Genomic DNA, 72089 nt, shown 5'->3' with positions numbered 1-72089 from the left:
ATCCTCAAGGAAGACTAAGTCTAATTATAAAACCATATTGCCCATGAACCTGGACGTGCAAAGGAAGAGGAAGTTAAGGATCAATCAAATAGGAACGAGTCAACCGGATTAATAGGGAATATGCCCTATTAATCCTAAGAATAACTCCGACAAAAGGGGAGGGCGTTGAAGACCAGTACAACGTTCGTTTTTATGATTATAAATACTGTAATTCTAGCATTGGCAAAGATATTGATTATTCATTAGTGTGAAACTATTCTATTACTTATCTTTTCATCATTTTTACGAGCATTCACTTACTTAAACAAAACTTGTATTGACTTATCAAAATAATATAAACACTATTCTTTTCTCCTAGTCTTTCCTGATTATCCATATACAACATATCAAACTTATAGAACTAGATACCCAAATTACTCTCTAATCGGGCGGATCCATTCGGAAAATCCTGCTTAAAACAATTGGCGCCCACCGTGGGGCATCTAGTTCTTCAACCAATAAAATTCCCTTTATCATTTTTCATTTAATATTCACACACAAAAATGGTGGAACTCACCGCAGAACAACAATTAGCGGCTGCCTTGGCCAAGATCAAAGAATTGGAAACAATCCAAGAGAAGGCGGCCAGTGACAAAATCAATAGGTGAAGGAATCGAGTCTAGCCTGAGGAAAAATTGGAAAATCGGGCTTCGGGCTCCAAGACCGATTCGAACCAGAACCCCATTCTCATCCATTATCAAAAACATTGACTTTTCTAATTTTGGAACCCTGGAGAAGGATACATTATCCGGTACCCCAACCATTCCCAATGATGAGACAAACAAAATCAAGCAGCAATAATGATGGCTATGCTTCAGAAATCCAAAAACTCCACAACAAAATAGAAAATATACCCGAGTGCCGGACCCCTCGTGGGCTGAAGTAGAAGTTGACGACTTTGCAGATTCACCCTTTGCGGATGAAATTGCAAAGATTGATCTCCCCAAGAAATTTCTTGTTCCATCCATGAGAACTTATGATGGAACCTCTGATTCACAAAATCATGCTGCCATATTCAAACAGAAAATGTTGGCTGCCTCAATACCCAGTGAACTTAGGCAAGTCTGCATGTGCAAGGGCTTTGGTACAACCCGACCGAGCAAAGCATTACGGTGGTTCATCAATCTCCCAAATGGAGGTATCAAGAATTTTGCAGAATTAATCAATGCCTTCAATCAACAATTCGCATGAAAGCAAAGAGAGATATGGCCAAGAGACCCAAGAACTGTTCGGGGTAAAGCAACTTCGAAGAATCTCTCAAAGAATTTCGGCCGATTTGTCAAAGAAAAGGTGGCCATTCCGTGTGTGATAAAGAAACAACGGTGGAAGCCTTCAGGCAAGGAGTCCTGCTGACTGACATCTATGCAGACTGACTAAGAAAGCGTGCCCGACCTTTGCCACTGTTCAATCCATCGCTTTAGAGCATGTCAGATTGGAAGAAGACCTCAACTTCAGGACGAACTCATCCGGAGGAAAGCAAGGCTATGGACACACTAACAGGAAAAGCTCCTACCAGAAAGGAGGCAATCCCAGATCAAAGACCCTATTCCGGCCCGAACGATCCAAGTCAATATGGCACAAGAACATAAAGGTAACCTTTCTAGCCTTCCAACTATTCCTGAATATAACTTCTCTATTAATACCGCAGGATTAATCAAACGCTGGAAAACTGGGAGATACGGTCGGATGACCAAAGAAATCCGACAACCCCAGGAAAGATCCAACAAGATGGTGTGACTTCCATCAGGACATCGGACACACCACAGAAGAATGCATCCAACTCAGGAAATAGGTGGCATATCTTCTAAAGAAAGGCTACTTGAAAGACTTAATCCAGCAGCCAAAGAACAAAGATGAAGAACAAAACAAGAGAGATCCAGGAAGCGAGAGACCCTCCTCCTCCTCCCCCATCTATGAAGTCAAATTCATAAATGGAGGATCGGAAAAATCGTGGTCGACCAGCTCATTTTGCCAAAAGAATATCCAGGGAATCGGACTTCAACCTCCTTCCAGGCCCAAGTCATTGCCTGCTATTACCTTTGATGACTCGGACTGCGGGGAATATCGATCTACACCATGACACCTGGTAATCACCATGCAAATTGGCACAAAGAAAGGCATAAAGAATCCACGATAGACGGAGGCGATTCAATCAACCTGGTGATGCTTAACGTCCTTAAAGCTATGAAGATAGACGAAGGAAAGATCATCAAGAAATCCAGCGTCTGGTTGGATTCGGTGGAGAAACGAAGAACACCTTGGGAGAAATCACTGCCAACCTATGTGAAAGGCGTGGCTTCATATGAAAGATTTGGAGTAATGGATTGCCTATCCTCGTATAATGTAATCACAGGCGGACCATGGATCCACAATGTCAAAGCAATCCCATCAACATACCATCAATGTGTGAAAATTCCAACAGAATGGGGGATAACCACCATCGGAGGAGAACAGAGGACGGCTCAGGAATGTTACACTCAGGCTTTGAAACCCTCAAAGTCGGGTAAGTCCCTTGCATAGCAATTAAAGTCACCTATCGGGAAGAATATGTAGCACAATCACGGATGGAAACAGGAGAAGTCATATTAGACCCGGAATTCCCCGATAGGAAAGTACTTGTGGGTCAAATGCACCACGACTCGGTCGGACCAAATCGGTCGGCTTTCTCAAAACTAAAATGTCTTGTTTTGCTTGGTCACATTTTGATATGACTGGTAAAGATTTGATGTTATTACTCATAAGTTAAATATTGACAAATCCTTTAAGCTGTACAAAGAAAAGAGAAGAAAATTCGCTGCAGAGAGGCATGAAATTATCAACCAAGAAGTTGACAAGCTCTTTGGACATGGGAATGATCGGGGAAGTAATGTACCTTGATCGGCTTGCAAACGTAGTAGTCGTCCAAAAGAAAAATGGCAAATGGAGAGTCTGTGTAGACTACACCGACTTAAACAAAGCTTGCCCAAAAGATCCATTTCCCCTGCCACACATTGATGCAATGGTAGATGCCACTGCAGGCCACGAAATGTTAACATTTATGGATGCCTCCGGATTCAATCGAGATAAAAATGCATCCGACCGGACCAGGAAAGCAAAGCTTTCATCTTTGAAAAGAGGTATATATTGTTATCTTTGCTATGCCCTTTGGATTAAAAAATGCGGTGCAACCTACCAAAGGCTAGTCAACATGATGTTCAAAGACCATATAGGAGACACCATGGAAGTCTATATAGATGACATGGTAGTCAAGTCAAAAGGCGAGAAGACCACGTCAAAGACACGGAAGTAGCCTTTCAAATATCGGAGAAATTCAATATGAAGCTCAACCCACAAAAATGCCACTTGAGTCTCGGCGAGCAAATTCTCGGGCTACATGGTGACAAAAAGAGGAATAGAAGCCACCCAGAACAGATCAAAGCTATTCGGAGCTAGAACCACCAAAGACAGTCAAAGACATACAAAAGCCGATTGGAAGAATAGCGTACGAACAGGTTCATATCAAGATCATCGAGAGGTGCAAATCATTCTATAACCTGCTAAGGAAAAACAAGGACTTTCAATGGACCCCGATCATCGACCGCCTTTGAAGACCTAAAGATATATCTATCCTCTCCTCCCCTGCTGGCAAAACCAATCAAAGATGAGCCCCTCGACAAGTATACTGTCGATCCACGTAAACTCTTTGTCGGTGCGAGTCTGGTCAAAGAAGCGAGACGGACAAAGCACCCCGTCTATTATGTAAGTAAAAGTCTCTGGATGCGAGAGATCAGGTATGGCCTGCTTGAAAAATATGTTTTAGCCTTAATTATGAGTTGTACAAAATTAAGACCATACTTTGAAAGCCACCCTATAATAGTCAGAACCAATCTTCCTATCAAATATGTACTTAAGAAGCCAGAATTATCCGGACGAATGTGTAAATGGTCAGTACAGCTAAGCACATACAACATAACATTTGAACCAAGAACAACAATTAAGTCACAAGCACTAGCAGACTTTGTGGCTGATTTTAGTCCGACCCTAGAACCCGACCTAATAAAAGAAGTAAATAAACTGACCAGCGACCAGGCAGACCTAGAATGGACCCTATTTGTCGACGGTGCAGCCAACATGAGGGGCACAGGCCTGGGGGTAGTACTAAAATCGCCACAGGGGGATAAGATAGTACAGGCTATAAGCTGTGCATTTGAAGCCACCAACAATGAAGCAGAATACGAAGCCCTAATAGCTGGACTAAAGGTATGTATTGACCTTGGTGTGCAAAACCTAAATTTACGTACTGATTCCCTCCTTATTTCAAATCAAGTAAATGGGATATATACAGCTAAAGACTCAAAGATGATGCTTTATTTGGATGTTGTTCAAATGTTAAAATCAAAATTTCGCAATTTTAATATTGACCAAATTCCCAGGGACTTGAATACCAAGGCCGATGCTCTAGCCGGCCTAGGATCCAACTTCAGTCCCCTAGACTTCGACAAAATACCCATTGTACATTTACTGGAACCTACAATAAATAAACAAAATGAAAGCTTCCCAATTTATATTGCCAATTCTTGGACAAAACCCTACTATGACTGGCTACAACAGGGAATCCTTCCCCTAAACAAGCAAGATGCCAAAGCACTAAAAATAAAAGTTGCTTCATATACTATTATTGACAACGTGCTTTTTAAGAAATCGCAGGCCGGGCCGTACCTCAGATGCCTGGAACCACAAGAAGCGAGCAGATATTATCGAAATCCATGAAGGATCTTGTGGAAATCATAAAGGTGGAAGAAGCCTGGCAAGCAAAGTACTTAGAACAGGATATTATTGGCCTACCTTGAGAGCCGATTGCCCGGATTTGACTCTAAATTCAAAGCTTGTCGATTCACGGACCATATATCCATCACCATCTCGAGGAACTACATTCTATATCCGCACCCTGGCCATTTATGAAGTGGGGCATGGATATAGTAGGAAAACTACCTCAAACACCCGGACAGAAAGTTTTCATGCTAGCAATGGTGATTACTTCTCCAAGTGGATAGAAGTGTTTGAATCATACAGCAAGTCAAGGAGAAGGATGTCATAGCATTCATCAAACACAACATCATATGTAGATATGGCATCCCCTCCGAAATAGTATGCGACAATGGCACGCAATTTGTGGGAAAAAGAATGACCTTTCGTGCTCAATGGAACATCAATCGGTAACATCCACACCAGGATATCCAAAAGCTAACGGTCGAGGCGAGAATCCAGCAATAAGGTGGTAATGTTTGCATAAAGAAAAAGATGGAAAGAAGAAAAGGCACATGGGCTGAAGAACTCCCCCTGGTCCTTTGGGCTGACAGAACCACGCCTAAAACATCCACAGGCCAAAACCCCCTACTCCCTGGTCTATGGATGTGAAGCGAGTAATCCCAGTGAGGTGGACATTCCATCGCCGGATATAGCCTGAACACAATAACAAGCAATATACCTCTAATGGAGGACGACTGGACTTAACGAGAAGAGCTAAGAGATGCGGCCAAGATCAGATTAGCAAAGATATCGCAAAGAGTTGCGAAAAGCTACAACAAGACTGTCAAAGCCAGGGTATTCAGGGTAGGAGACCTTGTCCTCGGGAAAGTCTTCCAAAACACAAAAGAAAAGAATCTTTGGCAAATTGGCCCCAACACAGGAAGGTCCCTATCGATTGATTCAATAGTCGGCCGGGAGCTTATAGATTACAAACCCGGACTGACGAAATGATCCCAAGAGCTTGGAATATTGCACATTTAAAACTATTTCACATATAGAATATATCTCTCAATCCAGGTATAACTTTTCACCTTGACATTTCTTGCCTGGAAACTACATGTATGATACTTGCAATTATATGAATAAATGTCGTATATGATTTCTTCAAATTATGTGCCCAAGTACTTATCTATGTTCTCATATTTACTTAGTGAAATCTTCAATACTTGTTTTACATATTGCATTTTATTTAAAACAAATCTTAAAGATTGGGGGCCACCCCACAAAATATCCAATCGATATCCAAATTTGATTTGCAAAACAGAACCTTGCCTTTAAATATTGAGCTCCACTTAAACATACAAATTTGGAAAAATCCTTCGACTTGTATAACATAGATGGGTCATAAGCCCTCCAGACAGGCGGGGGACATAAGCCCTCCAGCATGTGCAACAACCCCACCCATAACATACAACAAAAATGAGGACTGGCTAGATCCAGCACTAAAACTGGCCCGATCCAGTCAAAAAACTGGTCAGATCCAGTACACATCCAACATTTCAAAAGTACCTTGTCAAAACACAAAAAGAAACAAACAAAGACCAAATATTTATTCATCCAAAATAATTGGCCTTACCACACACCTAATAACCATCCATTCAGGGACATCCCCCCTGGATGGGCCAAAAAATTATTCTAAATATTCATTCCAGGGACATTCCCCCTGGATAGACCAAAACCTAAAAGAAAAACAAAACTAAGCTATCTTTGAGCCAGTGACCGACTCACAACCATCCGCCATTTCCTGGTCATCAGACTTTGCCTTGGAAGGAGGAGAATCCACTTCTTCTTCTTGACCCATATTGGCCAAATCAGGATCCGAGCGTCCAAAGCCATCTCATCCGGTCCGGATTCCATTAGCCCGGTCGGATTCCGGATCCCTCATAGCATCGACCCGGCCTTTCCCGAAAGTATTGAGAAAGCATCACCAACCTCGCCTCCACAATTCCTTTTCAGAAGACAAGCTCCTCATTTTTCTCAATCGATCTGCATTGCACGCTTCTCACCTCCAACTCTTGCCCGATGACCTTCTCGGCATTTTTTGCAGCCACCTCACAAATTATAGCGACCCTGGTTGACTCCCTAGTTGTCCCCAACCGAGATTGAAGCACTACTTCATTACCCCTGGATGTGTGCAGGTCACGGTTAAGTTTATCCAATTTTTCCTCCAAACTAGAAACCCTGGCACAGGCATCCCCGAGCCGACAAGCGTAGCCAACCCGGCATCCAATCCCTACATATATATAAAATAAATCAGCCAAATACAAGGCAAAACAAAAAGCACATGAACAATTAAAAATATCCCTTTACAACTAACCTCCCTAGCCTGGGAAGCAAGTTCAGCAGCCTTTGTCACAAGAGAAGTCGAATAGAAACCACTACGGTAGACGACTCAAGAGTACTAGCAGACAATAGCTGGCCGCTCATTTTTGCAGAAAACTCATCTATCCGTGCCCGGGCATCATCCATGTCATCAACCCTAGTAGGCACTTGCCTTATACTCCTGATTGGCTGAGCCTGGATAGGCTCTTTCTCTCCCTCCTCCTCTTCCAGGATAACATCTTCCCTCTTCCTTTTTTGAGCCTGGACGACCTCCGGTGACGCTACCCTGGGTGGATCTTGAGAAGGCTGGACATCAGAAACCAGGATATCAAGCGTTTTGTCACTCCCACTAGCCTCCTGGCTCTTAGACTGTTCACCAATCCTAGCCACCCCAGCCTTCAAATCCTTTGCAGAAAAGCTGGCCAACCTAGCAGAAGACCTAAATACTGAATATATAAAAAATATACGTAAGTATCAAACGAAAAATGACAAGAAGATAACAGTTAACATAAAGACATACAGAAGACGTACAGGAAAGAGCAGTAGAACTAGGCTTGCCTTAGGGTACTCGACCCCGATCGGCTTGGTCTTCATATACGGGGCAACAATTCACTGCCCAAACTAGCTGGCCAGGTCCTCTCTTCCTCAGGAATAGCAAGGAAAGCCTCTATCCTGGAAATAGCTTCCTCATCAAGAGGATCAAAACTCCAATCAGGAGCTGCAAAAACCGTCAAAATTACACAGGTAAGAATCAAAATCCATTAATCTCATGTAATATATATTGCAAAATAAAAAGTGCAGGGAACCTACCACTCTCCAAGGGAGGATATCTCAGATAATCAAAGCCTGATCCCAGAGTCTCAGTCCGGATAAACATGAAAGTCTTTGCTCAACTTTTATCATCTCCAGAGTCCAGGTTAGTGATTAGTGGAGACATTTTTGACTTGATTCTCAAATTAAAACGACCGTCAACAGGATTTTTCATATGATATACTGCCTTGATATCATTAATAGTAATTACAAGATTATGTTTAGCACATAAATTTTCAATAGAATGGACAAGTTTCCAAACCATTGGCATAATCTGAAAAGGTGATACCTCCATAGCACGAATGGTGTCAATCATTAAGGGAGTAAAAGGTAACTTACAGCCTGCTTTGAACGCCCATTCAAAAATAAAACCACCAAGGTGACACCAGATTAGCCCTGATGGACAAGACTCAGGAATCCATACCTCAGTTGACTCAGGAATTATTTTCTTCTCCCTTAGAATCTTGTCATAGTTCGTTTTTAGTAAGTTTTCCTCAGGAAAAGAAGAATCCAGAGATTGAAGGGCAGTGAAAATAGAATCCTGGTACTTAAAAGCCACAAAGACGAGCGGGAGGATCAATTTCCCTCACCTCTTCCTCCCGAACATCCGAGGGTTCAGCTCTCAGCAGACCTTCCGAGGTGGAGCGGTTTTCCGGGGAACGAACGTTTTTTGGCTCCCATATCCTTTATTTTTGATCTTTTTGTAATGGATGTTAATTATTGAATAATTGTAAGTTGACGAGAGAAGAACTCAGGAGAAATAGGGAAGAATTCTAGAGAGAAATTTAGCAAAGAAAGTGGAAGAAAATTGGTGGAAAACAAATTCGTCCCAAATACCGTATTTATAGAAGATGTATAACGGTATGAAACCCCTAGAAATTGCAAAACTCTCAGCATGACATCACATAGCCGTTACAGTGTTCAACGGTAACTAGGAGTCTAAGAGTCATTGATTCAGTATAATTCTCTTTATTATTCAACCCGGTAAAGTTGACATCTCACCCCGGCCCGATCCAAAGACGGGTAAAATGTCAAGGGGCAATTGTTAGGCCAGATTAGCCTGGGCTCGACCATAACCTAGCCCGACCTCACAAGGCCGATGAAGAAGACGAAGACTAGGACAATTCTAGCTGTTATTGCAATCAGCCGCCTTATCTCCGGGAAGAGAAGCCTCGATGGTAAGTCTGAGAATAGCCTGGCAGAGTATTAAAGCAAAGGCTAAATTGAGTGAGGAAGAAGCAAAACGGTTATATAAAGATATATATTCGTGTCCTATCCTCAAGGAAGACTAAGTCTAATTATAAAACCATATTGCCCATGAACCTGGACGTGCAAAGGAAGAGGAAGTTAAGGATCAATCAAATAGGAACGAGTCAACCGGATTAATAAGGAATATGCCCTATTAATCCGGTGACATCTCCGACAAAAGGGGAGGGCGTTGAAGACCAGTACAACGTTCGTTTTTATGATTATAAATACTGTAATTCTAGCATTGGCAAAGATATTGATTATTCATTAGTGTGAAACTATTCTATTACTTATCTTTTCATCATTTTTACGAGCATTCACTTACTTAAACAAAACTTGTATTCAGCTTATCAAAATAATATAAACACTATTCTTTTCTCCTAGTCTTTCCTGATTATCCATATACAACATATCAAACTTATAGAACTAGATACCCAAATTACTCTCTAATCAGGCCGGATCCATTCAGGAAAATCCTGCTAAAACAAAAACCATATCTTATACTCTCTCACAACCATACATATTAATCTGGTCTCTACAAAATCAACCTCTTTAGAATTGTTATCTTTCTTATCCATCATCAACTTTAACCGCTATTGGCAATACCACAATACCACAACTGCTCATATAACAATCTCTTACACTCACTTCTAAATATAATAGTTCATTTACGATCTTCGGTTAGCATCCCAAATAACTAATATAGAATCCATCAATAAAATTACCTCAACATTATTTCCAATTCCATCCTTAATTGTATCGTCACCCAACTCACCACCAAGATCTCATATCGTGCAATTCTTTTTTTTTTTACCCAACTTTTTACTTTCCTTAATTCCTCGAAACGCATGATTATCATGTTGTCCTAAAACTCCTATATAACTGTTAACTCCAATCCTCATGATAGCATCATACATCTCGACGATTCCTTACTTTTATATCACATGACTCCAGTAAACATTTTCCTAGTTTTACCCCCCTCATTCTTTTCTTTTTACACTCGACAAAAGCAATTAACCATTCAACTCCTCATTACTTCTACCTAACTCTTTAGTGCTCCAGTTACCTTCTCATTGCTCCAAAACTCACATCTCATTATAACATATCGATATCATCTCACTCTTTCTTACCATAGCTATTCTCTTATTATGCTATCACTCACCCTTGCCACTAATCCATCCATAGAATCAACGTTTACTTGTTCAAACAATTGCATCTCCTTTTTTTTCATCTCTAGAAATCAAAATTCATTTTATACCAGTAATTGCCCAAGGAAATCACACATTAGTTTCACCTCTTGATAACACAAATTCCCAAACTCACTTACTATCTGCAAATCCTCGTCGTGACATGTCTCCATTAAGTTCACTATACACCACTCTTCTCAATCTCTCTAAAACGAACTTTCATTATATATATTCTTAACCAACACAATTCCTAACCATCTCCCTCCATAATTCTTTACACATTTCAAGTTGCTACTATCACATTCTTCCTTTCAATCTATTAATTCTCACGCTCCTTAGACACACATCATCCCTTGCCCATACTTACTTACTTTTACATTACTCAACACAAAATCATATCACTCATCTCTTCTCACAAAACATGCTCCATGCCTTAATAAGCCTTACCAATCCTTCTTTTCTTTTTCCACTATCCATCACAACCACATATAACTCATGTCCTCCCACCGAATTCATACCCACCATAAGGTGCCACTCATTACACCATAATATTGGGTAACTTACGCATCAAGACCAACATACATGTAAAACAATGCATAAAGAAGTAAAATTAAACATTTGAATTAAACATGATATGCGACGAAGTCAAAAGATAAGCATATGACCCAAAACAGGGGTCACTAGATCGAGTACAGGCCACTCGATCGAGTAAATGACTTACTTGGTCGAGTAGGTAAAAGTCAGAGACACGTATAACAAATTACCAGGGCTACTCGATAGAGTAAGGGCTACTCGATCGAGTACCAAGAGGTGCACTCGATCGAGTAAGGGCCACTCGATCGAGTACCCTACGCATTTCTCAGCACTGTCCAGTTTTCGTAAAATGGTCATAACTCACTCATTTCTTAGTCGCTTTAGGCGTTTGACCTATCGTTAGAATCGTAACAGAACAAGCTATCACCTCTAATTGGAATCACATTAAAATCATTTATGAATCTCAAGTCATAATAGTTTAAAGACAACTTCTCTATAATCGATAAACACAACTACTTGATTTTTACTTCCAAACATCTTATAAGATAACAAGGTAAATAAAAACAACTGAATACTCATAAAACCAGTATTCCTAATCACATGTTACTATCTCCAAAAGCCAAGCAACAACATTAATCATGCACATATATTATTTAACTTGTCAATCATGATTTTTTTCCCACATGCTTTTATTCTATACCTTTACGTACAACAATAACATATTATACGACATAAAATCCCCTATTCACATGTTACTAGCATAGCAAAAGTATAAAATCCACTTTCATCACATAAACATGTTCTCCACATGAATTTCATATTCTCATGCAATTCCTTACTTCATCTTTTCAAACCAATCCATAGATCATATTCATACCCGTATTCATACAATTTATTCATCCAATCATATGCATATAAACAATAGTAACTAGTAGCAATTCTCATCACAATTCATGTTATCATGAAAAATTACCTTCATCTTTTCCACCACACATCCATTCAACTATATAACACTAATGCATCCAACTAATTCATACAACACATAACCCAACAAACGCAATAGAACATTAGTAAACACATAGCGATTCCATGACACCCCATAGTGACCGGTTCAAAATTGTAGGGCGAGTTCGCGACTTTAGGACGTCTCCCAAGTCTTTGCATTAGCTCCTACAACTTCTACCCCGGGTTCATTTTATTTTGACTCCCTATGTTGATTAGATTCATTGGTGACAGGTTTCAAGATCGTCTCTCTGATACCACTTTGTGACACCCCCATACTCCAAGTGCCTTATCAGGACCACTTAGGTATAGGAACATCACCATCTCGGTTATCCGAGGCAATGATAATCATAAGACAATAAAGAAACGTACTTTAAAAGTAAATATAATTTAAATGATTACATGTCTCAAACCAAAACAAACAAATGAAATACAACCAATCCAAAACTAAATAACTAAAGGACATCGTCTGACATAGCGGAAGACTCTTCTAACTGCAAGTGATGACTCATCCCTGCTACCCCATACGCATCGTCCCATACCTATTCAATAACTGCTCACCACCCCCGAATGGATCACCACAGTTTTTAAAACATTTAAATGGGGTCAGTACTAATCACACAATACAATCACAATAAGACAAGTATCAAAACAGCTCAATCGTCAGATCAACCCGAACTCCATCACCAACTCCTCAATACTGACTACACACTAAAGTGTGTAGCCCTGCCAAAGTACCCATCGCAATAGGTTACTCCTCGCTGCCAGTGGGGGACCGCAGCCGTTCCCACCTAAGCCCCGCTCATCTCCGTCGAGCGATAAACCCAAATCCATTAATGTGCACATCCCTTCTGTGGTGGGTTCCACAGAAGGCGAATCATGGGCGTGAAGCCACTCCCGCAAGTGACTCCACTCAGCCAGGGACGCACCCCAAAGAACACAGACAGATACAATCAATCACAACTACTAATCAGCAATCAAACCCAACAACTGTCACAATACTCGTACGATAAAGCTCAACAATCACAAAGCACAACCAACACATCATGTAACTAATACTGAGTAGGGAAACCCTACCTGGAATGCAAACACAAGCAGACGATCTCAACAGCTGTCTCAAAACCTTTCCTCTACGAATCCTCCTCCTATCACATAATCACATAATCAAAATCTAACATTAACAAATGATAAAAAAACCCAATTCCCAAAATTAGGGTTTAAACAAAGTCAACTAAATACTATAAAATTGGTATGTAGATCTTACCCTTGACGCAAGGAACACTATGATGCAAAGAACAAGATGATCCGACACTCTTAGCCTTGGGGATTTGCCAACAACGCGACGAGAGAGAACTACGTAACTCCTTTTTCTTTTGAAAGGCTTAGAAAGGTTAAAAAGTGATGAAATAAACTGACGGAAACCTTTTATATTAAACTCGCGTTATTAGCAAAACCCGTCAAAACAACCCCGTAAAACACACTTACTCGATCGAGTAACTAACGTACTCGATCGAGTGCCCCTTACTCGATCGAGTACCCAACTTACTCGATCGAGTACCCTACAGGCAGACTACTGTTTTGCGTCAAAAACTACTTACTCGATAAAGTAAGTCCCACTCGATAGATTACCCATAGACATATAAAACCGTAGTATTACAGATAATAACTGCGTCATGATGTTCTCGTTCGTCGTATGTATCTCCTTCATCAAAGCTGACAGCTGGTAAGTCGCTGTGAGAAATTCTGCAAAAATTTGCTGGCCTATCTCCTTTGGTCTCGGTAGCACGTCTCTTAGCTGCTAAGTATGTCAGCCCGCTTAGGTCTGAGCCGCCTGTTATCACGTTTATGATTTTGGTGCATGTGGGTGGGGTTGCAGGCTTGGTGGAGCCTACCTTATCATGTTGCTTGCCCCCACGTGGTAATAGGTGGCTCAGCTTTCCTTGTTCATACAGGCGCTTGATCTCTCTCCGTAATATGTAGCAATCCTCAGTGTTGTGCCCAATATCACGGTGGAACTCACACTTCTTTTTGCTATCCTTTCTTCATGCTTGCTCCCTTACTGGTGGGTTGGGCCACCTGACTCCATCTCCCATCTCCCTGAGTGCCTTCAGGATTCCTCCGATACCTGTAGTGAATCCATATTCTGCCAGAGTAGGGAGTTCTTTGAGTTTCCTCGATTCGTTGACTCCCCTTCCATATGGTCCGTACCTCTCGTCTTTCTAGCTGGTGGTTTGCTTTCTTCCGATTTCTCCACTACCGAGGTACTAGAAACACTTGGTGCATTAGGTAGGTGGCTCGGCTAGTATGTCTTCTTCCGTCGATTGCAGCAATGCTTTTTCTCAGACGGCCTCAAAACTATGGCAGGGATGCATAGTTAGCTGCTTGTATAGGCCGGAATCATGGTGGAGGCCTCTTCCGAAGGCTTCTACTGCTATCGAAATGTCGCACTCTCGTACTGCTACCTTCTCATTGTTGAACCTAGTATTGTATTCTCCAATGGTCTCTCCTGCCCCCTGGACGATTCTCAGATAGATCTTCTTCGCATGCTCTCGCGGCTTCCTCGCTTTCAAATTCTTTGAGTGAATGCGTTCACTAACTCAGCAAATGTGGATATCGACATGTTGGGCAGGCTCACAAACCATCGAAGTGTCGGTCCTGTTAAGGTGGATCCAAATCCTTTGCACATGCAAGCCTCCTTAACTTGCCCTACGGCTGTTACCGTCATCATCTTCTGCTTATATTGGCTTATATGATCAAAGGGATCTGTTGTGTCGTCTAAGAGAGGCATATTTGGATTTGTGAATCCCTTTAGCATGGCTGTGATGGATATGGTGTCTACGAATGGCGAATCGGCATAGCTGTCTAGTGTTGCTTTCTCGAGTGGGGGTGGCAGCCCTGGGACCCTGCTCAGTATCTCCTTTAGCTCCAATCGCTGATTTGTTATCTTGCTGAATCTAGGGCCCGTCGTCGGCCGCCTTTCGATTCAATATCTTGCCTCCCGATCCGAGCTCTTGAAGGTTACGACGTGTTCAAAAGACTAAAGGAGTTGATGTAATGATTGTCCCCTGCTGCCGTTCACTTGTTGGTTCGACTCGCATCCTACTCCGGTGTCGATCGATCGTTGCGGGTGCCGAGCGGGGATGCCACCGCTCGTACTTTCCTTGGTGGCTGCGGGCGTTATCCAGCGTGAGGTATCCCAGCCCTTGTGGGGTTATCCTTCCATCTGATGGTATTGTAGACAGATCAAATCTTGTTATCAGTTCAGCCGGTATCTGTCGAAGTGGATTCCTGCTACCCGATGCCCCTTGTGTCAGATCTACTAGTGGAGACCTTCCTTCGTCTGCCATGCTCGCTGGGGTGGCAGACTGCTGTTTCAGGATGTTTATCTGCGCAAAGAGCTCTCTGTGCCACTTCCTTGCTTCAGCTTCAGCTTTCTTCTGGTCTTCTCTCATGTTTTCCATGGCTTTCTGTAGATTCTCTACGCCAATGAGCAAGATTTGTGTGGGACTAGGCGGCAGGGTGACGCCTGAGCTTGACGTTCCTTTATCTGATCTGGCTTGGGTTGCGACAGCAGGAGTCCTAGGAGGTAGAGAGGTTTTTGCTGTTGATATTGTTCTCGGAGTATGTCCAGGAGCCTGTGTTGCCATTGTTGATGTTGGATTTTGAGTAGAGGGCGGTGGTGGCGATGGTTGTCTGCTCCCTGACACAGCGTCTGATGCTTGCTTATCCATTGTGTATTTAGAGTATCAACGATTGACGACCACAATGCCCCATGGTGGGCGCCAAACTGTTTAGGTATTTTTTACCGAATTGGATGATTCGGGTCAATGTGGTCTTACTCGTTTGATATTCGATTAATTGTTTGTATGTTGATGCGTAAATAAAGAAATAAAGTACGAAATATAAATTGACACATGAGATTTGGTGACACGAAAAACCCAATGTGGGAACAACCGCGGGAGGGACGGTACCCTGCCAAATATTGCACTATACTTGAATAGGAGGATGATTACAATTGAGACGTAATGCTAATCTTGCTGGCACGAGGTATCGGGCCTACAGGATCTTGGACGGATGTATATGTGAGTACGAGAATGTGCTAATGTCTTGATGTCAATGCGTGTGTATGTGGATGTGTTGTTGAAAGTCCTTCCTTGATTGCTTCCTTGGCTATTTATAGAGTAAGAACCCTAGATATGTCCTACCTTGATTATGGAAAGGGAATATAACTTCCATAAAAACTCTTTCCATGTTTGGCCGTCTTCCTCAATTCTCCTTGATCTCCCTGTCTTCTCCCTAACTTCTCCCTGAATTCTCCCTGGCTCTTCTTTACTTAAACCGGACGTCTCCTCTAACGGGCCCCAGTCTCTTTTTGCGTGCATGCTGGCCCATCCTCTTCCTCGCGCTTTTTTCCAACCGTGGACCCCCTTCTTCTTACTAGATCTTTTATTCACCAAGTGGGCCTTCTCTTATTGTGTTATTTTTAGCCCAAACAATTATTTATGATTTTTTTTTCTTCATTATTGCTATAAGGAAAACAAACGAATAACATATCAAAAAAATGGAATAGATAAATAGAGGGTTAAGACGGTGTGAGTAATGTCTATCTCCTGTATTGGTAAATTTCTACCAATTTAGGGTTAAAGCGGTCTTAACCTTAGGTCGGTATTACGATTTGTCTGTTTGTTGTATAATAAGTTGAATGTACGACGTAAGTAAATAACACAAGCGATTTTGGTGACGCGGATAACCCAATTTGGGAAACAACCGCGGGGGGAGACGGAATCCCACTGTTCCGGGTGTAATTCCAGAGCAGTTATTTGTCACCACCCGTGCTTGTAGAATGACGTCTTTTGTTAACTCCTCCTTGCGGTCTCCTGAAACAATGAGCAAACTAAGGGCTCGGCTTTGGGCCGAGCGAACTCACTCCGACGCTCAAGTCAGTAAACTTAGAAAGATAAGTTGTTGTTACTTGGTGAAGTATATATTGTAGAGAGATAAGGAAGATATTACCAGATGAATAGTGATTCTTAGGTTAAATTGTGGATCCTTTACTCAATGAGAGTAGAGGAGTATTTATAGACTTTCACCTTTTGTCACGTAGTGGCCAAGTGGCCAAGTGGCTAGCAGGTGAAAAGACTGATCTACCCCTCGGCCGAGGGACCTATGGCAGGCCGGCGGGCCCTGTTGACTCACCGCCGAGGGGTCTTGGATATGAGTACGCGGATGTGTGCCCGGTGGCCGGGCCTTGGCCGGGCCGGGCCGCTTTGCCGCCGGGTCGTTTGCCTTGTATTTGTTGCCCGGCCGGGACCCATCTGACAGCCGACAGGCCTCGTCAGTTAGGCCGCCTAGGCCGTTGACTTCTTGTGGATATCTTTGACCTTGCTCAATATGTTGGTAGTGCGGGTCTGAGAATATGCCCCATCAATTTGCCCCGGCGTAGTCTATGCCGTGGTATGGGCTCCGATGTACGTTGAGCGTATATTCTGCGTAAGACGAAATTTTCTGCCCCGGCATCTTCTACCTCGGCGTGGCTCTGCTTAGGCCGTACCATATCCCCCCTCTACATGGTTGTATAATGGACATCCGATGTGGAAAAGGCAATGACGCCGGGCCGAGACCGGGTTGAGAGTCGGTTGTTTCTGATTGCCCCCTGGCCGGTGCTTTCTGGCTTGGTTGATCATGTGGCCGGCGGAGAGACGGATACTTAGGAATTTGTTGAGGAAGATGAACAGGCAGAGAGATATGAAGGGGCGTGTTGAAGACGCTTGGTCACTGTTGCATTGATTGACATTCAACTGTTGCAACGATTGACATTCCGTGGTTGCATGTTCGACACGTGTCCGTTTGTTGATTGGTCGACGTTTCACGGGTCGTGCCCGATTGGTCCTTCTTCATGGGCTTTCCCCTATAAATAGGGCGAGTTAATCCCCGAAATTGGGCACCAATTTCATTTTCTCAAAAATTTTCTTTAGACTTTCAAGGGCTTTTCTCTTCTATTTTTCAGTGTCACTACTCCGGCTAGTACTTTTCTTCAAGGTAAACCAACAAATTTCTCTTTTTAACTTGTGAGTTTTTTGTCAAACATGTCTTCTCATTGATGCCAGGAACTAGTAAACCGACGCAGGGGTTCCGTGATCGCGTCTTGATGAGGAGGAGATGCTAGACGCCATCCCGCTAAGGTCTGGGGGACCTAGGTCTCCTTCTCCCGAAGTTGATCCTCAAATTTTGGAGGAATGGGAGGATGATGATGATGTTGATGACGACGGAGACGATTTCGGTGATGATCTTGAAAGGGCTCATCCCGATAGGGGAGGCGATGCGTTATGGATCACGGCGAGGCTTGTAAGGTCCGCCTTGACCGTGTGTCGGACCCATAAGTTCGCCGATTATTCCGGCGAGACATTTTTCGAGGGCCACTTTCACTTTGGCAGGGGGTACAAAATTGTTATCCCTGAGGAGGGCCAGGCCATCTGTTGTCCTCCACCGGCCGCACCGGCGTATACATCCAAGCACTTGGAGTACGGGCTCCGATTTCGCCATTGAATGATTACGTTATGGCCATCATTAGGGCCATGAACGTCGATGTGGCCAGTTTGCACCCGTTGGCTATTAGGACCATAGTCGGCTTTGTCCGGCTCTGTCTCTTTAAGGGGGAGGTCCCAACGGTTAATTTATTCCGTCGGCTTCACCACTGCGCCGTCATTTTCTCGGGTCGCGTCGGATGGTACGGCGTGCAAATGGAGCCGGTTACGTCTCCGTTGATAAGCTGTCTTCTTGCAAAGACTGGAAAGATCGGTGGGTGTACATTGAGGTCTTTGGATGACTATCCCACGCCCGTCCTTCCAAAGACCACGTTAATTTGCGGTGCGAGACTAAGGCGGAGCATGACAGATGGGTTAAACGTAAAAAGCTTAAGATGGACGCCGACAAGGTCCCTCTTAATGAGGATGAGAGGCTGGCGATGACGCTCTTTGAGACGGACAAGAGTGGGGTGTCGAAAAGATGGATCCCCCCGACGCAGATCATCCTTCAGGATGAGTTGCTCTGCCATGTCGGCCTCATACCGGCCCTGGCACAGGGTGAGTGGGGTCGGCGTGAGGCCCATCTCTGCTCTCAATGTTTCTGTTTCTTGAATTCCGACTTATTTCTATTTAACTCTTGCTTTGCTTCCTTTGCAGACCACTTTGGACCGGACCTGTCTGAGGATATCCTTCGGAGGATGGAATTTTGCACAAGGATAAGACCGTTCTTTCGATTTACACCCTAAGGCTCGCCCGTGATCACGGGACGTCGCCGAATGATCCGATGGATCAAAGAATCGAAAGGCCTGAATGTGGAGGTGGCCAGGCAAGGGTTGCTAGTAACATGCCGCGCCGAACGGAAAACAAAATCTTCGACGGCGATGGCGTCGACATCCATTCCGCCTTCCGTCCCTTGGTCGAAGGAGACGGTGGAGATCGTTGACATTACCGATGGGGGGACTCCGATGCGGAGGGATCTCCCCTTGTCCGTAAAAGGAAAGAGCCCACTCTGCTGCCGATCCGCTGCATCACGCCATCGCTTCCGGCGAGGAGATGCGTCCTCCGAGTAAGAAGGCCAAGCATGGTACAGATATATCCTGTGGGCCCCGGACTTAGCGGTTCATTAGGCGTTCTCGATGTGAGTTCTCCGATACGTCCATATATACCGACACGGGTGTTTTAATTGACTTTTTGTAGATCAACCGTCGGCAGCCGCCGTTCTCACGGTGCGGCAATTGGAGAAGTGCACGAGAAGGCGGGTGATAGAAATGTCACCGTCGATCCCCACTTCGGAAGGTTTCCCCACCGAGCTTGTGGCGGAGGGGATGAGAATAAGTAAAGAGGCTGGCGAAATGGACTCGGCTAATGGCTCCCACATTATGGAGCAAGAGGAGACCATGGCCGAAAGCCGCCCACGCTCGAGCGGCTAAGGCCGGAACTCGACGCGGCGAACAAGGAGGCTAAGAGGGCCAAGGCCGAGGCTGAAGAGGCAGTCCGTGCTGAGAGGAAACTCGGGGGAGGACGCCGAAAAGGAGGTCCTTGCCGAGAGAGCCAAGGCCGAGGTGCGGCGGCTGAAGCCGCTAAGGCTGCGGGAGATGCGTGACCTCGTTCGAAGCACGCCGACCTTTACTTCACACAGAGGAACGAATTTAGGGACTTGTTCAAGGTCCAGGGGAAGGTGGTCCGGAACAAGGACGCTATTATCGCCCAAAGGGAGGAGGACATTAAGACACTCCAAACCGTGCTCCTCCCTAACATGTGCGCCCAATACGGGACTGGCCGAAGAAAGTCGCCAGGGAAGTAATCGAGAGCTCTTTCCTCCGGATGGCTCCTTTCCGTGGGACAAATTTGACGAGCTGTTTGATGACAAGCTCGAAGCTAAGGAGGAAGCCGCGAAGGAGAAGGCCAAGGAGGAGCTAAGGGTGAAGAGGGAGGAAGAGGTGGCCGCAGAGAGAGCGACCCTTGCTGAGGAGGCTAAGGCGGCTAAGGAGGAAGCCGAGAGGTTGAGGGCGGTGAGGCCGCCGAGGCCGAGCTCGCCGAGAAGGCCGAGAGCCGAGACAGACCCTCGGGTCGCCCATTAAGGACGATCTTGCTCACGCCGATGGCAAGCAAAGAACAGGCATAGGGAGACGGGCGGTCGTCGCCGAGGCTCACCGGCGTCTCGGATAGTTTTAGCTGTTCGGGGCCAATTATTAAGCCTTTCCTCCTCGCCATCTTTTGGCGCTTAATCGATATCTCGTAACCTTTTGCCTTTCTTTTCCTTTTATTTTGTACAACCTTGGTAGGTTGTCTTTTGGCTTATCCTTATGGGGACGGCCGTCGTCTGCATTTCTTGTAATTTGTTGAACATTTTTAATAAGAGCTCGTTTCTTTTGCCTCCGGCTTGGCCGAGGTCTTTACCCCATTTTTCTGAGTTTTCTTGCGCTAGTAGTTGAGCATCTTAACTGTAAACATTTTCACTTTGCCTCTGGCTTGGCCGAGGTCTTTTCTCGCAAATGTCTGGGTTGTCTTCTTACGTTATTAATTGAGCGCCTCTTTTGTTTTCGCCTCGGCCTGGCCGAGGCAGTCTAGAGTGCGTATCTCAACTGTTTAACGTTCCTAAGGAATGTTGATTGCTTTTGCGAGTATCGGCTGTGCTGGTAGTGACTGTCGTGGCGTCTACCTCTTGGGGTGACTGCGACCGCGCCTGCTTCTTGATGATGACTACCGTGGCGTCTACCACTTGGAGTGACTGCTGCGGCGTCTACCTCTTGGGGTGACTGCCGTAGCGTCTACTACTTGGGGTGACTGCGACGGCGCCTGCTTCTTGATGATGATCGCCGTGGCGTCTACCACTTGGAGTGATCCGCTGCGGCGTCTACCTCTTGGGGTGATTTGCCGTAGCGTCTACTACTTGGAGTGATCTGCGACGGCGCACGCTTCTTGATGATGGCTGCCGTGGCGTCTACCACTTGGAGCGGCTCGCGTGGCGTCTACCTCTTGGGGTTGCCGTAGCGTCTACTACTGGGGTGACTGCGACGGCGCACGCTTCTTGATGATGGCTGGCATGTGGCGTCTACCACTTGGAGTGATTTGCGGCGTCTACCTCTTGGGGTGACTGCCGTAGCGTCTACTACTTGGGGTGACTGCGACGGCGCCGGCTTCTTGATGATGCGCCGTGGCGTCTACCACTTAGAGTGATTTGCTACGGTGTCTACCTCTTGGGGTGACTGCCGTAGCGTCTACTACTTGGGGTGATTTGTGACGGCGCCGCTTCTCGATGATGACTACCGCTCTTGTCGGTATGACAGTGTGAGCCGGTACATTTCGATAGTGACTATTTGGGAAATGAACACTTTGATGGAGAACTTGGACGATTCCTCATTAGATATAAACATGTGTCGGGTACCCTGATTGTCTTGGGCACCTCCGGCATTTTACAAGGCACTCTCTCGAGATCGTCGGTGTTCTAACGGCTTATTAAAGGCACCCCTTCCTAGTTAGCCGTCGATTGCATCCATGAGGTCGCCCTCTTGTTGTAAGGATGGGCTTTTCCCTTTCTCGACTTCTTTGCCGCTTTGAGGATTGCATGTTGCATCCTCGCGGATATCCGGACGTTGACCACCTCGTCCTTCTCGTCCTTGGAGACGAGCTTATGCGCTTCCCCCCCGGTCCGAGACATACATCGTGTCGGGCCCGTATGGACATCACTGCGTCGGCCTCACTCGAGTGACTCGGCCGATAAGAACGTTGTAGGCGGACGAGCCGTCAATGACCACGAACTCCGCTAGGACATTCTTAGCCGCACTCCCTTCGCCGAACATCACCGGCGGTCGATTGACCCTGGGGTACTAGGCCGGCCCGGAGAAGCTGCATGCGGTGGGTGGTGCAAGGGCTTAGGTCCTTGACTTTTCGCATCGAGGTTGAGGAAGCACTCCGAACATGATGTTCGTGTAGGCGCTGTGTCAATCGGGCACCTCTTGACAGGTGGTTGGATATGTCCAAGTGGACTATGAGTGGGTCTTTGTGAGGGGCGATGACCCCCTCGTAGTCCTTCTTTCCGATAGTTATATCGGGGATGTTGGAAGCGGGGACCGCTGTTTTGGGCACAAAGTTGATGGCACGATACGGCTCGTTCAGTGCCGTTTGTGCCCATGAGCGGACCCACCATTCTCGTTGCCCCGATGACAACATGGATCACTCCTATCCGTTCAAAGACGGATTTCTTATTTGATCCGCGGCCCTCGATCTTTTGGCCTTTGGCAACATACTTGCCGAGGCTCCCCTTCCGGATTAGCTCTTCAATGGCATTCTTGGATCGGCGAGTTGTCGATGAGGTGACCGGTGTGGCCGTGGTACTCACGATCTTGGCTCGTGTCACCGTCTCCTTCGGCTTGGGGGGCCTTTCCCATTTTCGGCCCTCGCCCTTGCTCGGGCGAAGACCTCGGCAGATACAACGAGGGGGTGTGATCAGCACCGCCTTTGGTGGTACGTTCCCGAACTCCCCGCGCCCGCCGAGCTCGCTCCCTGGCGGATCTATCGGGCCGTGACCTATTATTGTCACGGCGTCTTTCATCTGGGTTGTCCTTCCGGTGGCTCTTCTTCTCTCGAGTGCCCGGCCTCGCCGTGGCCGACCCCAGTCTTGTGATAGTCCTCTACCTTGATGGCTTGGTCGGCCATCTTCCTGGCGGCGTCTAAGCCCAGGCCTCCGGACTTGATGAGCTCGTTTTTTAAGTCTCCCCTTGGGAGGCCTTTCATCGCGTGAAAGGCCGCCAGCTCGGGATTTATCTCTCGAATCTGCTTTTTGAACCTTGGCATCGAACCTCTTCACATAGCTTCGTAGAGACTCGCCCCCCCTCGCCGATAGTTAGCGGTCCGATGTCTCCACGGCCCTCCTCTTATTGCAAGAGTATTGGGCTAGGAAGGCGTCCCTTAGGTCGGCGTAATAAAGATACCGAGCCATCGGGCAGCCCTTTGTACCAACTCGAGCCATCCCATGCAAGGTCGTTGGGAAGACTCGACACCAGACTTCATCGGGTTGTTCCCACACCGACATGTACGACTCAAAGGCCTCGGCATGGTCGGTGGGGTCGCTATCCCCTTTGTATGTGAACGCCGGCAATTTTAAGTTGGTTGGCACGGCGGTGTCAAGGACATAGGCACCGAGGGTCATCGACCACGTGTCGAATGACACGCGGCGATCGGCTCCTCGCATTCCTAGTCCGGCTCCTCTCCTCGTACTGGGTGGGGCTTCTCCTCCGACTATGGTAAGTCGGGCTTCTTCTCCGACTCTGACGAGTCGGACTCCTTTCACTTCTCTGAGGCAGGCCTCGTCGGTGCCGCGGCGACGCTGTCCTCCCGCGGGTGCGGGAAGGACTTAGGTCTACCACTGGCACGCTGGGCTCCTCCGGCGTCTTGACGGGGCCAGCTTCTTCCAGTGCTCCATTCAAGTCTCTTGGATTCACGTTCTGGGCCCTGGTCTCCTGGACGGGTTCCGCCGCTCTTGTCGGTGTGACAGTGTGAGCCGACGTACTACTAATGAGGTCCAGGAGTAGCTTCAGTTTCGCTACATCAACCACATGTCCCATGATGGTGACCTGGTTGGCGGGCAACGGCGTATCTGGCATTATTGGCATCCCGTACTCCGGCTGAATTACCCGGCCGGTGGAGGGCTGCGCAACTCCAGAGTTGTGGACGGTATCATCTTGGCAGAACTCGGTTTCGTCAGTTACGAATACCTCTTGTTGTTTTGACATCTTCTTAGCTTTTTGGGTGGGTTTTTGTTTTGTTTTTTTTTGTTTGGGAATGAATGTGACTAGCTTCTAGTATCCTTTTCCCACAGATTGCAGCGCCAATTGTTTGGTGTAATTCCGGGCTTATTTGTCACCACCCGTGCTTGTAGAATGACGTCTTTTGTTAACTCCTCCTTGCGGTCTCCTGAAACAATGAGCAAACTGAGGGCTCGGCTTTAGGCCGAGCGAACTCACTCCGACGCTCAAGTCAGTAAACTTAGAAAGATAAGTTGTTGTTACTTGGTGAAGTATATATTGTAGAGAGATAAGGAAGATATTACCAGATGAATAGTGATTCTTAGGTTAAATTGTGGATCCTTTACTCAATGAGAGTAGAGGAGTATTTATAGACTTTCACCTTTTGTCATGTAGTGGCCAAGTGGCCAAGTGGCTAGCAGGTGAAAAGACTGATCTACCCCTCGGCCGAGGGACCTATGGCAGGCCGGCGGGCCCTGTTGACTCACAGCCGAGGGGTCTTGGAATATGAGTTTGCGGATGTGTGCCCTGGTGGTCGGGCTGCCGGCCGGGACCCATCTGACAGGCCGACAGGCCTCGTCGGTTAGGCTGCCTAGGCCGTTGACTTGCTGTGGATATCTTTGACCTTGCTCAATATGTTGACTGGTCAGCGGGTGCAGAATATGCCCCATCACCCACCAAGATTTTCACTATAATTCGAGAGGAAATACAGTTAGAGCGTTATGCTATGGAGGCTAGGGTATAGTTCTCGTATTTTTTTATGATCCTTCTATCTTGCACTGAGGCCCCTTATATAATGGAGCTAATCCATCTAAGGTTTCTTGCTTCTTTCCCAAGTATTCCTAATTTGGCGCGGAATAGGACTTTCCTTCTCTGAATATGGCAAGTGATAGAGTCCTCATATACTTCTTCCACACGGACCCAAAGCCCGCGTCTTGCACTGCACGCTGGCGCTGCCACCCTAGCTCCTTGACGCCCTGCATCCCATACTGCTTTCTAACCCATTGCCCCAGACCAGCCCAATATCCAGATTTTGGGCCTAACAGTTTGCCCCCAATTTTCCGCGAAAGTCCAACCCTAATTTTATTACAGTGTATCGTTGAGTGAATTCTCGCATACTCATTTCCAATTCACATTTTCAAAGCTCCAACCACCCCTTCCTATTTAATCTCATCCGTCCCCCCCCCCCCCCTCTTTCACTTTCATCATCATTTCACTTCCTCAAATCCCTCAAACTCACCAATTCCCAAAACCCATCATTTCAATCGTCCTTTCACTGTCAGCGCCGCCGCCCTTCGTCTCTTCAGGTACTTCCACTTCTCTCTCCTCATTTATCATGGCAAAAACCCGTTTCACATCATCCTCCTCCACCACCATCGACCTCGTCGAAGACGACGACTTCCCTTCATAGGGAGTCCTCAAAAAACCGCACTTCGGTGACTCCCACCTAACCCAAGAGGACATCCCTAGGATTAAAGCCCTGCTTGGATTAGGTGACGATGTGGTGATCCACATCCCCAAACCTGATCAGAAGGCAGATGCTTTTCGTGAAGGGTGGATCTGCTTGTACACCTACCCCTTCATCCTTGGCCTTAGATTTCCTTTTCCCCTGATGATTCAAGAGTTCATCCGCTTGAACTCCCTTCCCATGACTCAAATTGTCCACTACGTATGGAGAATCCTCTTGTCCACTGTTGCTTTGAACAATAGTTGGGACGCCGGAATTGGGTTGTCAGATCTGGTCCATAGGTTTGAATGTCGGTCGTTAGGGAACGACCAATACACTTTCAGGGCTGTGGAGAAGACTGAAAATTTTGTTCAGTCGGCTGCTAAGGGGAAGGATGGCGGGTGGTATGAAGACTTTTTTTACGCTAAGCTTGACTCACTCCCCATCCACGCTGACTATCTGTTCGAGCACTGGATTTTTGCCAAGAGTAAGTATAATTGTATGCGTATTTTTGATTGCTCTTGTCATTCACTGTTCTTACTCTATGATCTGATGCAGAACTCAAGAACCCTGAGAAATACGAGGACGAGGAAGCTTCTGTTGCCAAGCTCTTTTCCATCCCTGAAGACCGCAAACTGTTCCCCATCCTGCTCTCTGGTTTAGACGACTCCATCGCTGAAGAAACCATGTCCTCTGGTAAATATCCTCTTTTGACTTCCATTAGCTTCCATGTCTGTTTACCCTTTATTCTGACTTCTTGTATCCTGGCTCCTCCATAGGAAACGCTAGACCCTCCGCCTCCGAGATCCTGATGCGCCAAGCCAGGAAAAGAACTGCTGAATCCTTCACCTCTCCTGCCTCCTCAAGAAAGAGATCCTCCTCAAGACCTGCTCCAGAACCTATCGAAGTGACCTCAATATCTCGTGCCCCTGGGTCCCCTGTTCATGCTGATGATCTGCTGATGCGCCTCCCTGCCAACTTTGGGGATACTGAACGTGTCAACTACTGGCCTGCAATGGAGCGGCTCCTAACTCTGGCTTGCTCCAGAACATTCGATGAGACTGCCCCCCAGGAGATGACTGACTTGGCTGCTGAACACTGCTTCCTTGTGAGTCTTCTTTTTACCGGCCCCTTTCTTTCTTTGCCCCTGTGCTTCCCTAACTGATGGTTTTCTTCATTGCAGGCTCTTCAATCATCCCTCTACCTCCGCAAGATGCTGCAGAGGGCCAAAGTTGAGTGCCTGGCTTCTGTGGGGAAGAACAAGGAGCTCACAGCTACCTGTGCCAAACTGAGGGAGCAGCTTCATGCGGCCAAAAAGGAAAAGCAGGCAGCTAAAGATCAGCTGGCGAGGACGCAGGAGGCCAACTGTGCTCTGACTTATGGGTTGACAAAGGCAGAGGCCCATGCTGAGGAGATGGCAGAGCTGGCCAGGAACGTGGGAGCCTACACTTCCTTTGAGGGAGGGATTGACTGCATCCGTGCCTATACTGAGGGGAGGCATACATGCTGGAACCTGGAGGAAGAACTGGCTGAGTTTGCCTGTGCTTTTCCCAATGGTATGGACCGAGCGCCTGTTCCTCTCGATCGAGGCTGCAAGCTGCGGCTGAGTTCTGACCATGGACATCTCTGGGACTATCTCTGGGACGAACGCTGTAGAGGAAATCATGGCTGAGGAGACTAGTGATGGTTTGCTTTGCAACCCCGAGGTGTTCTGTACTGCAACGAGAGAAGCGGATGGAGCACGGGGAGCAGAGCATTGGTCAGGATGCAGTTGTTGAGAGGATTGACCTCTCTTAAATTTTAAGTTGTCTGGGGACTTGGCCCTGCGTGGTGCAAGTTTGTAAAAACTCTTTTTCTTTTTTTTGGCTTGTTTTGCGCCTGCTGGCATGCAGGCTTCAAACTCTGATGGTGCCTGCTACAGGTAGCAGGTGCCTTAAATTAAAGTAGTTCTGGGCCTAGGTTTTAGGCCCTCCTTTTGTTATACTTGCGTTATTTGCCATTAATTTCTGGAGTTGTGAATCCACATAGGTATTTGCAGGAGGCTGACCTGGCTCCAGGTGCACAGCCGCTGTTCCTGGTGACAGGTTTCTGATAACATATTTTACCAATAACGTAATTCTGACTTACAAGGAATGTTGCGTTCCTTGTGGTTCCAGACGTTTGAAATTCCGTGCGTGCACCTTTTTCTCTACGTCATAGCTATGGATTTACTGAGATTAACGTTAAGGTATGGGTGGTCTTAGTATGCCGAACCCTGCGCGCTACCTTGGCGTATGCTCCCCATGTGGCTTGACTTAGTAAACGTCTCGCAGCCTCACATGGCAGGGGCTGGACCCTCAAAGTGTTCCTCATCTGACAAGTAACCAACATTAGTATCAAAGCCTTTCTTCGTAGAAGCATGATAAATTCCAAAGTAGTGCAAATTACCTGGTGCTATCTCATGGTGTTCCAGGGCAACAGCTGGATCCAGGAAGCCACAGCCTGGACTACTCGGTTTAAAAACGACTCGATTTGGTTTAAAAAATAAAAAGCTAGGGAGAACAAATAAAAGTAATAAAGTTTTCTAAAACACACCGGAACCTAAAGCATATACTAACCTCCACCCTTTTATTTTTTTTGCTTCACGGACTTTTGAAAGGTCCTTTGTACACTAAAGTTCTGGCACTTTGTCAGACAAAGTACCGTTTTAAGTGACAAATGTTCCAGGGTGTATCCAGGATCTAACCGTGCATGGTCATCAACCTGTATGCCCCATTCTTGACAATGCTCTCGATCTGATACGGTCCATCCCATTTGTAGGCGAACTTGCCTGCTTTGTGGTTCTTGGTATTTTCGAATACCCTTCGGAGTACGAAGTCCCCTACTGCGAGGGTCCTGATTTTGACATTCTTGTTATATGTCTTGGCTACATTTTGTTTATATGACCCCATGCGTATGTAGGCGCTTTCTCGCAACTCATCAACTGTATCCAGACTACTAGTCATTTCGACCTCGTTCTGCTCCGCCGTCTGACAGCCATATCTATGCGTGGGTACCAAAGCCTCTGAGGGTATCACTGCCTCTGCTCCATATACGAGGCTAAATGGAGTTTGGCCTGTTGCCACTTTTGGTGTTGTTCTGTCTGACCAAAGTACCAATGGTAGTTCATCTTCCCATTTTCCTCCCAATTCCTCCAGCCGTTTTCTAAGATTTTCCACAATGATCTTGTTACTTGACTCGGCTTGGCCGTTGGTCTGTGGATATCTGGGGGCTGACTTTCTCAGTGTTATGTTCCATCGTGCACAGAAGCCCTCGGTGTTATCTGATATGAACTGGGATCTATTGTCGCATATGATTTCGGATGGTATCCCAAATCTGCTTATGATGTTACGTTTTATGAAAGAGATCACCTGCCGTTCTTTCACTTCTGCCATTGCCTCTGCTTCAATCCATTTTAAAAAATAATCAGTCATGACTAGCATGTACACTCTGTTTCCTGGGGCCCTAGGCAGCTTTCCCACTATATCCATGCCCCACATCATGAACGGCCATGGAGAGATAATTGGATGCATTAGCTCCGCCGGCTGGTGGATTGCTGGGGCTGCCTTTTGACATGATTCACATCGTTTGGCATGATTAACGGCATCTGTACGCATGGTGGGCCAGAAATACCCCTGTCTCAAGATTTTGTTAGACAAACATCGTCCACCGGCGTGGTTCCCACACTCTCCATCGTGTACGTCATGCAGCACCGTCTCTGCCTCCTTTCTGCTCAAGCACCTGAGTCATGGTCCTGCCAATGATTTCCTAAAAAGAATATTATCGATTAAGATATAACTGCAGGCTTTTATCCTGAAACTTTGCGCTTCCTTTCTATCCTCGGGAAGTGTTCCATCCTTTGGCCAATTTATGTACGGCATTCTCCAATCGAGATCCTGCTGTCCTTCACTGGAAACCAGGGGCCTGACCTCCTGCGCATACTGCACGTGCACTGCTTCCTTTACCGGATCCTGGTCTGGCTCCTTCTGAATGGCTGGGGTCAACACATGGGTGATAGGTATATTTGATAACTCTGTGGGCTGAAAGGTGAACCCTAACGTGGCCAGGGCATCTGCTTCTACGTTCTGATCTCGTGGAACCTGAGTTATCTTGAACGATCTGAACTTTGACTTTTGCTCTGTGGCTATCTTCAGGTAAGCTACCATCTTTGACAACAAAGCATAGTTACTCTAACTGCAATTACGCTAAATTCACAACAGAATGTCAACTGACTACCATTTGAACTATATTTTCCGGTTGGCTTCTCGCCATCTAATCCCACCTTCCCTCCCACTGGTCATTTTCCAGTGATCTGATAAGTATACAGTTAGTTTAGTTAGTCTCATATGAGTAAGAATCAATGAAACCAAGCACACATGTTATCTCACCTATTCTCTCACTCTCCCACTCTCCATCTCCCTCCCTTTCAAACAGACCCAAACAGAACCAAACAGTCTCATTCCCTCCTATCCCCTTCTCCCTCTACATCTTTTTCTCAAAATGAGCAAAACCAAGAACAATTTCCTCCCTCCATGCCTTTCCCCCTCCCTTTTGATTGTCTGATGATATGATAAGTATGCGTCTAGTACTCTATAAGCAAGAATGCTGCGCCCCAATTTGACTAATCGTCTACCACGCCTCATTAGCAGGCATTGAAGTAGAAACGTAAACTGCCTTACAACTGGTCAGAAACGTTTGTGTAACAAAGTAGCGTAAAAAAGATATCTATGTACTACAATGCATCAAGTAATATGTTCTGTTACAATGCATCAGGTAGTTGAGCTAATATCATAATATTTACCATTTAAAACCTAAATAAGGTACCGCACATACTCGTTCGGCAAATATTGATGATATTCATGCTCCGCAACCCAGGTGTAAAATAAACAACTTATGCGACCCGATTATGGATGTCCGTCGAAACCTCTTGCATAAAAAAACTGAAAATATTTTTTAGTCCAAGTTCATTTGCGTAATTGTCTTCATGAAAACTGTAATGATCCCGATATAAAGGACCTGCTTACTTGATCTAACTACAAGTCCATAATAATAACTATGAAGTGGTAATTCTAACTCATAAATACAAAATCAACAAAAAATCGCACTCCTTGCCTCTCCTCTCCGATTCTACTCCAATAAAACTATTGGCTGACCCCTATAATTCCTAAGACAAGCAGTTACGCAAAAAAAAATATTCATATATTTTGAACCTCTACCACCAACCCATACTCACGACCATTAAATCATTCACGAAACTCACTATGAATATACAAGATAAACATTGGCGATACCGATTTTTAAGGGAGAACAGTTTTAACAACTATCAGCATACTGTTATTATCGAATCGAAATCGTAATCTTTCCACCTCGATTCTATCACGTGAACACCAAAACCACATGAAAATAATACCAAAAAAGTGGAGTTTGGGATTAAGTACCTTAATTGGATTTGAATAGGACTCCGCTACTCGAAACTAATGACTTCTTGTCACCACCCTCGTCAACTCACACATCTAGCATCCGCTTCTCTGCCGCGATTCACCCTCAACACTGCCATCTTCAGTTGCGCTGCCGCAACCAGCCTCGCACTCTTGAAGGCTGCCTGCAGCTCTAAGGACGAGTAAACAACAAAAAAATGTCAAGAGGAAGCCTTTAAAAACCCCGAAAATAAGGCTAAGCTATTATTAACGATGAAGGGAGAATGTTTATGCCGTTAGGGCTTCGGAATTAGGAGTAACCTTAATGCAGGAAGATATACTACTTTACAAAGCTTATTATTGGCACCTGGAAGGAATTTTGCAACTGATTATTTGACTGGTTCAAGATCGAAGTCCGGATTTCTTTTATAAAAACTTAGAATTTAAATCGAGAATAAAGATTAAAAACGATTTTGAAAACCGAAGTAAAACTTAAGAGTCGCGAGGAGACCCTGTTTGTGTATAGGCAACAACTCAACATTCATTTAACATGATATATCCGACCTTTAAAGTTTCAATATTTAAAGTTAAAACACTATAACCTTAAACTACAACAGCCAGGTGTTAAAAGACAAATTATTACGCCACCCCATCAAAAATTTTGTTCCTCAATTGATCCTGGATCCATCAAAGCATCTCAGAATTTAACAATCAGACCCAAACCCGAAAACCAAACCCTAAAAATAACAGAAGATCATAACATTCCACACGTAACAATCTAAAACAAGAATTTCCGTCGTATGTTAAAGACCCACTTCATTCAGTTTTAGATAACCCCGTAGTTATACAAGTTGACCAACACTGTTGACAAGGTCTCTACTCGTCGCCCATCCTACAATCATTGAATTTCTCATACCGGAGTAGAGTAGACTCCACTGCTACCCAAATCAACCATAAAACTCCATTTAAGAAGCCAATCATAAAAAAGACGTGTGACAATTACCGTCTCTTTATTTCGGAAAAGGAAAATATAAATTTTGATAAAACTACCTCCCTCAAAGCTTCTTGTGCAATCTCCTCGTGACTACCTCTAAGTTACTTGAGTACCTGCAAGTAAAAGTGAAATAAAAATAAACATCCATAAGCCTCCTTAGAAAGACGGTAAAGAAAGTAACCAAAGATTGACAAATAGAAAATTAGTGTATCACAGATTATGGAGCCCCTTCAAATCAAACATCACCAAACACATATCAATCCACCAGGAATACCTGTATATCCTAATGTTAAGGACACTAAGGCATTTGTGAATGATAAAACCTAGGTTATTGGTTAGTGTTAGCCTTTGTTGGTTCACTTTGTTATGCACAAATCCTAAACCTCAATTTCAATCTTACACTCTATGACACAATCATTAAACATCTACAAGAACCTTCAACTCTAAAAAGTTGCTTATTCTAGTAGAAAAGATGACATGATCCAATGTAAAAGCATTAAAACACAAAGCAAAGTAACATTATTTTCAGTACTTACATATACCAGTTTAACTACTCAAGACATTCAACACTAATCCTAAACCAGAGACAATGGCCCAATTGGAATTGTGACCTATGTAGCATATACTTGACGTTTGTCCTGGCAATGACCTTATCTCTTTTGTGGCGAAAGACATAACATGATGGAAAAAATATGTCAAATAATTGATGGAGGAGGCAAATGGAGAAAGGCTAGTTCTGTATATTTCATGAAACCATCAGCTAGCTATTCATTTAAATCGACCCTATATTGTATCAAAAACGCAATTACCAAAGAAAAATAGCATAGATCTTAAATGTTATAACAAACGTGGTTCACTAACGGTGTGTTAGCTACGTCCACAGGGCAGAAGGGAGAGAGTTTTATTGATATGTGAAGAGTTTTCAGATTACAGATTCAGACGGTATGACTGCTAGGTAGAGGTTTAGAGAGTTTATATAATACTCTCTAAACCTAATCCAGAATGACCTAATAAAGGCCCAAGACAGACCTAGCCCAATAGTTATTCGAAGCGGCGGTTAACAGAATCAAGGCACAAACCCAAAAAATCTCCACCTTGACTTGAATTCTCTCACAAACAGACAGATGTACCAGATGCATTCCCATAAATGCCAGATGTACCAGAAAGCTCTTCTCCCTTCCCCCTCAGATATTGCCCCCAAGAGGGCAATTACAGATCATGGATATTTAGCAAGTCCAAACAATGTTGGAACTTGCTATGCGGAATCGGCTTAGTGAACATGTCACCTGGGTTATCGCGGTACCCACTTTGTTCACCTTAATCCTCTTCTCATTTCTCAGAAAGTGATATCTCACATCTATATGCTTAGTCCTCTCATGATGGACTTGATCTTTAGCCAAGCATATTGCACTAAGACATCACTGAGAATACAATAGCTTGCTCGATGTAGACCCAAATCACTCGACCGGTCCTTTTAACCGATTCCCTCTTTAGCTGCTGCGGTCAACGCCATATACTGCTTGCCAGTAATAGACAAAGTAAGCGTGGGCTGCAATGTAGCCTTCCAATCGACGATCGAACCACCAAGAGTGAAAACATAACCGAGTCATTGATCGTCTCATTGTCAACATCTCCGCATAATCGAAACTGAAAAGTACCCGACACAAGGCACTCTCTATCACCTCCATAAATGAGACCAACATCAGATGTACCCTTAAGGTACCGAAAAATTCTCTTCACTGACTTGCCAATGCTCTTTACCCGGATCACCCATAAACCGGCTCACCACACTGATCGATGTGCTAAATCGGGTCTAGTGCGGACCATAGCATACATCAAACTATCCTTTGCACTAGAGTACGGAACTCGGGACATGTACTCCTTTCTTGGTGACTTGGATGAGAATGCAATGCATGATGTGCATTCGATGCACTAGGAGTATCTATGGATTTAGCAGTAGAGATGCCAAACCTTGCTAGCACCTTCTGAATATAGCCTTTCTGAGATAAGAAAAGCTTCTTCTTGCTCCTATCCCTGTAGATCTCCATTCCCAGAATTTTTCTTGCTGCACCCAAATCTTTCATCTCAAATTCAAGACCGAGAAGACCCTTCAATTTTCGAACATCGACTTTCTCTCGCAACTATCAACATATCGTCTACATATAGGATCGGATAAATGAAAGACTCATTCTTCAGCTTGTTGTAATAAACATAACAATCATACGGACTCCTAGTGTAGCCAATCTCCAACATGTAGCTGTCAAACCTTTTATACCACTGCCTCGGAGATTGTTTTAGCCCATATAAGGACTTCTTGACTTGCAAACATAGTCTTCTTTACCCGAACTGGAAATCGTCTGGTGAGTCATGTATATCTCTTCTTCCAACTCTCCATGTAGGAAAGTTGTCTTCACATCTAGCTGTTCGAGTTCTAAATCCTGATGTGCAACTATTGCTAGCAACACTCTGATGGAAGTATGTCTGACCACTGGCGAAAATATTTCATTGTAGTCTACCCCCTCTTTCTGACTGAACCCACGAGCTACCAGTAGAGCTTTATACCTTATACCCTCAGCAGCAGTCTCTCCCTCTTTCTTCTTGAAGACCTATTTACAAGTAACAATCTTTCTCCCTTGAGGCTTCTTAGATAATTCCTAGGTCTGATTCTTTTGAAGGGACTCCATCTCATCTCCCATGGCAGCAAGCCATTGGGCAGATTCAGAACATGTTGTTGCTTCTTTGAAAGTGGATGGCTCATGTAAGTCAGGATCCACCTCCTCAGCAACCTGAAGTGCATAACCCACCATATCTTCAAAACCAAGTCTATTCGGAGGCTTCCCAAAATTAGGCCTGATTGACCGTTCACGGGCCAAACTCTGGTGATTCGGAACTGGTAATGAAGAATCTGATGGAACAGATTCGGATTCGGACTGTAGTGGTTGATCTTCTTCCTGTGGTACACTCTCATCAAGAGTGTCTTGCTGCTCCACCTGTTTATCAACACTACTACTACTATCTGACAACATATAAGACTTCACAGTAGGATTAACCATAGAATTTTCATCAAAGACAACATTTCTACTCAAAATAACCCTACCCTCAGATGGAGACCAAATACAGTATCCCTTGACACCATCCCCATAGCCCATGAATACTTCCTTTTTAGCTCGTGGCTCAAGCTTACCTTCACTAACATGATAATAAGCAGTACTACCAAAAGCTCTTAAAATAGAATAGTCAGCAGACTTACCAGACCATATCTCAAATGGAGTTTTGAGATTCAGACTCGTGTGAGGTCCCCGATTTATCGAGATAGCATGTTGTACTAACGCTTCGCCGAGAATATTCTTGTTAGTCCAAAGCATTAGAGAGCATGCACCTTGCCCTCTCCGAAGTGTACGGTTCATTCGCTCGCTACACCATTTTCCGAGGTGTATCTCGGATCGTACGATGTCTAGCAATCCCTTCATTCTTGCAGAACTCGTCGAACTCGTAACAACAAAACTCTAGGCCGTTATCGTTCGCGACTTTGTTGACCTTCTTCCCAATTTGATTCTCCATTAATGCCTTCCACTGCTTAAAGTGAGTGAAGGCTTCGTTTTTGTGCTTCATCAAATAAATCCAAGTCTTCCTGGAATAATCATCAATAATAGACACAAAATACCTGTGACCTCCCAAAGACTCCACCTTAGAAGGACCCCAACAATCAGAATGGATGTAATCAAGTGTGCCCTTGGTCCTATGCACTGCTTTAGGAAACTTGCTGCGATGTAGCTTCCCAAAAACACAATGCTCACAGAAATCCAGATTCTTGACCTTATGACCACACAGAAGATCTTCTTTTGACAGAGTCTGCATCCCCCTTTCACTCATATGACCAAGTCTCATATGCCACAACTTAGTCAAATCTTCTTTATCAACATCTGAGGATGCAACAAAGAATGTAACCTGTGAGTAGATCCCTGAAGATAATATAGAGTACCATGCTTGATACCCCTCAGAACTACATTCGAACATTTGCAGACGTTTAGAACTCCACCTACACCTTGAAAGCTGAAACCCTTACTGTCTAACGTACTTAAAGAGATCAGATTCTTTGTCATCAGTGGAACATGTCTAACTTCGTTCAATGTACAGAATTTACCATCATGTGTCCTTACCCTGACTGAGCCGATTCCAAATATCCTGCAAACAACACTGTTAGCCATAGAAATAGTGCCTCCATCTACCTGTTCATAAGTTGTAAACCACTATCTGCGCGGACATATATGGTAAGATGCTCCAGAATCCAGAATTCACACATCAGTGTGATGCGTGACGCTATCTGTAACCAGAGCATAATCATCTTCCTCGGAATCTGCTTTTGCTACACCAGCAGTAGCAGTACCAGACTTGTTCTGTTTGTCTTTCTTGGGACAATCGAATTTCCAATGTCCCTTCCCTTTACAGTAATTACAGACATCAGTAGGTTTAGGACCCCTAGAAACATAAGAACCAGAATAACCAGAAGTACCCGAAGTACCAGCAGAACTAGAAGAACCCGAATAAGAAGGCTTCTTATACTTTTTCTTCCCCGAATTTCCCTGTCCATAACCCCCAGTGGCGGCTAACCCTGCAGCCTGATTATGCAATACTGCACAGCCGCCTTATGGCGCAGATTCTCTAGTATGAAGAGACGACCTAACATATTCTAGAGTAACAATATCTTTACCCACAATAAAAGACTGTACAAAGTTCTCATACGACAGTGGTAAAGAAACTAACAGAATTAATGCAGCATCCTCATCTTCTACCTTAACATCAATATTACGTAATTCTAGTAAAATTGTGTTTAACTGATCTAAATGATCTCGAAGAGGCATACCTTCCTGCATTCTCAAACTAAACAGACGTTGCTTCAGAAGCAACTTATTGGTCAAAGACTTGGTCATATAAAGACTCTCAAGCTTTTTCCATGCAGGCCATTGCGGTAGTTTCTCCGCGACTTCAATGATGATATCATCGCAAGACACAACATAATCATTGAATGTGCCTTCTCCTCCGCACCGCCATCTTAGCGGTAGCAATGGCGATGTGAGCGATTGCGCTTTCCGTCTTCTTATCCGAAAGCGGCGCCCACAACCCTTGTTGCTTTAACAGAGCCCGCATCTTGATCCCACACGGACTAAAACTATTCCTCCCGGTAAAGCGATCGATCTTTATGTTCATCGTCAACATCTTTCTCGGTGTCAGAACCGAAGGCTCGATACCAGTTTGTTATAACAGAAGCAAGAAAGAACTGATAAAAACAATAAAGAGACAAACGCACAGATTTACGTGGTTCACTAACGGTGTGTTAGCTACGTCCACAGGGCGGAAGGGAGAGAGTTTTATTGATATGTGAGGAGTTTTCAAATTACAGATTCAGACGGTATGACTGCTAGGTAGAGGTTTAGAGAGTTTATATAATAATCTCTAAACCTAATCCAGAATGACCTAATAAAGGCCCAAGACAGACCTAGCCCAATAGTTATTCGAAGCGGCGGTTAACAGAATCAAGGCACAAACCCAAAAAATCTCCACCTTGACTTGAATTCTCTCACAAACAGACAGATGTACCAGATGCATTCCCATAAATGCCAGATGTACCAGAAAGCTCTTCTCCCTTCCCCCTCAGATAAACTCTCTAAACCTAATACAGAATGACCTAATAAAGGCCCAAGACAGACTTAGCCCAATAACAGATACGGATACCGTTTAAGTTTCGGGGGCGTTGCCCCCGAACCCCCATCGGGGACCACGTTGAGACCCCGAACCCCTAAACCAGGATGCTTCGCCCCTGGACCCAGACTCGCTGACCAGTCTGCGAGACCCCCGCATAGTTATTCGAAGCGGCGGTTAACAGAATCAAGGCACAAACCCAACATTAAATCTCAATTTCCAAAGTTGATCCCTTGAGACATGAGAGTGCAAGAATAACAACATAACCAAGTGCCTTAAGGGGTGACGTAAATGGCAGCGTAAGGGCTAAGGGGTAAAGTCAATGAGAGTGATAAACTTGAAAGAAATATCAGAGTCCCGGTTTAAAACCTTATGCTTACGCCCAGTCGCTCACCATCATATCATATAAATAGAAAAGGAATCACCATATCAATTAAGATTCGATTTGATATGGGAAAATTATACGATACGATTCGATATGGAAAAACTGCGATGTCGTAAGCATAGTCATCAATCCAACTAATATTCGTGATAATCATCCAAAATTACCATTCATCTCCAAACATCATCAAGTTCCGACTATGCTCAAACTTATTAATCAATATTCTGAATTCCAAAAAAACAAATCAGAAAACATAAAAGCAGTTAAGTTTATTAAAAAAAATAAAAAAAATTAAGTATTTAATTAAGTGATTCAACAAATAAGTACTCCTAATACTCGCAAAACAATAAGCCAAAGATCAAAAGTAAAAAGATTAGATGAAATCCTAGAGAGCAATAAGCCCGTTAAGCACAAAACACTTTCATAGTTTTTGATAGTTGAGTCTCACTTTGACAGGGTATGACGGCGGGCTACAAATTAAAAACAGAGTTAATAAGCATCAAAATGGGAAACAAAAACAATACTCATCTCTGCATATGAAGATATTCATCACTATATGTGAATATGGTAATTAGAATCATATGGGGAAAGGCTAGCTTACCAGTGCTGAACCACTCTGAGCCAAGTGGTATAGCTTTAGCACGTCGTGTTCAACCAGAACTCATATTAAATGGCATTGGAGCATACAACAATGAAATCCAAGCAGCAAGAGTGTCAGTGTATAGTTGTGTGTCAATGAGCAGTGACTGATGCAAAAAACACCACCGAACCAAACTCAGCCTAAAATAAATGATAAGACGTAAAACCGCAAAGTAATTTTGTAGAACACTATTAATTAGGGTTAGAATCAATACCTTGTCTTCTAAGGGCACGCTCCCACTCCGCAACACGAGGCAATTGCAACCGTAACAATGGCAAAGTACCTATATAAAAGCATAAAAGGAAGCCCACAGCTTTGTTTAGGAGTAAAAAACCCAGGAATACAGTAAGAAGGAAGATAACGATAATGGAAATACAAATAAACAAACGAACAACTTTAATGGAGAGTCAACTCATGCAAGGGCAATGTTAAACAGGCCTAAAAAGCAACAACAACTGGGCCGTTAAACATGATAAGAGCTGATAAAAAAACTTGGACTTTAAAGTGACGCGGGAATCAACACAGCAAGTAGCAACAAACCTGAAGCTGCTGTTAGTGGAAAAAGTGGTAGAGCACCGGCGTAGAGGGTTGGCCCCAAGTTTGAGCTCTTACTCCGCAGTCGTAAACAATTGTAACCACAACAATAACATATAAATAAAAGAAGTGGAAGGAGGCAACAAAGCCGTAATACCTAAGACCAACACTCATAAAATAAAAGACAAATGGAAAAGAGTTGTGTAACAAAATCCACGAGATACAATAATAAACACTATACCTAAATTATAAAATCAGCAAAAGCGTCCGCTCTACAGCACTGCAAACACAACACGGACAAGCTAACAAATATATAAAAGAGAAAGAAATAAAAGGAAGACAGACTACTGCAGGCAGCGAGCTAAAACCCCCAGGAATATAATAATAGGAGCGTCCACTGCCACAGCCAACAGACCTACAATCACAGCATTGTCAATCTAAAAAGCTGAAAATATCGAAAAGCAATAAAAGGAAGATAAGACCCGCAAAACTACAGCCCCCTCATTGACCACTTCGAGAACTGAAAATCCATAAAAGCAGTAAAAGGAAGACAACCGCTATAAAATGGCTCACCTATTCTAGGGGAAGGGGTCAACCCAAAACCCCAGTCAGCCTAGAGGCGTCAAAAAACAACAACTAGGTGTTTCCCAGGAAATGGAAAACATCTCTGCATATGAACATCTGCAAACTGTAAGCAACCAAGCTAGAAAACCAACCTCAAAACAGTAAACAATAAGACGGGAATACGCAAAAGGAATGACGCTTAAAAAACTCTAAAACCCAAACAATTAAGAAGGGTGGCAACCAATACCTCCTCTTATGAGGTAAATCTCTAACTCTGTAGCCGAGACAATTTTAAAAATGGCGTCATCAAAGCCAACTCTGATTAGCAACAAAAAAACCAGGAATACATCAATAATTAAGTAGGGTTAGATCCAATACCTCCTGTTAAAAGCTCAACCTCTAACTCCATGCCGAGACAACTTAAACCACAACGACACCAACCTAGTTATCAAAGCCAACCCCGATAAGCAGCCAAAAATCCCAGGATACCACAATAATAGAAATAAAAAGGAATATAGTAATTAATTAGGGTATGGATTTAATACTTCTTATTCGAGACGGGAATAAAACCTGTAGCTGAAGTGTGATGACTATCCCGAGCCGAAATGCGATGTTGTTGCCTACATACCCAAAACGAAACCATTGATAACTAACAAAATCAAACTGAATAAACAATAAAAATTGAAAAAAATCAGTATAATACTCTTAATAAAGAAATCAAATTGATCAAGAACAAAAAATGGAATTCTAATCGCAAAAAGAGAACATACCTTTGAAAGAGATTTTCTATTGAAGTTTAGCTAGAGAGGTCAATGAATTTTTGAGGAGTGAGGAGTGCCTGTGAGTATAGGAGATTTTAGATTGTATTTTTAGTTGAGATTTTGTCGAGTGGATGAGAGTTATTAGTAGAGAAAAGGATAAAGGAGTGGATGTGAATGAAAGAGAAATGGAGGGAGGAGATTTAAAAGTGGGAAATCAACGGTGGAAAAGGAGACTTGGCTGTGCACTATTCATTGCTACAGTGCAGCCAAGTTCTCTCTTTTTAGGTAAGGATTGAAAACTCAGACCATATGTACATAATACAAATGAAAATAAAGTCACTTTTGATTAGATTAGTTCATAAAAGTAACTAGAAAAAAAAATTGAGTGATATTATGGAATCTACTTTTATATATGACTCTGAATAACATAGGAGAGTCAAAACTAGCAAATCACTTAAAAAGAAAATCAAAAGTCGTAGATAAAAAGAGTAAGATACAAAGTATTAACAATTAAAATAGATATATTTAAATGGATAAGGAATTTTTCTTCCCTTACCCCTTACCAAAATTCTCCCTCTTGTTGGTGGTAAATTGGATATCTACTTCATAAAACACAAAATGATATCAATATGGCATAGAACGGGACTGACAAAGGAGAAACATCATTCATTCAAAATTAAAGAACAAATAAAAACAAGGTTCGTAAAGCATAAATACAAATTAATTTGGGCCTTAATCTAATTACGGATTCACAAAAACTTTAGAGAGACGATCTCTTGGTATTGTTATTAAGAGACCTCTCTCATGATGAGGATAGAGAGTTACCTAATTTCTATTTTCCATGTTATGTCTCCCACTAATTTAGTGGGAGACGGTCTCACTTATATTATCTATGTCAAATTGAGTTTCTTACTAGTCTTACATAGATGCGTAAATATTATTGGTCATTTTATTATTTTTTTACTCACTTAATCTCAATTATTTGTTTACCTTTTTTATTTTATTTTTGTAAGTGGTATTCGAAATAATAAATGTCGTTGGAAAATACTAATAGCAAATATTTCAATGAATGTTGGTACTAATATGTAGTTGAAGTTTAAATTCGTAAGAAAGTGGAGGAGACATTTCAATGAATGTCTACGAGACGATATTTTAACTACGCTTTTTTTCATTTATACTCCTTCCGTCCTAGACAATTGTTGTCCTTTGGTTTTAGCACAAAGATTAAGGAAAGAGGAGGGGCCAATTATTAAATGACAAGGGAAACAAATTGAGTGTGGGTGATCAAATTGCTCATTAAATGCATTCTTAAAATAGAAAAAACAACAATTGACCGAGACCCCAAAATCGAATAGGACAATAAATGACCGGGACGGATGGAGTATGTTCCGGGTGTAATTCCAGAGCAGTTATTTGTTACCACCCGTGCTTGTAGAATGACGTCTTTGGTTGAATCCTCCTCGCGGTCTCCTGAAACGATGAACAAACTGAGGGCTCGACTTTGGACCGAGCGAACTCACTCCGACGCTCAAGTCAGTAAACTTAAAGAGAAGTTGTTGTTACTTGGCGAAGTATGTATTGTAGAGAGATAAGGAAGATATTACCAGATGAATAGTGATTCTTAGGTTAAATTGTGGATCTCCTCCTCAATGAGGGTTGAGGAGTATTTATAGACTTTCACCTTTTGTCACGTAGTGGCCAAGTGGCCAAGTGGCTAACAGGTGGAAGGACTGATGTACCCTCGGCCGAGGGACCCATGGCAGGCCGGCGGGCCCTGTTGACTCGCCGCCGAGGGGTCTTGGATATGAGTTCGCGGATGTGTGCCCCGGCTGGCTAGTTGTCCTAGCCGAGGCACAAGAGACAGCCGACATTTCGCGTCGGTTAAGTTTGTCTAAGTCGTTGACTTGTTGTGGATATCTCTGACCTTGCTCAATGTGTTGACTTGGTCAGCGGGTGCAGAATATGCCCCATCAGAGTATATTACAATTTTATGTCAAAATTATAATTTTCCGAAACCTATTTTATAACACACAAATATATATGTTAACTAGATTTTGTGCCCATGCGTTGTACGGGTTTCAAATTTGATTCTCCTTTAATTGTTGTCGGAATTTTTTTACCATTTTAAACGGTGTTCACAATTATAAATGTTAATTGACATCTATATAATATTTTACCGATATTAGTTGTTGCCCGAGATAGCTGATTGTCTTGTTGGTTAATATTAATGATTTTACCCTATAGGTTTAAAAAAAAATGCAAATACTTCGTATGAGTTTTAGTGGGTAAACCAACCCAAACGCTATAACATTATTTTATTATATATACACCTTGTATATATATATAGGCTCCATTACTATATATAATAGAGTAAGTTATTTTTTTAATTGTGACAAATCACTCAAAAGTGTAACCAATATATCATGGAAATATCATATATAGCTTATATAAACACACTTCAATCTTGCACAAGTTTACATCTAATAATTAGCATCCAACACAGTACCCCTTATATAATCGAGTTCCGATCCACAAAACGTTATAGTGGATTAACGATGGATCTTAAAACATGAAGCTAAGTAATCCATCGAGCTTCAACGAACGGAAAACATGTCGCATCGACTATCAACCCTTCACCTTTTTTTGTTGCAATACCCTGTATATTTCCACTTATAAAAGGGAACTTCAGCTATCAATTTAAGACATGCTTCACAAGTAGATTGGTTTGTTTTATAATTCATATGCATCTCTTGTAAAATATCAGTATTCTACTATTCTTGTATTAGATGATCAAAAATTATAGACTAAGACCGTCTCATATTCTGTACAAAAAAATTATTTTTTACATTATTAAACTGTCTTATAATATGAGACCGCTTCACACAATAATAAATGTTTAATGAGAGGCACGTATTTCTTAAAATTGACAACTTTATATAAATCCGTATGTTCTTCGATGATCAATTTTCGAGTTAATGGTAAGATAAAGACCCGAACTTTCATTCTTTTTCTAGATAAGGAACTATACTTTCAAAACGTCCAGTTAAGGACCTTGTTGAACCTTCCGTTAACTTCCCCATTAACACAACAAACAATCTCAATAAATTCATGCCATCTAAAATAACAGCAAATTAACGGACTAATTCTTGCGGTCTTGCCAATTCGCTCTTCTATCTTTGTATGATGATCATGATGATCACAATTCACAACTATGACCCCTCAATCTTCATTCAACACCTACAAATCAATACTGGTTCTGAGAAAGATTAACAATTAAGAAGTAGATTAACAATATTTGGAATGACCGACTTGGATTTTGAAGCGACAATTAGCTTTCGAGCGTTCGACGAGGAAAGATACTCTGATGTACGTAAATTGCTGGTTCTGAGAAAGATAAGAAGGATTGGAATAATTCCTGATTATCGTTTTTGGTTGTGTTTTGGTTTTGGTAATTTTGTTTGTGGTGTTATTTGTCGTATACTCCATCAAATTAGGCTGGGTATTTGAAGGAGTACTTTCTTAAATTTGCTTTGAATCAATATGCTTCATTCTGTTTCTCATCAACACCGACTTCAAATACTTGTCAATATACTCACTTAACAGCAAAGTTGACGGAAGGTGCATTGAGGTCCTTAACTGGATTTTTTAATAGTATAATCCCTAAACTGTAAAAAAGAGGAATGTTTAGGTCCTTGTCTTATATATAACTCATTAATTTTCTACAAATATAACATGAAAGCAAAGTAATTAGAAATCCCCTAGATGAACACTTTCTTGGGGACCTGACGCCCGGAGAGGGAATAATCCCCGCGGGAAAGAACTCACATGGTACAGGCGCCTAGCAGGGTGGGGTCCTGTATCCGGGGAGGATCCAACCTCCTCGTCACCAAAAAAAAAAAAAGTAATTAGAAATCATAAATTTAAGTGAATGTCCAATGATGAACGCATGCAAAATGGTTTAATTTTGGCACAACATACAGAGTCGGGTAAGGATTTGACAAATCTTCAATCTACCTCTACTTGAATCTCTACTCCTGCATAAGAGTAGATAATCAATTTTAGAATCTACGAAAACTGATACATAATCAAATAGGGCTATAGTACTCAGTTAATAAGATCAACACACACAAAAAAAAAATAATGCATTAGGGAAAATTAAAGCCATAGGGCGTTATCTTGCAATGGTGGGTTTATATAATATGGACGACTCCTTAGTTAGCCAATTTAAGTTAATGTAGAATTCTATCTCACTAAAATATGACATCTTATCAAATTCTCTATCTTTTAAGATTTATTTTTAACTTTTAAAATAATTTTAAGATTTAGTTTTAATAATATTAATTTGAAGTTTTTTGAACTAAACGTATAAAAGTTGAACTGAATTCATAGGAATTTAACTTTTGTGAACTTAACTTATATAAGAGCTAAATTGAACTTAGAGGAGCACACATTCATTCATAGTAGGATTTATATACACTTATAATTCTTCAGTAATTCTATTTTTTATTCAATTTAGCTAACGTAAAAGACAATAGAATTTTATTAGCACTACACTTTCTATACAATTGCAACAAACCACCATTGCAATATTACACGTCAACTTATAATATAATCACTACAAACGTCAATTACCATCTAACGTTAGAGGTAGACCTTTGTTGTTACTTATAAATTTTATCTTTTATTTTTATTTGAATTTGTTTAAATTATTTTATTTATTTTCTTTTTACGAAAAATTGTACTCCCTCCTATTCAGTATAATTTTCCCTATTTTCTAAAACGGGTTATTCAGGTTTTCTTCCCCTTTTTATTTTTGAAAACTTTTACTCTTATTTTTTCACCCTCTCTCCTATCACCAAACTCACCCAACTCTTTTACTCTTTTTTTATTAATTTTCTTAATGTTTTGGCCCCATCGTTTCTTATTTAACTCATAATTATTCATTCCTCTCTTCTATCACCAAACCTCACCCAACTCTTTTACTCCTATTTTATTCACCGCCTTAATACTCGTGCCTATAAACAAAGGGAAGATTATAGTGAATATGAGAGAGTATATATTATTTTTTCTTCTACGTATTTTACACAGTATATGAAAACTCAACATTGCTCAAAAGTGTGTATAAAAAATTGGACCTTGTCTCATAGTTTCTTATATCCAAAATTGATATTAATCTCTTTAGTTTAGAAAAGGCAATTGCACATGCACCACGGAATTTTAAAATAGAATTTTCCTTATAATTGATGTTTATGGTCGTTAAAGTACCATGATCAAAAGAATTAATCTTAAAGTAATAAGATTATACGATGTGCAAATAAAGTGAACACTAATGGTGTATTACCCGATTATGTAGTACATTAGTTAATATTGTAGACTCAAATATTTGAATTAAGAGAAACCCATAAATTCGTGGGTGACATGATCTTCCCTTTTTTTGTCTCTCAAACGACCTAAAGATTCTCATTCCCAATTTGATTATTATGCATGCTTTGTGATGTGGTCATATGGATGAATAATAGACTACCAACCTCAGGATTTCAATTCTGACAGAATTTGCGATTGACATAATAATAATAGTAATTTGATAAAATTTACTCTCTAATATTGCAAGTTTGTCTACTAATTCTATTCGTATCCGTATGAGAATACTCGAAATAGCTGGCCTTGTGCAAAACAATTTTACCCTTGTTTATTTCTAAAACCAACCATTAAACATAATCGTAGAACGATATGTTAATTTGTTTCGCTCATTACATAAATAAGCATTGATGACTACACTTTAATATGTACCTTGTGAGGTATTTGAAAAATTATACAGATTAAAGACTATGGATAGATTGTAGTTAGTTTATGCACATTGAAATTAAGACCAAGCAAACAAACGTCATGAAGTAAAGATCAGATAAATTCAACCTTACGCATAAATAATTAACTGTTAGTATATACGGAGTATTAATCATACCATACACAATGTATTAATAATTTAAATGAAATCACGACTCTAGCAAGACGGTTAATAACTATCATTAATTACAAAGTGTTTGCTTCTATAATAAAATAAATCCTTGATTTGGCTTTAACTCTCTTCAATTTATGAAAACTCGACCCGTATCAAAACTCATTCTTTTTTGCAGCCTGATCAAAATCGCTACCATTAATAATCCCACTTCAACTACGATTAGATTGCTTTGGTTGCTTTGAAAAAGTCCAAATGTAAGAATTATGGTCATTTATGTAACACCCCGTAAATTCGAAGACCTTTATTATATTTTAAAAGTAATATTTTAATCTATTTTAATTTAATATTAATTTATTTGAAATAAAATCTATTTGATAAAATATAATCTTATTTTATTTTGAAGAAATGTAATTATTTTTGATAGTTTAGAAATGTTTAAAAGTGATTTAAACTATATTTAAATCTTTTCCTTTGATAAAATAGATTTCGGATAAAAGTCGTAAAATCGGGATTTTCCCATTTCTTAAGGTCGTTGGGTAAACGAGTTTGGATATTGGGCATATGAGTACTTAATCTTTTAGTAAAATCGTGTTTAAGAACTTTAATTTTCTCGGAAATCGCGTTCGACGAATATTTCTAATTTCTGTCGAAACGAATCAAAACGTAAACAATTGAAACTCACCCAAACACCCTACCCAAAACCATGCACCCTCCATCCTCCATGGGTCTCCTCTTCATCTTTCATTTCCTCAATTCTCATTCTATCACTTCATTCTCTCAAACACCAAATTCCTTTCAAAATAACCTCCTTACAATCCCTAAATCCACCATAACTTCTTCATTTCTCCACCAAATCGCATAAGAATTATATATTCGGAATCCTCTCTTCAATCTTCATCTACTAGTAAGCTTTATTTTCATTTCCCCCAAATTTTGTTTAAGACACGTTTTTTAGGGTTTCGAATTTAAGCTTAATAATTGTGTTTTTGTTGTTCTTATAGGTGAAGAATTTGAAGATGAGTTAGGTGACTCATATGTTGTTGAAGATGAAGAGTAATTTTGGGTTTTAGAAACTTTCTCAAGTTATTACTGTAACACCCCGTCATACCAAGATACCTTACTAGGACTACCCCAGCATGAAAGGTTGTTACCATCTCGGTTGCCCGAGGTTAGTATATATCAAAAGCAACAGTCCAAACACATTTATTAATGTACGGTAGTTATAAAAGTTACATAGTCTCCAAAATCTAATAAACGAATTATCCAAAGGGCAACAACTACCAAAACAATAACTAAGGCTCGTGATGGTGTCATCTAATCCAGCGTGGTGACTCTCCCATGATCGCCCCAAGCTCAATAAATGTATCACTGTCACAATCGCTCACCATCCCCGAATGGATCACCGCAGGTTTTACAAAACAACAACACGGGGTCGACTACTCAATCAATATAAGACAACAAACATTACCACCGGTGATCATCGATCTCACACACGAGAACCGACCACACACCGAAGTGTGTAGCCCCGCCATTACCCATCGCAACAGGTAATCCTCGCCGCGCAGGTGACCGCAGCCCATCCCCACCTAGTCCGGCTCATCAACGAGCGACTAACAATCCCTGTCCCTTAATGTGCACATCTCCTCCCGTGACGGGTTCCACGGAGGGTGAACTAGGGTGTGAAGCCACTCCCGCAAGTGACTCCACCACAACCACACACACACACAAGAGTTGTCACAACACCACAACCGTCACAACACCACCACACCAACAACGTCTCCACAACACCCAACCTCCGATGATCAACAGATAACAATAATTATACACAAGACAATCACAACATCTCCAATTAATTAAACAGAATCGAGTAGGGAAACCCTACCTTAGCAATCAACAAGAGACGGAAACCGAACAATCAGAAAGCTCCTCTATGAAGTCTTCTCCTATACAATAACCATATAACACAATCACACATTGCACAATTCCCCCTATTCCCCAAATTCCATATATACAGTAACCCTAAAAGAACATAAATGACATGGGGAATGAAACTTACTGTGAGGGATGAGAGATTATGGGCAAGGATTACGACAATTACACACACAAAGAGATTAGAGAATGATTAGGGAGTGATTAGAGAGATCGTAAAATGATTAGGGTTGAAATGACGTTTTAGAAACTGCCTTTGAATATAAAACAACCCCAAACACTCCCGCATCAAACCGCTGAAATATTACTCGCCAGACCGGATACTCGGTCGAGTATAGGGCATACTCGGCCGAGTATCCTCTACTCGGTCGAGTATTCATCATACTCGGCCGAGTATTCCTCGGCAGAACCCAAACAAACTACACCCTTGACACTATTCGGTCGAGTAGGCTCTACTCGGTCGAGTATTTAGCTTATGAAAATCCGTAGTGTTACAATTACTTGTCTCTTTGCTAACTTAAGGTAACTATTCCGAGTTACTCGACGAATTAATGTCACATTACTAGTTGTATTCCTTGTTTGTTGTTGTTTGTTGTTGTTGTTGTTGTTGTTGTTGTTGTTTGTTGTTGTTTGAGACGATCTTGTTGATAAATGAATGAATGGAGTAAGATGAGTATGCTTATGTTTAATTTATGTTAACCATTTGTATATTATTGTTTAGAACAAATTTGGATGAGGAATTATGTGTTGTGACAAGTCCGCGTGTTGGCTGGAACGCGTCAGTACCGGACCGAGACGTTTTCCAATGTTTCCAAAAATATGACAGATTGAACGGCATCGAAAAATTAGGTGGTTTAGCCACTTGAATCACTCAATTCGGAGTCCGTATGAGTAAATGGCGTCGTTTTATCGATAAAATTTATAGTAAAGTTTACCCTTGTGTGAGACGGTTATTTATACTATTTTATTATGCGAGAATTTAATTGAATTGGATATTTTGTAAGTTGGAATATATTTCCTTATGTTGATAGTTTTTCACATGATAGAAATTGGAAATAGCATGAGAATGATATTGTGATGAATATTGTGATTTGGGCCAAAGTAGGCCAAGACTCTGAGCTGGGCCAGATTGACCGAACGAGTTTGGTCAAAGTAGGTTTAAACCGGTCAGCCTCGATTTGACTAATGACCCGTCGCGGGACTAGGGTCGAGGGTTTGTCTTTGAGGTTAGTTTGGTTGTTATTGGATGTTTTATGTTTATGCCTTGATATTTGTAATTATCATTTCACATGTTGGTTGTTGGATGCTTTGGATGCCTTATGCTTGAGTCTTATTGCCTCTCTGCCATTTTAGCGTGTTCTCATGGATTATGGTACTGTTGGTTAGCTGGAATTTGGATTATTATTGATATTGGAGATATTGTTGGATTGTCAGCTGAATATGCTCTTGCGTAGTCTTTCATATGCTAGGGTGTGTATGATCATTTGTGTGTGTGCAAGTTTGGACTCTTTGCCCCTCTTATGGTTAATTGGGTGTCCTACTTGTCTTGTGTGGTGTGGGCTAAAGTATTCAGGCTGGGACTAGGTCCTAGGTGAGTATTTCGGCCTTCGTCATAGATAGGCCCTTATAGTCTTTGACGAGTATATGTTCACCGCTTAATAACCTTTGTGTCTTAGCTTGGTGGGCTTATATCCAAGTTAGGGCATGACCTCCTGACGTACTCTTAGAAGTATGTGGTCAGCTTAAGTACTAGCCAACCCTTTGGTGGACTCCTTAGGGGTACTCATGTGTGTGATCATGGGTCTTGGATGCGGTACTTTCCGCATGTCGCTAGGTCTGCGCAGGTTTAGGACTAGGGTGTTTACCTTACCTCGTGGTATAGACTCGAGTTACAGAGTGACTATTGACTGTCCTAAGAACTTATGACTGTCTCTAGATATATTGTCCTTTCTTGTTTGATGATTCTATGAATCATAGAAGGTGAGATGCAAGCCGGCTATGGTTGATAGAGTTTGGATTCCTGGATGTTATGTGATTCACATGATAGTGTAGTATGAGTCGGTCTAGTATTCACATGCTAGGACTATGTGTTGTCGTATTGTTGTTCACATGATAAGCATGATTGTCTAGCATCTATATGCTAAGGCTATGTGTTATTCATATTCATATTCTTATGTTTACATGTTATATTAATTATGACATTTCGTGGTTGGGAGAACTCGGAGTTACTCCCCATCGATTGTGGCTTTCGTATTTGTATAAAATGCGATTGTGAGTAGGTGATGCATATATGGGGTACATGGACGAGCTAGCGAGCAAAGTAACCTTGGGACCTAGATTGGCTTTATTTTATTGTGACCCTTGAACACTTTTTATGTCATATACTTTTTAGGGACATATGTCTCCCTTTTTCATACTTGGGTTGTATAACTTTATTTCGCGACTTTAGCGATGTTTTATTTATGAGGTTTATTTTGGACCTTGCATGTTTGACACCTTCCCATTTGGATATTTTTATAACAGGTTCAGGTTTTAAAAATTACAGGTTTTTACCCAAATGAACCTATTACAAACATATCCATGCAGTTTTTATCTAGAATTATGTGTTTACTTTTCCGCAATAAATGAGGGTGCCACAATTGGTATCAGAGCATATTTGCTCCCGACGCACGTTTGTGCACCCCAATATAAATAACTTGACCTTCAAATAATAAACTCGAGAGATGGGTAGGATGGGTAGACTTAGGTCCTTATGTTGTAGTCTCTTTGTGATTGCTATTTATTAGGTGCTAATTAGTGTTCTCTTTTGCAAGATGGCTCCTACAAGAAACGTTGATAATGCAATCTTACAAGCTCTTACTCAGATTCTCCAGAACCAGCAAGACATACAACAAAACCAACAAAACCAACAAAACCAACCTCCTCCTCCTCCTCCTCCTCAGTTTCCAGAAGGTGAAAGACCTGGTTCTTACACTTGGGTGGCAAGTCAATTGACTCGAAACAAGACTCAAACTTATGGTGGTGAAGTAGACCCAGTGGCACTCACCGAATGGTTTCGTGAATTGGAGAAAAGCTTTGCCTTGTATGATGTTCGTGAAGAAGACAAGGTGAAATTGGCTTCTCACTTCCTTGTGAAAGAAGCTGATAGATGGTGGACCATGACTAGTCCTACTTCCACTCTTGAGCCTGGTTTTGGTTGGGATCGCTTTAAGGATCTAGTTGAGGCTAGGTTCTATCCAAAAGAGCTGAAACAACAAAGGCTTAAAGAGTTTATGAATTTGAAGCAAGGAAGTCTTTCTGTCCAAGCCTTTACCGACAAGTTCAATGAACTTGCTCACTATGCTTCTAGACTTGTCAAAAATGAAGAAGAAAAGGCTTTCTTTTACCTTGACAAGCTTACTCCAAAGCTTAAGAGCTTGATCCGTAGGGATTCTACTTCCTTTGTCTCAATCTATGATGATGCATTATGGGCCGAGAGCTCTATTCGGGCTATTGATGAAGAGGCTCATGCTTCTCGTACTTCCCTTGGCAAGAGGCCACTCTACTCCACTTCTAGGCCTTATGATGCTCCTTCTAGACCCTTTGTGCCTACTTCTTCCCCATCTTATCCTAACAAGAATAGGTTTGTTCCGAGTGGACAAGCAAATCAAGGTGCTCGTGTTCTATCTCCTAGCAACGACAAAAATCCTAAGGGTCGTATGTGCTATCATTGTAAGAAGCCTTTGCATCCCGGAATTCGTTGCTTTGATAAGCAAATTGTGTGTTTCTCTTGCAACAAGCCTGGACACAGGGCTAATGAATGTCCTGAGAAGAAGACTACTACTACTCCTGCTGTTCCTGAGAGGCCGAGAGGTCGCATCTTTGTGATGAGCCGTCGAGGCCGAGGCACACCTGCATACATAGTCACTGTACGTTCTTAATATTTGATGTCCCTTGTTTGGTTTTATTTGATACTGGTGCTTCTTTGTCATTTATATCGATGAAATTCTCCGACAAGTTACCTCTTGAACCTTCACTTGGAGATAGTACATCAATATCTTTACCCTCCGGCGACATATTCTCTTGTTCTTATTTTTATTCGGATGTTCTTATATCGATAGCGGAATCTATTTTCCCGGATAATCTCCTTCGATTCCACTTGAGGAGTTTGATGTTATTTTGGGCATGGATTGGTTATCTACTTACCATGCTCGATTTGAATGTCGAGATCAAAAGATTGTTCTTAAAAGCCCTTTGGGTACTCGCGTATCTTATCAAGGAGTTAGAAAGCAAACTGGTGTGAAGTTGATCTCGGCCATGAAAATGGTCAATGCGTTGAAGAAGGGTTATCAAGCATTTCTATGTGTAGTGACTACTTCTAATTCTCCTTCTCTTCCTCCCTTGAAGGATGTTCCTATTGTTTGTGAATTTCCGGATGTATTTCCCGATGAATTACCCGGGATTCCTCCTGAAAGAGATGTTGAATTCTCCATCGATCTAGTTCCCGGAACCGGTCCTATTGCTAAAGCTCCTTATCGTATGGCACCTTCCGAATTGAAGGAGTTGAGAGTTCAACTTGATGACTTGATTGAGAAAGGCTTTATTAGGCCTAGTGCTTCTCCTTGGGGTTCCCCCGTCCTCTTTGTAAAGAAAAAGGATGGATCTATGCGACTTTGCATTGATTATCGTGAACTCAATCGTGTGACAATCAAGAACAAGTATCCGCTTCCACGAATTGATGATCTCTTTGACCAATTGCGTGGTGCTTCTACTTTTTCCAAGATTGACCTCCGATCGGGTTATCAGCAAATTCCGGTTCGTGAGTCCGATATTCCTAAGACTGCCTTCAGCACGAGATATGGTCATTTCGAATTTAAAGTGATGCCTTTCGGATTGACTAATGCTCCTGCTATCTTCATGGATCAAATGAATCGTACCTTTAGTGAGTACCTCGATAAGTGTGTGGTGGTGTTCATTGATGATATCTTGATTTTCTCAAAGAATGATGAAGAACATGCCCTACACCTTCGTATCATCTTAGACATTCTACATCGTCAAAAGTGGTATGCTAAGTTCTCGAAATGTGAATTTTGGTTGCATCAAGTTAATTTTATCGGACATGTCATATCCAAAGATGGTATTATGGTAGATCCTTCTAAGATTGAGGCCGTTGTTGATTGGAAGAGTCCGAAAAATGTGACTGAGATTCGAAGCTTTCTCGGTTTGGCGGGTTATTACCGTCGATTCGTGAAAGATTTCTCTAAGTTAGCTAGACCGATGACTCAATTGTTGAAGAAGGAGTCTAAGTATGTGTGGACTGATGAGTGTGAGAATGCCTTCTTAGAGTTGAAGACTAGGTTGACTACCGCTCCGGTGTTAACCTTACCTGAGGATGGTGTGGACTACGATGTTTATTGTGATGCTTCAAAGCATGGCCTAGGTTGTGTCTTGATGCAAAACCGAAGGGTTATTGCTTATGCTTCTCGACAGCTGAGAGTTCACGAGGTGAACTATCCGACTCATGATCTTGAATTAGCCGCCGTGGTACATGCCTTGAAGACATGGAGGCATTACCTTATTGGGGTTCATTGCCGCATTTATACCGATCATAAGAGTTTGAGGTGTATCTTTACCCAGAAAGAATTGAATATGAGGCAAAGAAGATGGCTAGAGTTGGTGAATGATTATGATGCCGAGTTGATTTATCATGAAGGGAAAGCAAATGTGGTGGCCGATGCTTTGAGTAGGAAGACTAGTCACTCTTTGAGCACTATCCGTGTGTTACCTGACGAACTTACCACGGAATTTCAAAAGTTAGGGATAAGCCTTGTTGGGAAGGGCTTTGACTATCTTAGTGCATTGAGTGCAGAACCTGATTTTTACCGTGAGATCCGTACTTGCCTACCTGAGGATGCTACTTTCAAGTCCATTTAAGCAAAAATCCAACTTGGGTAAGCTAAGGATTGTGTGGTGGATAGTGATGGATACCTACGTTACCAAGGTAGGATGTATGTTCCGAGAGTAGCCGAGTTGAGGAAGAAGATCCTTGATGAAGCTCACCTTTCTCCTTATTCTATTCATCCTGGTGGTGACAAGATGTATAAAGACTTGAGATTACAGTTTTGGTGGCCTAGGATGAAGATTGATGTCCTAGAGTATGTTAGCAAGTGTCTTACCTGTCAGAAAGTGAAGATTGAGCATCAAAAACCCGGGGGTTTGCTACAACCTTTGGATGTTCCCCTTTGGAAATGGGAGTCCATCTCCATGGACTTTGTGATGGCTTTACCTAAGACTGCTAGTGGAAAAGATGCGGTTTGGGTGGTTGTAAATCGATTAACCAAATGTGCTAGGTTTATACCTATCAAGGAGACGTGGAGATTAGATGTCCTAGCTGAGGCCTATGTGAGGGAGATAGTACGGTACCATGGAGTGCCTAAGGATATAGTTTCAGATCGTGACCCTAGATTCTGTTCCCGTTTCGGATCGCTTTGCAAGAAGCCATGGGTAGTAAGCTACCGATGAGTACCGCTTTTCATGCCGCTACGGATGGGCGATCGAGAGGACTATCCAGACTTTAGAGGACCTCCTCCGTGCTTGTGCTTTAGACTTCCACACTTCTTGGGAGAAATGTTTACCTCTTGTCGAATTTTCCTACAACAATAGCTATCATTCCTCTATCAAGATGTCACCTTATGAAGCTTTGTACGGTAGGAAGTGCCGTAGTCCTGTTTGTTGGGATCAAGTCCAAGATGCTCATGTGTTGGGACCCGGTTTTGTGACTGAGACCATCAATCAGGCTCAGATCATTCGAGAGCGTATGAAAACCGCTCAAGACCGACAGAAATCTTATGTCGATGTCCGTCGTCGACCACTTGCCTTTGAGGTTGATGATCGAGTGTTCCTTAAGGTATCACCTATGAAAGGGGTGAAACGTTTTGGTGTGAAAGGAAAGCTGAGTTCCAAATACATTGGACCTTTCCGTGTACTTGAGAAGATTGGTCCCGTTGCTTACCGTTTGGAGTTGCCCCCGAATTTGAGCAAGGTTCATAATGACTTCCATGTATCTCAGTTGAGGAAGTACATTAGTGATCCGAGCCATGTTATTCAAGAAGAAATCCCAGATTTGGAACCCAACTTGGCTTTGGAAGAAAGGCCGATCCGAATCCTCGAAAGAGCAAACAAGCAACTTAGAAACAAAGTTGTGCCCCTAGTTCGTATCCTTTGGCGTTGTGGGAATGTCGAAGAAGAAACTTGGGAGCCTGAATCTTCTATGTTAGCTAAATATCCCGAACTCTTCTCGTGAGGTACTTTCCGTTCCTTTATCCAATTCTTGTGAGTTAAGCTATCCTTTTGAGTGTTTCCTCTCCTTCTCTTAAATACCCTCCGCGTTAGTAGTCCTTGCTTAGTTGTTTAAAAGTCGTAGTTAGAGTTTGGTCATAGCTAGTGGAGTTATTATCCTTTTTATAGAGTTTCGAACTAAAAATTTTTGAAAATGTTTTTCTGTTTTCCACTGGTTTTAACGTCAATGAGTGGTAAAGCTCGTTATTGGAGACGTCCGATAATTGGTTTTCTCATTTGTTGGTGTAAAAATATATATTTTTATGTCTTTTATTTGGAATGTTGATGTTCTTGATCGGCCGACGAGGATTTTCCGTTCCATTGAAAAGACACTTATACTTCATACGTCCATATTTTGAAAATTTTGTTTACTTGATTTTAAGGAGATAGACCTACATATATACAATGTTCCTTATTCTAAGTTTCGGGGACGAAACTTCTTAAAAGGAGGGATGATTGTAACACCCCGTAAATTCGAAGACCTTTATTATATTTTAAAAGTAATTTTTTAATCTATTTTAATTTAATATTAATTTATTTGAAATAAAATCTATTTGATAAAATATAATCTTATTTTATTTTGAAGAAATGTAATTGTTTTTGATAGTTTAGAAATGTTTAAAAGTGATTTAAACTATATTTAAACCTTTTCCTTTGATAAAATAGATTTCGGATAAAAGTCGTAAAATCGGGATTTTCCCATTTCTTACGGTCGTTGGGTAAACGAGTTTGGATATTGGGCATATGAGTACTTAATCTTTAAGTAAAATCGTGTTTAAGAACTTTAATTTTCTCGGAAATCGCGTTCGATGAATATTTCTAATTTCTGTCGAAACGAACCAAAACGTAAACAATTGAAACTCACCCAAACACCCTACCCAAAACCATGCACCCTCCATCCTCCATGGGTCTCCTCTTCATCTTTCATTTCCTCAATTCTCATTCTATCACTTCCTTATCTCAAACACCAAATTACTTTCAAAATAACCTCCTTACAATCTCTAAATCCACCATAACTTCTTCATTTCTCCACCAAATCGCATAAAAATTATATATTCGGAATCCTCTCTTCAATCCTCATATACTAGTAAGCTTTATTTTCATTTCCCCCAAATTTTTTTTAAGACACTTTTTTTAGGGTTTCGAATTTAAGCTTAATAATTGTGTTTTTGTTGTTCTTATAGGTGAAGAATTTGAAGATGAGTTAGGTGACTCATATGTTGTTGAAGATGAAGAGTAATTTTGGGTTTTAGAAGCTTTCTCAAGTTATTACTTATCTCTTTGCTAACTTAAGGTAACTATTCCGAGTTACTCGACGAATTAATGTCACATTAGTAGTTGTATTCGTTGTTTGTTGTTGTTTGTTTTTGTTGTTGTTGTTGTTGTTTGTTGTTGTTTGAGACGATCTTGTTGATAAATGAATGAATGGAGTAAGATGAGTATGCTTATGTTTAATTTATGTTAACCATTTGTATATTATTGTTTAGAACAAATTTGGATGAGGAATTATGTGTTGTGACAAGTCCGCGTGTGGGCTGGAACGCGTCAGTACCGGACCGAGACGTTTTCCAATGTTTCCAAAAATATGACAGATTGAACGGCATCGAAAAATTAGGTGGTTTAGCCACTTGAATCACTCAATTCGGAGTCCGTATGAGTAAATGGCGTCGTTTTATCGATAAAATTTATAGTAAAGTTTACCCTTGTGTGAGACGGTATACTATTTTATTATGCGAGAATTTAATTTAATTGGATATTTTGTAAGTTGGAATATATTTCCTTATGTTGATAGTTTTTCACATGATAGAAATTGGAAATAGCATGAGAATGATATTGTGATGAATATTGTGATTTGGGCCAAAGTAGGCCAAGACTCTGAGCTGGGCCAGATTGACCGAACGAGTTTGGTCAAAGTAGGTTTAAACCGGTCAGCCTCGATTTGACCAATGACCCGTCGCGGGACTAGGGTCGAGGGTTTGTCTTTGAGGTTAGTTTGGTTGTTATTGGATGTTTTATGTTTATGCCTTGATATTTGTAATTATCATTTCACATGTTGGTTTTTGGATGCTTTGGATGCCTTATGCTTGAGTCTTATTGCCTCTCTGCCATTTTAGCTTGTTCTCATGGATTATGGTACTGTTGGTTAGCTAGAATTTGGATTATTATTGATATTGGAGATATTGTTGGATTGACAGCTGAATATGCTCTTGCGTAATCTTTCATATGCTAGGGTGTGTATGTTCATTTGTGTGTGTGCAAGTTTGGACTCTTTGCCCCTCTTATGGTTAATTGGGTGTCCTACTTGTCTTGTGTGGTGTGGGCTAAAGTATTCAGGCTGGGACTAGGTCCTAGGTGAGTATTTCGGCCTTCGTCATAGATAGGCCCTTATAGTCTTTGACGAGTATATGTTTACCGCTTAATAGCCTTTGTGTCTTAGCTTGGTGGGCTTATATCCAAGTTTGGGCATGACCTCCTGACGTACTCTTAGAAGTATGTGGTCAGCTTAAGTACTAGCCAACCCTTTGGTGGACTCCTTAGGGGTACTCATGTGTGTGATCATGGGTCTTGGATGCGGTACTTTCCGCATGTCGCTAGGGTCGCGCAGGTTTAGGACTAGGGTGTTTACCTTACCTCGTGGTATAGACTCGGGATTCTGAGTGACTATTGTTGTCCTAAGAACTTATGATTTGTCTCTAGATATATTGTCCTTTCTTGTTTGATGATTCTATGAATCATAGAAGGTGAGATGCAAGCCGGCTATGGTTGATAGAGTTTGGATTCCTGGATGTTATGTGATTCACATGATAGTGTAGTATGAGTCGGTCTAGTATTCACATGCTAGGACTATGTGTTGTCGTATTGTTGTTCACATGATAAGCATGATTGTCTAGCATCTATATGCTAAGGCTATGTGTTATTCATATTCATATTCTTATGTTTACATGTTATATTAATTATGACATTTCGTGGGCAGGAGAACTCGGAGTTACTCCCCACCGATCGTGGCTTTCGTATTTGTATAAAATGCGATTGGACAAGTAGGTGATGCATATATGGGGAACATGGACGAGCTAGCGAGCAAAGTAACCTTGGGACCTAGATTGGCTTTATTTTATTGTGACCCTTGAACACTTTTTATGTCATATACTTTTTAGGGACATATGTCTCCCTTTTTCATACTTGGGTTGTATAACTTTATTTCGCGACTTTAGCGATGTTTTATTTATGAGGTTTATTTTGGACCTTGCATGTTTGACACCTTCCCATTTGGATATTTTTATAACAGGTTCAGGTTTTAAAAATTACAGGTTTTTACCCAAATGAACCTATTACAAACATATCCATGCAGTTTTTATCTAGAATTATGTGTTTACTTTTCCGCAATAAATGAGGGTGCCACAATTTATCTTGTCATGTTTGGTAGTATCTTATCACCATAAATATATGGCTTTCCTCGAGTATTTAAGGATCTTCATGTACGTAGTGGCCAAACATTGCTCCCCTCTTCAATGATAGCGAATGATGTTCATCCTCAGTTCTCTACCACCTTATGTCAGTGTATTTTGGCATTCAGATCCTTTATACTACTACTAAATTAACTATACAATGGCTGACTGTACATGAAAGACTTACGGATTTTAATTTGCGTCAATATCCTCAATGACACTATGAATGTCATCTCCGTGTAATAGCCTTAAGAAAAAATCATCTACATGAGAAAACAAAAAAATCGTATCTGTAATATTTGTCTTATGTACAATATATAAAACAACCAATTAAGATTTTATAATTATTCAACAAAATGGACGTTTTAAGCATAAAAAAGCTACAAACGAATTACAAATATTACGCAATCACCATGAATACAAATCACATACACCGCTGGAAGTAGCAAAAAATAATAATTTGGGAACAAATATGATTCATACAGCAAACACATGATATGAATTTTCTTTTATAGAGTTAGGTACACACATCCAACTCAAATACTATTAGCAAATAATATTGATCACGTTAGAAGTTGAGTCCTCCTACATTGCTGTGACAAAATTTATATGCAAATATATTAATGTATTTATTTATGTTAAGTATTTCACTGGAGTTGGAGACTCTCACGTCGCTCGAAAAAAGGTTATTTCATTGGAGTTGGAGACTCTCACGTCGCTCGAAAAAAGCTTCCTTTAATAATATAGATAGATACTAGATTTAATGCCCGTGCAATGCACGGGCCATTTGTTAGATTATGTTATATAAACAACGGATAAATGCTGCATTAAAAAAACCATTCCTAATTTATTTAAGTTCGTTTATTGAAAAGAGACAATCCAAACTCAGATCCCATGTTGATTCAACTTACACATCCTAATACATTTAAAGTTAATTTTTGCGCAAAATAAATAATTAGGGTTACTCTCATTTTTCTTCTTTTAATTATACATGGTATTGTTTTTTCTTTTTTTTTTAAACATCAATGTGACTATGACTTCTATAAGTAAAAACTTGTTGTGACGTTTAGAGTCGATTGGGTCTTTTACTTTGTCGATGTAGAATAACCCATAAATTGAATAGATCATCTGACTAACATACACTATCTCGTATAATTTCTATTTGTCACTCTATCCATCCAAAAATTTTTACGATAATATACTCTTTTATTTCTCATTATTATATCTTTTAAGAATACCACTCTATCCATCCTCAATTTATTCTACAGTAAACATACCAATATAAAAATCGATATTTTATATTAGCTTCTTGTTCCGCATCTTGAATTCAAGGTCATTGTATTGCTTGAGCACTCATTGAGTCATTGTCCTACTTCAATCCTAATCACTCATTGTCGTGCTTGAATTTTATCATCGAACTCCTTCACATGTTGTAAAGCAAAATTTAAAGCATAAAAATGTCAAACAACTCTAATTTTCATGTATGTTGAACTTATTTTTATTTTCTGTTTAGTATTTGATTCTATTTCCATGTATATTAATAATCATCTTATGTAATTGGTTGAAAAAAGTTTCAAGCAGGTGTGTTCACAATAATATGCGTGGAGGTGTAGTGCTTGCACTGAAACAGAGGAGTCATTATGCATGAAGAACCGCATGGTCCTCATCTATATATAGTATATATGGAGTAATATGCTTTACCTGTTTATCGTAAATACTTATATATACTACGCCTATCTTAGTTATTTATTATCCTTTTTTATATTGGGGTCTCTCAGTCAATTATTGTTCTTTCTATTTTAAAAATAAACTTAATCATATATTAGAGAAACGGGAAGAAAAATAAAAGCCAAAGGGAGTAGTAATTAACCAAAGGATAGTAATTGATCAGAATGGAGGAAGTACTATTATGGTTAAGACTTAAGAGGTTTTGTCGACTTAATTAATTCGGTTTTTCTAACATGTGCCTTAAGGGCACATGATAAGAAGTTAAGTAGGGAAAGTTATTCAACATTATACCATTAATTATGGTAAATATGAGTTTCAACTCTAATTTATCATGTTATATTCTCAACAAACTTTTTCAGAGCACATATTAGAAAATCCGTAATTAAATTACATAAAAAAAGATAAGAATAATACATGGACGGGGGAATCTCCATTGTAAGCTTCACTGTCTATGAACCGCACAACATCTTGCTTTTAGGACTATACTTTTTTTTTTAGTTTTGACTTCATATTCAAATTTAATACTCCGTATTGACAAAGTATTTGGAGACTACTCGGACTTTAATATTACTCGAAAGTCATTCAGTGAATTTAAACTCTCCTAATATTGTATCCCACAAAAATTGGAGGCTAATATTATTTGTATTCTACTATACATAAAATTGTAAGAGCTTTGATTTTGCTTGTTAATCAACATCAACACTCGCTTATTTATATACCGGTAATAACTTTGATCACGGACATGAAAAATTCCCTTATATTTAAAGAACTTCAAAGTGAAGACAGTGTAACCTGACTTACGCAAGTTTTAGCATAGTAAAACGATGTCAATATTCAAATCTTAAATAACACTTTGTAGATTTCGCCTCTATACATCATACCCAAATATTCGTATGTGTTTTGCCACCTTGATAAGAACTCCATTAACTAACCTTCAATGCAATTCAAGTTACTTTGGGAGCTCACATAAACCTAACAGAACAACAAAATAATTATCCCGTATTATTTAGCTATCACTCCGTAAGTCGTACACATGATTGTTTCTCCTAAAAATATACTTGCAAATTTTTTTCATTGTTTTTTTCTTCTTTCTCTACCTTTTAATGCATTGAAAAGACTCTCAAGTAGAGTATTCCTCAATTTCTACCAAGCCCGTCTGCATAAGTACTGTGTAAGATTAAGTGTAATCTTGTTATTTTCAGTTATTGTCAGTTTTTAAACCAAATATCATAATATATGCTAAAAAAAATCCAACAAAAATAAGGGAATTAGTGTTAATATTGCGTGTTGAAATCCATAAAAAGCACATTAAATTGAATAAATGGTTAACAATTACCCCCATAATAGACGATTAGACTGTGAGAACTCTCTTGGCGGTGATTTACGTAAAATTTTCGATCAACCTATCACAATTCCTGGAAAAACACAAGCCAAAAAATAAATATCAAAGCCAATTAAATTAAAAATTAAAAATTGCTATAATAATAAATAAGAAGAATAAGAAGAAAGTTAATATAAGAAGCAAATATGCAGCAAAAGAATTATTAGACGGGATATGCCATGCCTGTGTATATATACACAATGAACTAAGTTTGATCTTAGTATAATTTTATCTTGCATTAAACTCTATATAAGAAGAAAGTAAAAAGAAAACAACAAAAGAATTATAATATATCTAGTTTTCTTCAAACTTTCACGTGTTGTATACAAATTCAAATAGCTTATTTTCCCTATTTTCTTTTACAATTCTTTAGAATCTCATAACACTTAGGAAACTCAAAAGTCTTTTGTTATAATTGGACTTTATATAATCGCTCGAAAAAAGCTTCCTTTATTAATATACTAGACTAGATTTAATGCCCGTGCGATGTACGAGTCACTTGTAATATCATGTTTTAAAACGTTATAGAATACCATTACAAACTTTAGTCCAGTGTCATTAACTAATTAGTTAATAATTCTATGAATAACTTAATTTGAATGACCCAATCCGAAAAACTTTACCCGAACCTGACCCGAAACCTGAATCGACCCCATGTCTAACTCGTTAAGTGAGGAACTTAAGTAAGGAAGAATGAACGTAAATAAATTATGCTGGGCAGGATACATCATACCACTTTATTTATGGTGATATTTGGATTTCGATACTATTTCCCCAGTTTGTACATCTCTCAAATTCTATTGTATAAATTCTTCATTTTTAAAATAATTAAATTTTCATTTTTTAGATTTATTAGATGTACTCCGTAGTTAGCAAAAGTTGGATTATTGCCTTTTTGTCAATGCATATCTCAAATCCTGCAAATAAAACAAAATAATAAGAAATAATAGATTAGTTATTAAATTGGAGGTTAATAACAACACAACCACACAATAATCATGAAAAATAAGCATTATTCTACATACAACCGCTATTGTCCTTCTCCACCTACGAAACTGCATGCTAGCCTAAAGGGTGAAGTTTATAAGCGAATATCAGATTGAAAAATTAGGCCTGAATTTCCCTACCCTATTCTTTTATTTCTTTCATGCATATGTATAATTTGTCTCGTTACGTGCATGACTCTTTTGTATAGTGTTTTTATGGAGACTATACTCGATGTTCAAAATTCGATTTATTTATTTTAAGGTTATTTAAAAATTAAATTTTCTTTAGGGCATGTATTAGAAAAATTGGCGATCGATTCATTATTGAAGTGTGATAGATTTTGAAGCTCACAAACTGCTAAGGAAAGCTCACTAACACGAACAATATATTTATTTTGGTTGTTCGGCCATCCGTAATTTAGGTCATCATCTCTCTTACTAAAACTCTCAGTTTTTGTATGATATCTTTATTAAACTAATAATACCGTACCTAAAACCAAATGTTTTAAATTAATGGAGAGTAGTAATAGGAATATATGCTTCCGTGAATTTAATTAAATTGACCACTCTTTATTGTTCATATAAGAGTATTACTCCGTACATGTTATTCTCTTCTCATCACCCAAAAAACACAAACGAATCATTAGTAAACCATCATTAGAATTCATCTTTATCTTTATTATAGTAGTAACCATGATAATACGGAGTAATATTTATACTCTTACATGAATAAGACAAATAGAGCATTAGAGAAACTAAAAAAACCAAACACTATCTAAATTAGAGGGGAAGGTTCACATAATAAAACGGAGAGTAGAGTCTAACAATATGTGATACCCAAATCTATATCCCAAAACTATAAATTAGATGCAAAACCAACTTAAGAAACAAAAAGCAAGAAAACCATAAAATCACAATGTGTTAATGTGAGACGGTCACATCCTACAACTTAAATGGGATACTATAGTTATTAATTTCACACAATTATACATAATAACCTCACGATGCTAGCTACTTATAAATGGAGATTAGATAAAATAGGACAGTTCAATCATCAAAACCGCGTACAATGTTATTGATCGACGACGCTTTTCAAAACCATCCATAGTTGATGAATCGTCATCCTATCAACATAATAAAAGAAATTCATTAGTAGTGAAAACCATCTTATTAGCTAACATCTCAACGTAATATATAAGATAAACGTGAGAAAAACATAATGATGATTGCTGAAACCTTGAGTGAGGGAAAACGATGTATATATTGTGAGTTGGATTTGGGAGAAGCGTTTATATATATTTACTATCAAATAGAGATTATGTCCTACTCAAATATGTTATAGGTAGTTGTTTATACAGACTCTTATTCTACCTCTATATTTTAAAATTATAAAAACTTATTACATTTATTTTAGGTATTTTGCAGAAGTTGGAGACTCTGTAATCGCTCGAAAAAAGCTTCCTTTAATAATATATATATATATATATATATATATATATATATATATATTTCATTCACAAATTTTTAATATTTGACTAAATATAATCGGAGTCAATATTTACCAAGTTTGACATTAAAAAGTGAATGAGGAGTTTGATGTTGAGGGTTGGGAGTATAATTGAAAATCAAAATACTTATTTATTGTAATATTTATCTGTAAAAAATTGATAACTAATGATTTTAGTATCAATATATTAACATGTTTGTAAAATTTATACAGAGTACAAAATTTAGGTTTTGCAATGTCGTTATATAAAAATATATTTTTAGCAAAGAAACATTTTGTAGGATCATAATGATCCTATCTCTAGAAATTTTCAAATGAATAGGATCGTAAGAATCTTCAACCTTGATAGAATCTTAGAATCTCGATCAAGCATTTTTAGATAGTAAAATCTTAAAATCACAAAATCGAATCGGAATTCGGATTACAATGCCTATGACCAAATTTATTTTTTAATAAAATTAATCGAAAACTAATCGGATATAATTAATATGAAATGGTGAAACTTTCATGTGAAAGGGACTGATTATTCATCAGTAGTAAACTAAATCAACCCCGAAATTTCGTTTACTCCATATTTTGATAATATTCTACATGGTAACCCCGTGTTTATTTATTTTCTACATGATAACCTTATTTTCACCAAAAACGCTTTTGACTGGCCATAACTCACAACCATGAATTCTGAAAGCGATGATTTATTTTTCAAATGAAAGATATCATAAACGCGGTCAATTTGAGAAAAAATATCGCATTCGGAACTCGCTACAAAGAGGTACGATCAATCAAAGTTTGAAGTTTGACTGGCCGTAATTCTTGCCACGAGTTCAGAAACTGAAATTTTTTTTCCAAATCAAAGATCTCATACAGCCGGTCAATTTGAAAAAAAATCGTCGTTTTCAGAAGTTTTGATCATGAATTATGGTCAGCCAAAGACGTTTTTATTAAAAACGAGGTTACCATATAGAAAATAAAAAAAACACGAGGTTATTACGTAGAATATCCCTAAGTTTTTTTTAATCAACTTGGAGCTGACTTTTATTACCAATCTATGACAACACAAACTAACATTTACAATCTGTTGTTCAAGGAATTTATAGAGCACTTAACATGTATATTATTAAAGATGAACCAACTGTAGCCCCGTGCATCGCACGGGCTTCCAACTAATTACATATTAATATTAATAACAATTCTAATATGTGCACAACTCAACTACATATTAATAACAAACCTCACATTATACAATTTTTATAAATTAATTTATTTATGGGATATTCTCTCATGTACCCCTCAATTTTTTGATTTCCAAAGATGTACCTTTTTTCTTGCAAAAAAACTTTGACTGTCAATAACGGTTGGCTAAGTCCACCTTACTAACTTAAGTCCATGAATCCCATTTGTAATTTATTTTCGCAGTACGTTTTTTACTCATTTCAGTACTTTTTGTCTCCTATTTTCCATTTTCTTGCCCCTACCTAAAAAAATGCGAAACGTAATTCTCTCAATTGTTCACTACCACCTTTTCACAAAATAAACCAACTCTTTTCGATTGGATGATAATTTAAGTGTTGAACAAGTATTTAATTCGCTGATTGTTTTATTATACTGAAAATAATCATTCTCACTCTTTCAATGCTTTTTTTTCTAATGATTTGGTTTTTATGTTAAAATTACTTTAGGGTTTATTTTAATTTATAATGGAGGGATGGTGGTTGTTGGTGGCGGCCTGTCGCGTCGCTGACAAGATTGGTGGGCGTCGCTGGTGAGAGGAGCGATATATAAGTTCTGGTTCTCAAGGAGGGTGTAGGGATAGGTGATCGTCGGCGGCCCCTCGACGGAGACAGGTGTGTGACGAAGAGGACTGGGTTATGCGTGAGGTTTGGGTTATGTGTGGGAGGCAGGACTAGTGGAACGCGGTTGTGCGTGCACCAGTGACCGACGCTGATGGTGGTGGTGTTGGCGGTAATCTGTAGTATTTGGTGGTGGTGTATTGCATTTGGTAACAGGAACATGTATCGTAGTATCTGCTATTGGTGGTAGCAATTTGGAAGATGAGTACTGGTACGCCCCTTTGTTCATAACTTCATATAGATTTCCCCCTTTTTTTTTCTTTTTTAATCCATGTACTACCTAGTACATTTATTCGGCAAATTTATTAGATGTAATATTGTAAAAATATTTAGCAATGCATTAAATGTGTGTAAAAATAATTTATCATCGAAGGACATAATACGTCGACGCAGGACCTAATTACATATGTTTATCAAAATAATTTATCAATGTAGTACATGAAATTAGAGGAGAATGAGTCGATGAAATTAGAGAGAATATATTAGAAAGAAACTAGAGGGAGAAAGTGAGAAGAAAATGAGAGGGGTATAATTGTCAACATGGTACTGTAATGAGTAAAACATGTACTGCGAAAATTAGCACCCATCCTATTTTAAGGCATTAAATCTTATATAATGAATAGCTAAGATAAAAACAAACACACTAACCCAACCACATGCATTAAATTAAATGAATTAAATCACCCCAATTTCCAATCCAAAACGTCTTGCTTGTGACGGGCTAATCCCGTCACAAGCTGAAGACCTCTCACAAAAAGGGAGAGGGGACAAGGTGGGGGCACCCCCTGATATGTGCCTAATGTATAGTCTTTTTAGCCTATTTCAGGACGTATTTCTATGCATTTTCATATTGTTTTTATGATATTTTGCCCCGAATTGGCTACTTTGGTTGTTTTGTCTATTTTGTAGAAATGAACGCGAAAGTAGTGGAATCGTACCCTTTTTCGTCCTTTTTGCATGCATTTAGAGGAGACGGGATTTTCCTGAGTGAGATACCGTGTTTGGAAGCGTCGTGGCACGCACTACGAGGCACTTAGACGTGGACGTGAGCTGAAATGAAGATGAAGTACTCGATCGAGGAGTTTTACCACTCGATCGAGTGGTTTTCACGTCCTCTGATGGTCGATCGAGTGGTTTTTCATTCGATCCTTAAGCTGCACAAAGACCTGTCACTCGATCGAGCACCTTTCCAGTCGATCGAGTAGAAATTGCTGAAGAGTTGGTCAATCGAGTGGTTTTAATCCACTCGATCGAGTGGTTTCGTTGGTTTTGGGCTTTAAACAGCCCGTGAGTTGTTTATTTTCACTAAACTTATTTTCTTTTGCTATTTAAGCATGCTTTACTAAGTTAATTAGGATCATCTTTCATATTATCAAACACTCTACTGTTAACATTATCACGTACCTCATTCCTCTTCACTGTAACTTTATTTCGGGATTGCTTTTACTCGGATTTTGTGTTCTTTACGCTGGATTCGCTTGGATTGTAATTCCTTCTCTCCCTTTAATAATAATTAATCATTTGTTTGCCTTTATTACTTGTTTCGTTGCATTTATTTCTTTTCCCTAATCTTCCTTATTGCGATCTATTGTTATTTCATTATGTTTTCTGCTGGAATTTTAATTGTTGTTCGTTTAATTAGCGATATGAGTAACTAAATCCTTTCATGTTGGGATTAGGGAATCTGCGGTAGAAATATGACGACGTAGTAAATGAATTAGATGAAATAATTGTGAGACCCTGTCACCATAGCAATTTAACAGTATTTATCCGACCTAGTTGAGTGCACGCTTCTATGTCAACCTTTAATCTGGCTAAAATTAATCCTGGATCGAAAGATTGGACTAAATAGGCCTGCTATGAACAGTAGACTACCCTAATGAGGACGAAAGTTAAGTTAGTGGTATTTTAGGATAGAAAGTGGACCGAAAGGACCTTTCAACATCCGTCTCACATTAGTTAAATCGAGTCATTTACTGGTGAGTTATTGGACTACCGTAGTGAACCGAAACCCCGACATGTCCCTCTCTTCTTGATAGTTTAAACCGATTTTCTGCCCTTATTGCTTTTGTTTTTATTTCTCTTTCCTTTAAATCTCGTAGTTTAGAAATCAATTCAACAAAACCCCCCATTGTTACTTTAGGACTAGAATTAGGCAACTGTTAATTACATTACCTCCCTGTGGATTGGATACTCGACTGCCTCTGCTACATTTTAGTTGAGACCGTTAGGTTTTATCTTTGATAGGGTTGCGATAGCCATGTCAAATTTTGGCGCCGTTGCTGGGGAGGCAATTGTTCTAATTTTTGGTTGTCTTTATTTTAGTCTGTTTTTCAGTTTAAGGGACATCCGTTCCTTAGACTATTCTTATATCCTGTTTGTAGTTTCTTCTTATGCGCATGTCACAGGGTGGTGAATTATTGCCTTATAATCCTGAGCTTGAGAAATCTTTGCGCGAGTTGAGACGATCACAAAGGGTATTACCGACGAGAGGAAGAGTGAGTACTCATGTCAAACTTTCACGAGAACAGTACATTCGAGGAAGATCCACCTTCATCTCCAGTTTCCAATTCATCAAATTTGAAACAGTCACTTCTCTGGACTTTCTAGAAATGGCGAAGAAGCAACCATCGCCTTGATCCTCGAACCGACAAAGAGTGACAAATCTCTATAAGGAATTTGTATTACCGGGGAGGCAAGAAAATTTGAACCAAAGCCTTCTTATATCAACTTGGTTGAAAGGAACCGATTCGGGAGAGCTGCAAATGAAGATGCACTAAGCACATGGAGACCTTTATCGATTATTTTTGCTCCATACCCCCACCAATCTGGCGTGACACCGGATCGGATAAAAGAAACCATGTTTATTTTCTCACTCCGCGATGTTGCAAGGGAGTGGTATAGGGATTTGGACCGGGTGCTCACGGTATAACCGATGGAATTCACGGCTTTAGTATTTTATAAGAAGTACTTTTCTGCATCGAAGACTATTGCCATTAGAGCTCAGATCACGAGCTTTAAACAAGGGCCTGACGAGAACTTTCACGAGGCATGGGTCCGCTTCAAGAAGTTGGTGCGAACCATTCCGCACCATGGGTTCGAAAAGTGGAGTCTATGCAATCAGTTCTATAACGGGTTGTATGACGATCAGAGGGCTATTTTGGATGCTGCAGCCAATGGCCGATTTGCTGAGAATATGGGAGAGACTAAAGGGTGGAAGATCATTGATGATTTGGCCACCCATAAGGCTGAATATGGGATCTTCAGAGGTAATCAAAGAAGAGCTGCTGAATCTTCTTCTGTAGCTGCACTTGAAGCTCTCACTGCAAGATTTGATAAATATGAGCTGGGAGGAGCTTCCAAAGGAGGGATGTATCAGGTGAATGCTGTGTCAGATGGTCCTTTCGTCTGTAGAAGATATGGAGGAGAGGGACATGTCTCAGATCATTGTCCCAACTCCTATGAGTCTTGTGCTGCCTTTCAACATTACAGGCAGAACAACACTTATTACGAGCCGAACGTCCTTCCCAATTTGAGGTGGAGTAGTCAGAATGTGCTCAATCCCCTTTGCTCCTCAAATCGGCAGCCGTATATTCCTCCACACAAGAATCAACAAGGCTTTCAGAAGCCTCTTTCTTTCAATCGTCCTAACCATGGTGCATCGTCTTCCGGTGGGGTGAATGAAACAGGAGAGATAAAGTCTATGTTGCAATCCATTTCAAAGCATTTGCAGCTGAATGATCAACAAAATCAACAGAAGGACGCGTCATTTAAGGCACTTGAGACTCAAGTTGCCCAACTTGCTGCAAATCAATCCTCGAGAAAGTAGGGTCATTTACCGACTCAAAATGAGAAGAATCCACATGAGACGGTAAATCTGATAGAATTGAGAAGCGGTCTTTCTTATGAGGGACCGAAATGCAAAAATCGGACCTAGGAAAGCTAATACGATGGTGAACGATTATCTTTGTCGAGAAAAAAGGGCTCACGACAAAGCAATTGCTCGATCGACTGAAATCTGGTGTTCGATCGAGCAGAACTGAAGATGAAAGCCCTCGATCGAGTGGTTTTTCCACTCGATCGAGTGAACAGGAAGAACAGGTTGGTCGATCGAGTAGTTTATCTACTCGATCAAGTGAAGCAGAAAGTGGAGTTGCTCGATCGAGTGGAAATTGCACTCGATCGACTGACATTGATGAAGAAACTGCTCGATCGAGTGAGCAAATTGGTCGATTGAGTAGTATTGATGACGGGAAGCTTATTCGAGAGCCTGCTAGTGCTCGTTTAACCGAGAAATCACCGGAAAGACCTCGTTCGAGAGGTAAGAAGCGTCCAAAGGATACAGAACTTGCACCGGAAGATACATTGGAAGCGAGAAACAAGGGACTCGAGATACCTATTACGGTTCCCTTCCCGAGGCGGCTGCAAAACACTAAAGCTAATCAATAATTCGGCAAATTTGTCGAACTTTTGAAGAGCTTGAAAGTCACCGTGCCGTTCACTGAATTGCTGACTAAGGTACCCTCTTATTTAAAGTTTATGAAAGAAATTTTAGCGCGTAAGAGGACTATTAATGACAGTGAAACCGTAGCTTTGACTAAGGTGGGGTCAGCCCTATTTCAAAATAAGTTACCCCCTAAGCAATCATACCCGGGTAGTTTTTCAATTCCGTGTCATATCGATATGCATTTGATTGATAATGCGCTATGCGATTTAGGCGCCAGCGTGAGTGTCTTACCTTTATCTCTGGCCAAGAGATTTGGTTTGACAAAGCTGAGTTATACCAACATGACTGTTCAGATGGCCGACCGTAGCTTATCACGGCCACTAGGTGTAGTAGAAGACGTACCTGTTCAGATCGGGAAGTTCTTTATTCCCGTTGATTTTGTTGTCTTAGACATCCCCGAAGATGCACACACCCCTATTATTTTAGGGAGACCATTTTTGTCCACGCCGTGCGGTAATAGACGCGTCGGGGAAGACTTTGACCTTTCGGGTAGGGGACGAGGAGCTGATTTTTCATCGTCTAAGTTAGGAGAGCTCCCATGCAAGCCCGACCTTGCAATGCTCTCTCTTCTATTGATCCTAGTATTGACACTCCAAATGAAAATTTGGAGAATTGTGCCACTATTGTTAACCCTCCGCCTCGGGACCGAGAGCAAAAAGGAGGAAAGTTCGTCATTTTCCTTCTTTGTAGAGTACAGATGAAAGCAAAGGGGAAGTGTCAAAGGACATGGTGCAATCATTATCAATCAAACTGGAGATGTTGACGCTAAAGCTGGTGATAAAGGAGCAAGGACGAGGAAGGTTCACGCTTATGTGGATGTG

General features: G+C 40.9%; 1 protein-coding gene and 1 long non-coding RNA gene across 2 annotated transcripts; both read right to left on the bottom strand.

The window, feature by feature from the left end:
- Window positions 1-29412: 29412 nt before the first annotated feature.
- Window positions 29413-29832, bottom strand: LOC141628306 (uncharacterized). Its single transcript, XM_074441466.1, has one exon. It carries the CDS (start codon window positions 29830-29832, stop codon window positions 29413-29415), a length of 420 nt encoding a protein of 139 aa, XP_074297567.1.
- Window positions 29833-40241: 10409 nt separating this feature from the next.
- On the bottom strand, window positions 40242-40742 carry LOC141628718 (uncharacterized). Its single transcript, XR_012537179.1, has 3 exons — window positions 40668-40742; window positions 40443-40517; window positions 40242-40338 (listed from the first exon to the last, which is right to left on the bottom strand). It is a non-coding gene; the product is annotated as an uncharacterized LOC141628718 (long non-coding RNA).
- Between the last annotated feature and the right edge of the window lie 31347 nt (window positions 40743-72089).

The sequence above is a fragment of the Silene latifolia genome, chromosome Y (genome assembly GCF_048544455.1).
Source record: "Silene latifolia isolate original U9 population chromosome Y, ASM4854445v1, whole genome shotgun sequence".
Taxonomy (NCBI): Eukaryota; Viridiplantae; Streptophyta; class Magnoliopsida; order Caryophyllales; family Caryophyllaceae; genus Silene; species Silene latifolia.
The sequence above is the reverse complement of the archived record's forward strand: the minus strand, read 5'-3'. Positions and strand labels throughout refer to the sequence as shown.

What these genes read in the sequence shown, in the direction of transcription:
- LOC141628306 (XM_074441466.1), bottom strand. Translation starts at nt 29,832, where the DNA reads ATGGTAGCTTACCTGAAGATAGCCACAGAGCAAAAGTCAAAGTTCAGA.